Source organism: Lactuca saligna, chromosome 4 (assembly GCF_052625555.1).
Source record: "Lactuca saligna cultivar CGN05327 chromosome 4, ASM5262555v1, whole genome shotgun sequence".
Taxonomy (NCBI): domain Eukaryota; kingdom Viridiplantae; phylum Streptophyta; class Magnoliopsida; order Asterales; family Asteraceae; genus Lactuca; species Lactuca saligna.
The window spans coordinates 33,040,733-33,112,821 of NC_136420.1; the positions used below are offsets into that span (position 1 = coordinate 33,040,733).

The following is a 72,089-nucleotide window of genomic DNA, read 5'->3' on the forward strand; positions in this document are numbered from 1 at the left end:
TGACCTGAGTTAAGCAATCAACCGATAGTGGAGATGTCACCTTTTATGACCTAAGTGGTGCTATTACCGTTTCATGTGGGGAAACATAAGAGGTGTTGAGATTTTAGTTTTCTGAGCTTGAGGGCAAAACCCTGAGGGTTAGCATTGATGGCGATCTTCCACCAGAGTATTTAGGTAGTATGTCTGCCACGAGGTAACGATATAGCATGAGAAGGTTGTCAGTAGGGGTTGAGATAGTTAAGGACAAGGATGCACTCTATTTGAGTATAGTAGAGCATGTATTAGCTACAGCGTCGGACGATCAAGGGGAGTATATCGGGGCAATGGCTCTTATTGTCTATGATGGGTATCGGGTGTGGTAATGAGGTCTCCGCTCTTATGATAACTCACGTGATGGAACGTTGGTTGATGAGTCGAGGATGAGGGGTATGATAGTTCATTATTTTCAGACTGAGAGTCAGGGTTACTATTGGATAGTTGACATGTCCGGTAATGGGATGGTATGAGATTATGAATGACTAGATGCAGTCATGATGGAAAGTTTCCAAGGATTTCATCTAAGATTCGGGGTATTTAGAGTTGCTTGATCTCCAGTGGGAGATCATCGAGCGTTGTGTAGCACCTTCCAAGGGTAGGTGTGATGTTACTGGTAGAAATAGTATGTGGAATAGACTATTAATGCGCCAATCAGTGTTGAGTCGAACCCTAAGTGGGGGAGAATTGGGTATTATATTGAAGGGAATAGAGATTTGTTCAAGAGCGACTGGAGAACTGGATATAGAAGACCTACGGAGCGAATTCTTGAGACCAGGGTTATTGGTGGTCGAGGTGAGGTGCAAAGCAAGTTAATGCATGTTGTGCTTGTTCGAGAAAGGATAAGTGTCTCCACGGCAGGTGGCTATTAGTTGAAGACCTTGTGGTGGTTAGAAATTCTTCAAGGTTATAATAGTGAATTCGAGGGGATTAACCCGTAAGGTTAGTTCGGCGATTGAGAATTTCTGGTGCAATGTATGGGCTGGTATTTGCAGTTGGGAAGGGCAGAAGTTGATTAGGCAACCAACTTCCGGGTCATTATGAGTATGCTTGCATGAGTTCTGAGCATTATAGGAGGGAGTTTCGGATTGTCGTCAACATTTTCTGAGTCATTGACCATTTCTCCATGTTTCAAATTGAGAATTATAATATTCTGATATTTCGGGTTGTATGTCAGGAAGATTGGTGGTGAAAGGAATCTGCAAGGATGCGTTGCGTATCAGAGTATGATGTCATAAATATGAGATCAGTGGCTGAGGAAAGACATTGTGAGGTTCTGTGATGGTGTACTGAGGCATCCGAGTTTAATGCCTTGAGTTTCGGATTATTATGGGTATTGAATTTGAGACAGCAAGTGGTGTATCAAGTATTCATGGTTCCAGTGGGAGCCCTTCGGCTAATGGAAGCAAGTGAGATTATTTAAGAAAATGGATTGTTGTGAGAGGTTTTTGTGATGTTGCGGGGAGCCGCAGTACTCACTAGTCAGCAATAGGTTGTTGTGATGCTGCGGGGAGCCGCAGTACTCACAAGTCAGCAAGAGGTTGTTGTGATGTTATGGGGAGCCGCAGTACTCAATAGTCAGCAAGAGGTTGTTGTGATGCTGCGGGGAGCCGCAGTACTCACTAGTCAGCAAGAGGTTGTTGTGATACTATGAGGAGCCGTAGTACTCACTAGTCAGCGAGAGTTTGTTGTGATACTACGGGGAGCCGTAGTACTCACTGGTCAACGAGAGGTTGTTGTGATGCTACGGGGAGTCGTAGTACTCACTAGTTGGCGAGAGGTTGTTGTGATGCTACGGGGAGCCGTAGTACTCACTAGTCGGAGAGAGGTTGTTGTGATGCTGCGGGGAGCCGCGGTACTCACTAGTCAGCGAGCGATTGTTGTGATAAAGTACTCTCTGGTCAGAGCATGAAGCAAAAGAGTTTTAGGCTTAGGTAGCCCTAATATTTTAGTTATTAGGAGTCGGGTGGTCAAACTATGGGCGAGACTGGGGTCTCCATATTTGTCGGGAATCGTTATATTTTGAATTGAGTTGTGGTTGTTGCAACCAAAGGGAAGTGGAAAAGTGGTATACATGCGGGTTGTGGGTCATGAGTCATGAGTTGAGTGCTTCATTGGAACGAGTGATTCCAACTATGGGTCAGACCAAACTCTCGAGTTTGAATTTGGCTCTGATGGTGCGATGGGTAGGTAAGATGAGATTCTGGATTCTGAGGTGGGTTCTATATTGAGGGGTATTATTTGTCATCTGATGTCTTAGACCTGTGTAGGTCAGTACTCGGGTATGGGAGGTACCGCGAGATGCATGGAACTATGTGCAGTAGATGACAGAGGTCGGGGTTGAGTCAATCTTCAATTGGGATTGTAGTATTCGTTTGGGGCGAAAATAACTTTGTGACTTGTGCGTCACAATGGACCAAGAGTAGACCGCGTGCTAAATGTTACAAAGAGATATCTAGGGGAAAGTGAAGGATTACAATTTTTAGATGTTTGAGGACTTCTGAGCGAGCATGATCATTTTATTCTTATGTTGGAGAATAGGGTGTTGAAAGTTTATTGTTCGGTTGGGTTCGGATGGTAGTTCGATGGGTGAGCCCTGGTGGGACGTGAACCCTTTCGTTCCTTGCGGCGTGATTCGGATCGTTTTGTACGTTTGGTATGAGTAATCGATAGATGATTGTTGGATTTTGTCTTATGAGAATCAGAGGAGCAGTGAGTTATTAGGGTTTGATGATTTGAGGAGCGAATAACATGGTGATAGCTTGAGTGGGCGGTCTGGAATCGTGTCAGGCCACTAGAGTTCCAGATTTTGGGAAGGTCAGAAAGGGGTATCTTAGCGGCAGATGGGTTAGTTCGGTTTTGGACTTGGGAATTTTTGTGTGGATTCTGGTGTCCAAAGAAAAAGATATCGGTGTGGTATGAGATCCTTTCGGTGGTGCCTTTTGGGTTGTTTGATTAAATCGTTGTGTAGTTAAGGATTGATTTTGACAGTGAAATCTAATTCCAGTGGGGAAGAATTGTAACATCCTAATTTCTGAGGTATAACATTTCTATATGCAAGTATGAGTTTGCTTGGGTGACTCGACGAGTTGGTGCCTCAACTCGTCCAGTAGGGTCGTGAGTTGGTGGTGTGTTAAATGGATGGACTCGACAAGTCGGGTATCTGACTCGCCAAATCAGTGCTATGCAGGAAAACCCTAATTGTCCAGGTTTGTGACCTATTTAAAGACACTTATGGCCTTCATTTGCGGCCATATTTTCCCTTGAGAGACCCTATCTGATCCAGAGAGCATAAAGAGAATGAGGGGGCTAGTGTCATCATCTTGGTGCATTCTTGCAAGGAAGAAGGAGGTTGTTCAAGCAAGATCGACTTAAGGGGCTCAAATCTGTTGCTATTCCATTCAAGGCTGTTGTTTAAGGTATAAATTTATACCTATTTTCATATAGTTAGTAAATCTTATGAATTTAGGGTTACTTCACCCTCTTTTAAGTTGAGTTATGAAGTGTGTGAAGTCCCTTTGAGGCTTAGACATCAGATTGGACCTTGAGATGTCCAGAGAGTCCCATGATCCCATCTTTATGCAATCACATAAGAGTATTAAGCCTAAAACATCATTAAGAGGGTCATTTTGTCAAATAGAGCTAGATATGTGATGCATTAGCATAAAGGCTGTACCTTTTATGTGACTTTTGGATGCTAGGAGGTTGGATCTATAAGTTAGAGTCGCAGATCTGACCTCAGGTGGTTGAATGAGAAATTTGATGGAGCCAACTCGCCGAGTACATGGGATGACTCGACGAGTTGTATCGGGTGTGACCTAGTAGCCCAGACCCAATGTTAACTCATTGAGTTGGGAGTTAACTTAGTGAGCTGGATGAACCCTAGGAAGAACGTGGAGAATATGAGTGGACTCGGCGAGTCACAGGTGTGCACTCGGCGAGTCACGTCAATCTTGGCTGTTGACTCGGTCTGACTTTCTGTTGACTTCTTGGGTGAGTCAATAAGGGACAGGAGGGACCAAGGAGGGATAAAATAGACTTTTACCCATCCTGAGGGTAAAAAGGGGAAAAGAGGACTTGAGGAGTAAATGAGTAATAAGGTGAATAATGATCGAGATGGTTGTGTAATGTGTAGGCGGAGGTTAGTCCAGGATTTTCAAGTGCTGTCTATTACCTACTAGCCATCAGGTGAGTCTTCTCACTATACTTTACCTAGAGTGGTAACTATGTGTGATCAGAGAGTCTTATGTGCTTGTTTGAGTTGTGCATGTTTGTGTGACATGTATTGTATGTTGTATTATTTGTTGCTTAGACCGGACCAGAGGTTCCAACGAACTATGAGGCTAGAAGGCTCTCAACCCGACCGGACCGAAGGGTCCAACGAGCTATGACCAGACCAGAAGGTCCAACGAGCTTTGGGACTAGAGGGTTCCACTGAGACACATTGACCGGAAGGTCTTACGGAGCTATAGCCTCGAGTGGCTAATTACTTCTGTGTTGTATTTTGAGGAACTCACTAAGGTTCGTGCTACCGTGTTATGTGTTATGTGTTTCAGGTTTTCTCCGGATCGCAGGACGGCGTCAGCTTGATTGTACTGTAACGACCAAAAATTTCAAGAAAATTTAAACTTTTCAAAAACAACCCATTTTAATAATGTTATTACAAAAAGGTTTTCAATACATTTAATATCAGAGTATTCCCAGAACCATAACATAAAACATAAACACGAGGAGCGGTACGATCACGCCTTCGCCTTGCCACGGTCTCCTAAAGAACCTGAAAAGCATTAAACCACAACTGTAAGCCCGAAAGCTTAGTGAGATTGAAACGACCCAAAAACACGACCCAAAAAGTTTCGTTTTCCATATAATCAAAACCATAATATAAGTATCATAACATAAACACATGCGATGTATCCCCAAAACATAATAAAATATTGTGCGGAAAACTGTATCATACTACATCAATCCAAAACATCAAGAGACATCCCCAGGATAAAAGTTATGCTGCGGTGTGTGCGATGCTGTCACCCCGAGCTCTTCCCTTTGCTTGCGGAAGTACCTGAAACCAAACTGAAACTGTAAGCACGAAGCTTAGTGAGCTCCCCCAAAATACCACATACCATACAATAACATATAAACACATATTGGGCCTTGCCCACTGCATCGGGTCGAAGCCCGGAAACTGCATCGGACCGAAGTCCGGAACTGACTGGGACCTTGTCCCCTGCATCGGACCGAAGTCCGGAACTAACTGCATCGGACCGAAGTCCGGAACTGACTGGGACCTTGTCCCCTGCATCGGACCGAAGTCCGGAACTAACTGCATCGGACCGAAGTCCGGAACTGACTGGGACCTTGTCCCCTGCATCGGACCGAAGTCCGGAACTAACTGCATCGGACCGAAGTCCGGAACTCACTGAACAGGGCATAGCATAACACATCAACTAGCATAACACATATACGACATGCTACATCGGGCCGTGGCCCGGAACACATAATACTTAACACATAAAACATAGCACACAAATCCTGTTCGAACCACGAAGGCATCGAACATACTAACTGCTGCATCGGACCTAAATCCGGAAACTACTGCTAACTGAACGGGCCGGCATTGTGGCCTTAGACCCGTTCCTACTGGAAGGAAACTCACCTCATAAGCTGGCTGCTGAGTGTGTGGCTCGGAAAGCTAACGGCAGCTGCTCCTGAATCTCCTCGGCTACAAGTCCATAAACACACTCAATCAAATACTAAACACTGCGCTTGGGGTAAAATGACTCTTTTACCCTTGGTCAAAGTCAACTCTCTTTTGGGCTGACTCGCCGAGTTGGCCACCCAACTCGCCGAGTCCTACTCTCACTTTTCACTTCTACTCACTGCTACTCGTCGAGTCTAGCATCGACTCGACGAGTACCCTCTTGATCCAAGAACTCAGACAATCTTCATCCGACTCGCCGAGTCGTATGAACAGACTCGATGAGTTGTTCTTGATCCCAAGAAGATTGCCTTGGACTCGCCGAGCTGTATGAACAAACTCGTCGAGTCCCTCCATCACTGAGTCCACTCGACACTAATAAAACTGAAGGACTCGGGACTCGCGACCCGACTCGTCGAGTCGTTCTTCCGACTCGCCGAGTCGCCACCATGCAACTGATTTTTACTTGCTTTTGTTTGAATCCAATGCATACAATTGCTAGATCTGAGTCCAATAAGCTGTTTTACCATGTAAAGTTTCCAACTTTACGTGCACAACCTCATAAATAAGGGAAATAAGGCTAAAAGATGCATAAAATGGATAGATCTATGGTTATCATGCAATATAACTCCAAAAAGACAGTAGATCTGGGCTCTACAACACCCCAACAATCAGATCCATAGATATATCGACTTAATAAGACGTTCATGCAAGTGAAAGGCTTGAAACAAGCACCAACTAGCTCTTAGGAAAGCCCTAATGGAAGTTTAAAGCATAATATGAGATGGAACTCCGAAAATACCTCAATAAACTCTGATTTGGCCTTGGATCTTTGCACTACAACCCTCCTCCTTGCTTCTTCCTTCTTCTCCTTCTTCACACCTTCACAAAATGGCACCAAAACACATATAAGCTCTTCAATGGAGGTTTGGGGCTCTATCACTGCGTTCACAGGGTGAGGGAGGCGAGAATGGGGGCTATAAGGTGGTATAAATAGTGGGCAACCCGGGGATTTTAGGGTTTCACCAAGACAGATGGACTCGCTGAGTCAGGGATATGGACTCGTCGAGTCCCCGGCTCACGCGTGCCCTCAGACGCGACCCGACTCGGCGAGTCAGGCTAGAACTCGCCGAGTCCCTCTAGAAAACTCACTATAATTACCAATAAATCAACATACCGGGAACGGGTCATTACAATTCTCCCCCACTTGTCTCAAACTTCGTCCTCGAAGTCTGCTATGGCTGGATCTGCAAATAACTCCGGGTAGTGCGCTATGATCTCCTCCTCGGCCTCCCACGTCCATTCAGACCCCTTCCGGTGCTGCCACTGCACCTTTACTAGCTGAATTACCTTGTTCCTCAAGGTCTTGGTCTTCCGTTCCAGAATCGCGACCGGCTTCTCGATATAATTTAGGCCGCTATCAACCTGAATGTCCTCTAAGGGAACGACTGCTGTCTCATCCACCAAACACTTCCTCAACTGCAACACGTGGAAGGTGTTGTGTATCAGACTAAGCTCCTCAGGAAGATCTAACCGATAAGCAACCCGACCCACCCGGGCCAAAACCCTGAAGGGACCAATAAATCTGGGGCCCAAGTTGCCCCTCTTCCGGAACCTGATGACACCTTTCCAAGGTGAGACTTTCAGAAGAACCATATCTCCCACCTGGAACTCCAAGTCCGAACGCCTCCTGTCGGCGTAGCTCTTCTGCCGACTCTACGCAGTCTGCAGCCTACTACGGACCTGCTGGATCAACTCAGTCGTCTTGAGCACCACTTCGGTGCTCCCGATGACTCGCTGACCGACCTCGCCCCAACAAATCGGGGTCCTGCACTTCCTGCCATATAACATCTCAAAAGGAGGTCGATCAATGCTCGCATGATAACTGTTGTTATACGAGAATTCCGCTAACGGAAGATACGTATCCCAACTGCCCCCAAAGTCTAGAACACATGCCCTAAGCATGTCCTCGAGAGTCTGAATCGTCCTCTCGCTCTGCCCGTCAGTCTGAGGATGGAAAGTGGTGCTGAAATGGAGACGAGTACCCATCTCATCGTGGAATCGCTTCCAGAATCTGGACGTGAAACGAACATCTCGGTCCGACACCACCGATACTGGCACTCCATGACGTGCCACAATCTCTCGCACATAGATATCGGCTAACTTTTCCGCCGATATACTCTCCTGAATCAGAATAAAATGGGCACTCTTCGTCAACCGATCCACTACTACCCATATCGAGTCCACCCCGCGTGCGGTCCTAGGGAGTTTGGTGACAAAATCCATGGTGATGTCCTCCCATTTCCACACGGGAATGTCTAACGGCTGCATCTTGCCGTGAGGTCTCTGGTGCTCCGCCTTGACCTTCCGACAGGTCAAACATCTCTCCACATACCAAGCGACATCTCGCTTCATGCAGGGCCACCAATAATGCGATCGAAGATCTCGATACATCTTCGTCGCCCCTGGGTGGATAGAAAACCGAGACTTATGAGCCTCGTCCATCAATACTTGTCGTACCCCACCCCAGTACGGTACCCATATCCTACCATGAAGTGTCAACAAACCACGACTGTCGTAATCAAATGAAGCTACTCGGCCCACTATCCTTTCACACTTCTGCCTCTCCTCCTTGAGGCCCTCCATCTGAGCCTCCTTGATCTGCTCCAACAACGGAGTGATCACTGTCATCCTCATACACAGATCTCTGATAGGGGCCGTCGACACCTTGCAGCTCAGGGCGTCGGCCACCACATTGGCCTTCCCTGGATGATAAAGGATCTCACAATCATAGTCCTTCAGCACGTCTAACCATCTCCTCTGTCTCATGTTCAAACTCGGCTGATCCATAAGATATCACAAACTCTTGTGATCCGTGTAAATAGTACAGCGGACCCCATAAAGGTAATGTCTCCAAATCTTGAGGGCAAACACAACTGCCCCCATCTCCAAATCGTGGGTAGGATAATTAGCCTCGTGAGGCTTCAATTATCTCGAGGCATAAGCTACTACATGGCCTCGCTGCATCAACACTGCTCCCATACCTGTGATCGAAGCATCACAATAGACTACGAAATCCTCTACTCCCTCTGGCAAGGTAAGGATCGGAGCCTCGCACAATCTCTGCCTGAGAGTCTCGAACGCCGCCTGCTGCTCAGGCCCCCAACGAAAAACCACCGACTTCTTGGTTAGTCGGGTGAGCGGCACTGCTATCTTGGAGAAGTCCTGAATAAATCTCCGATAATACCCTGCCAACCCCAGGAAGCTCCGAATCTCAGATGGAGACCTCGGGACCTCCCACTGCATCACGGCCTCAATCTTGGCCGGATCTACCAAAATACCCTTCTGGTTGACGAGATGACCAAGAAACTGCACCTCGCGCAACCAGAACTCACACTTGGAGAACTTTGCGAAAAGTCTCTCCCTCCTCAAAGTCTCCAACACCTCCCGCAGGTGCTCCTCATGCTGCCCCTGGGTCTTGGAATACACCAAGATGTCATCTATAAACACTATCACTGACCGATCCAGCATCGGTCTGCACACGCGGTTCATGAGATCCATGAACGCGGCTGGGGCATTGGTGAGCCCAAATGGCATCACCACGAACTCATAATGACCATACCGGGTCCTGAAAGCAGTCTTCTGTACATCCTCATCTCTAACCCTCATCTGATGATAACCGGAGCGTAGATCGATCTTGGAGAACCAAGACGCTCCCTGAAGCTAATCAAACAAGTCATCTATCCTCGGAAGTGGGTAACGGTTCTTCACCGTTACTTTGTTCAACTCCCGATAATCAATGCACATACGATGCGACCCATCCTTCTTCCTCACAAATAAGATCGGCGCTCCCCAAGGCGAACTGCTCGGCCGAATGAAACCCTTGTCTAACAGCTCCTGAAGCTGTGTAGACAACTCCTGCATCTCAGGGGGAGCAAGTCGATACGGTGCTTTGGCTATCGGAGCCGCACCAGGAACTAGGTCGATCCTGAACTCAACCTGCTCTCTGGAGGTATCCCCGACAAATACTCGGGAAACACATCCGGGTAGTCACGAATAACAGGAACATCATCAATCGCCGTCTTGCCCTTCTCCCGGGCATCCAAGACGTAAGCTACAAAACCGGCGCAACCCTGCTGAACATAGCGTCTCGCCCTCGCGGCGGAACAAAAGATCGGTCCTCGCTGGGGCCTCTCGCCCTGAATCACTATCTCTCCCCCACTGGGAGTGCGAACCCTCACTAGCTGTAGCTCACAATCAATCACCGCCCCATTGGGGCTCAGCCAATCCATGCCCACAATAACTTTATTCCCACACAGGGGAATAGGAATTAGGTCCACTGAAAACTGCTCATCAAATATCTGAAGGGAACACCCTCTATGTACTCTGCCGACCCTCACGGTCCTATCATCTGCTATCTCAACCTCTAGTGGACAATCCAGCTCCCCTGGAGTTCTGCTAAATCTCTTGCTAAGCGCAAGCGATACAAATGATCGGGTAGCCCCTGAATCGAACAATACCAAAGCAGGGATGTCGTTCACCGAGAACGACCCTAAATAAAACATATCATCAAGTAATATTCAAACAATATAATAACAATTAAAGATGAAGGAAAGATTCATACCCGTCACCACATCAGGAGTCGCTCGCGCCTCCTCTGCTGTCATCTGAAATGCCCTGCTCTTCGCCACCGGCGCATCAGCTCGGCCCTGCCGGCCATCCGTAATCCTCAGGGTGGCAGGGGCAGGTGCAACCACCTTCCCTGCTGCAGCTAAACTGGGATACTGGGACCTTTTGTGTCCCCTCTGATTGCACTGAAAGCATCAGATCCGATGCTGTAACCGTAGTAGCAGGGGCCGTACAATCCCTACTCATATGCCCAGTCCGACCGCACTTGTAGCAGCCGGAACTCCCTGCCTTGCACGCCCCCTCGTGCAATCTCCCACACTTGCCACACCGACCGTGGCTCTGCTGACCCCTGGACCTGTGATCTGAAACCTTGGGCTTTTTGCCCACACTGCCTAAACCCGAAACCGCCTCCGGTTTCCTCTTCTTCTCCATCTCGAGATCAATCTCCCTCTCTCTGGCTCTAACAATCATGTCGTCCAGCGTTTTGCAACTGGACCGGCTCACAAACATACGAATGTCACTCCGCAACATCTCGTGATAACGGGCCTTCTTCATCTCCTCATCGGCTGCATACTGAGGAACAAGAAGGGCCCTCTCCCTGAACTTGGCGATGATCTCCGCCACTATCTCTGTAGTCTGGGTAAGATCCTGGAACTCCCTAGCTAACTGTTGCACCTCGATGACCGGTGCAAACTCCGCTCTGAACCTGGTAGAGAAATCAGCCCAGGTCATGGCATCCAGTGCCGCATCATCCCCGATGGCATGTCCGACCTCCTCCCACCAGTCTCGTGCCCTGTCCTTCAGAAGACAGGACGCCAATCTGACCTTGTCCCCCTCGGGACATCTGCTAGTGCGGAATGCGTTGGCCACATCCGCCAACCACCTGGTACTCGCTATGGGGTCCCGTGCCCCATGATAGTCAGGAGCTCCGCATGCCCTGAACTCTCTGAATGTAAGTGTGCGCGACCCCATCACGGCCGCCATCTCGGCTCAGAAAGTACTCAATCTCTCATCCATCAGCTCTAAAATACCCTCCTTGATCGAGCCGAAGATCACAGGACTCTGCTCTAGTATGATGCGGGTAACCTCAGAAGAAAGGAACTCCCTAGTCTGCTCATCCATCTGCCCGGCCTCCGGGCCTGATCCCGATCCTGATCCCCCTCCGGCATCTGAACTGCCGGCTGCTGGCCTCGGACGCAACACTACCATTCTGAAACATATCATAACAACATCAGAACACTGAAATATCTCAAGGGATCATGATACTACTACTAGCTTCTTGGTCTTGTCTTGGCCTTCCTTAATTCGAGTACGGATCCTCTGCTTTCAGTAGTATGGGCCCCTACTACCTTCCACATCTATCTGTACTTTCCTCAAGAACTGCCTTGACTCCACCAAGTCACTTCTACTACTGCCATTCTCTGCTACTCTCATCCTAGGCTTGCCCTAGGGAAACTTCAAGCTCAACGCGACTGGTCCTCAGCTGCTGTAGGTCTCCTCATAATGCCAGTTAGCCACCACCTAAACACCATCACATGTGATGAGGATCAGATAATCCTTCAAGTAAAAGATCCGTCCCTACAACGGTTGGACTCAAACAAGAGCTGCGCAGTAGAGCCAGTTCCAGCACTCTGGGATTATTCAAACCTGATCACATGTGGTGTGACGTGTTCACCTAATGGCTAACTCCCACTACTCAGAACCCCACTAAGCACGAAGCAAGCAGCATTCGGACACGGGAAATAGACTCAGGCAAAACTATTCTTATAACAAGAAACTGCACTAGCATAGGATGCTAAGCTCATACTATCAGGCATAACCTAAACAGGCTATCCTACTGCTGTCTACTCAATTCTAGCATGCAATACTCACAAAGCTGTAACACATAAACAGGCACATAAGGCATTCTCCTAGATCCTTAGCCCTATACTAGCATGCTGTTCTACTGAAACTGAAACTGAACATATAACTTGTATGGGTAATTTGGGAGTACTTACTTGAGCTCGGCTGACCGCATGCACACACACCTCTATCTTGTTCAAAACAATTCTTTCTTTCTAAGTGCTTTCAAAATTCTTTTTATCTTACTAAAATCTTTTGTTTCCCTTAGTTTGAGTTCAGATACACCCGGAAGTGTATCCGAATCCCTCAAACCAGGGCTCTGATACCAACTTGAAACGACCCAAAAACACGACCCAAAAAGTTTCGTTTTCCATATAATCAAAACCATAATATAAGTATCATAACATAAACACATGCGATGTATCCCCAAAACATAATAAAATATTGTGCGGAAAACTGTATCATACTACATCAATCCAAAACATCAAGAGACATCCCCAGGATAAAAGTTATGCTGCGGTGTGTGCGATGCTGTCACCCCGAGCTCTTCCCTTTGCTTGCGGAAGTACCTGAAACCAAACTGAAACTGTAAGCACGAAGCTTAGTGAGCTCCCCCAAACTACCACATACCATACAATAACATATAAACACATATTGGGCCTTGCTCACTGCATCAGGCCGAAGCCCGGAAACTGCATCGGACCGAAGTCCGGAACTGACTGGGACCTTGTCCCCTGCATCGGACCGAAGTCCGGAACTAACTGCATCGGACCGAAGTCCGGAACTAACTGGGACCTTGTCCCCTGCATCGGACCGAAGTCCAGAACTAACTGCATCGGACCGAAGTCCGGAACTGACTGGGACCTTGTCCCCTGCATCGGACCGAAGTCCGGAACTGACTGAACAGGGCATAGCATAACACATCAACTAGCATAACACATATACGACATGCTACATCGGGCCGTGGCCCGGAACACATAAAACATAGCACACAAATCCTGTTCGAACCACGAAGGCATCGAACATACTAACTGCTGCATCGGACCTAAATCCGGAAACTACTGCTAACTGAACGGGCCGGCATTGTGGCCTTAGACCCGTTCCTACTGGAAGGAAACTCACCTCGTAAGCTGGCTGCTGAGTGTGTGGCTCGGAAAGCTAACGGCGGCTGCTCCTGAATCTCCTCGGCTACAAGTCCATAAACACACTCAATCAAATACTAAACACTGCGCTTGGGGTAAAATGACTCTTTTACCCTTGGTCAAAGTCAACTCTCTTTTGGGCTGACTCGCCGAGTTGGCCACCCAACTCGCCGAGTCCTACTCTCACTTTTCACTTCTACTCACTGCTACTCGTCGAGTCTGGCATCGACTCGACGAGTACCCTCTTGATCCAAGAACTCAGACAATCTTCATCCGACTCGCCGAGTCGTATGAACAGACTCGACGAGTTGTTCTTGATCCCAAGAAGATTGCCTTGGACTCGTCGAGTCCCTCCATCACTGAGTCCACTCGACACTAATAAAACTGAAGGACTCGGGACTCGCGACCCGACTCGTCGAGTCGTTCTTCCGACTCGCCGAGTCGCCGCCATGCAACTGATTTTTACTTGCTTTTGTTTGAATCCAATGCATACAATTGCTAGATCTGAGTCCAATAAGCTGTTTTACCATGTAAAGTTTCCAACTTTACGTGCACAACCTCATAAATAAGGGAAATAAGGCTAAAAGATGCATAAAAAGGATAGATCTATGGTTATCATGCAATATAACTCCAAAAAGACAGTAGATCTGGGCTCTACAACACCCCAACAATCAGATCCATAGATATATCGACTTAATAAGACGTTCATGCAAGTGAAAGGCTTGAAACAAGCACCAACTAGCTCTTAGGAGAGCCCTAATAGAAGTTTAAAGCATAATATGAGATGGAACTCCGAAAATACCTCAATAAACTCTGATTTGGCCTTGGATCTTTGCACTACAACCCTCCTCCTTGCTTCTTCCTTCTTCTCCTTCTTCACACCTTCACAAAATGGCACCAAAACACATATAAGCTCTTCAATGGAGGTTTGGGGCTCTATCACTGCGTTCACAGGGTGAGGGAGGCGAGAATGGGGGCTATAAGGTGGTATAAATAGTGGGCAACCCGGGGATTTTAGGGTTTCACCCAGACAGATGGACTCGCCGAGTCAGGGATATGGACTCGTCGAGTCCCCGGCTCACGCGTGCCCTCAGACGCGACCCGACTCGGCGAGTCAGGCTAGAACTCGCTGAGTCCCTCTAGAAAACTCACTATAATTACCAATAAATCAACATACCGGGAACGGGTCATTACAGAGATACCCCCAAAATACCAACCACATATGCGCCCTTCCAGGCTACGACCTTCCGGTCTAAATCATAATGCCTTCCGGCCTATAACATAGTATACATAACATAACAGAACATAGAACAACCATGCACTTTGGGTCTACTGTGTGACTTGTCCGCCGTGTCGGTCCTTAAGTCCACCAGGTCCATCTTCCGAGTCTAGTCATGTCCCTCGAGTCTGCAGTGTGGTTGGTCCGCCCGCACCGGGCCTTCAACTCACCTGGTCCACTCTCTGAGTCTACAGTATGACTGGTCCGCCCGCATCGGGCCTTCAGTCGGCTTGGTCCACTCTCCGAGCCTCGGCACATCTGGTCCGCCCTCGTGGGGCCTACAGCCTATCCGGACCGCTCGCTGGGCCTTCGGAACAACTTGTCCGCCCTGGGTATCTTGGCCTACAGCACAAAGCAGGATCGCCTCAACCCAATCCCAGTCTAAACAACCATGTGCACATAACATACAATCATATAACAGTTCATAGTCATCAAGCAGATCACATAACATATAATTACCCTAACCAGGATACCGACCTAACCGGTCACTATCATATACCATCCTAGCTGCCAGGATGCAGACATATCAAAGCAATAACATAGCAACGAATACCCGGATCTCAATCCGATAAAGGGCCAGCCTTGGTGCCTTAGACCCTGTCGATATAGTGAGGATAACTCACCTCGCACTGCCGAAACTCTGAAGTGAAGAGCAGATTCTCGAATCACCAACTCACCGCAAATCCCAAACTAGCCATCATAACAAAATAACCATTAGGCCAATCATACATCCACTTATCGGGCCAAGACCAAAGTCCAAATCTTATACAAAGTCCAATATTGGCCCAATTTACCAAATTGGGCCCACCTCACCAAATAGGCCTAAATCCAATGTCCATAACAATAATTGGGCCCATAACACTCTATCCATAATTTCCAAACTTGGACCATAAACCAACTACCCACAAACGGCCCAAACTCTAAGGCCCAATATTAAGGTCCAATCAGGGGAGAGTACGCTGGGCGTACCCTCCTTGGTACGCGGGGCGTACTCACTAAAACGCAACCGAGGATCGGGGCCTTGACCCGCTACGCGGGGCGTAACTTCGCTACTCATAAAATCATTATAACTTCTTAATGGCTTAAGCTATTAAGCCCAAACTTCAGATCCCTAGGCCAAATATGATTAGAATTCATAAAGTCTCAAACTTTATCACTTGGGACGTCCATAAGCTCTTAATCCAAGGTCTTAATCCATTAAGACCAAAATATCTCACACATAGAACAACTACAGCCCTTGGGACCTCATTTTTGTCAATCAAGACCTCTCCATGGGTCTGAAAGGACAGATAATCTCAGCCAACACAAAGCATGAATCAAGATGAGAACTTTGGGACAAGAAAGATGCTAAAAACTTCACAACACTTAGATCTATGCAAAATAAGTGGCAAGCAAGAAGCTTTATACCTCAAATAAGCTTCAAAGGATGATATCTTTTCAGATCTACAAGCTCCAATCGTTCCTTCCCTTCTTTGACAAATTATCCTTTCTTCTTCTAGCTTTTCTTATGCCAAAATGAGCTTTCCAAGGCCAAACACACCCAACAAGGGAGGAATACGGGTTTCTAGGGTTTCTGAGGTTAAGGATGAGCTTAAGGAAGCTAGGGTATGAACTAACATGTTCCTTATATAGTGGCTGACCCTAATTTTAGGTTTTGGGGTTTCTGAGAGTACGCTGGGCATACTCACTTAGCCACCCCGCATATTTTCTACTATGTTGGGCGTACGTCCAGCTTACGTTAGGCATACCCAGCCAAACTTCAAAATACATGCATGGCTTGCATGGAACCCCTTTTTCCACTTTTCCATTAGGAGCTATAAACAGTAATCATCTTCAAAACACCGCAACTCCTCTACTCTAAACCCGCTCCCAAATAACTTTACATTCATGCGACGGTGACGAGAAGCCCAATGCTTCTAACAACATACACCAACCCGAAACCTTCTCGGATGAAACCCATTTCCCGTAAAAGGACCAGAATTACCCTTCCTCTTAAATCTCAGGGACTCATAATTAAACACTTTAAGAACGGGGTGTTACAATTCTCCCCCACTTAAATTAGGCTTCGTCCTTGAAGCCTGCGACAACTCTACTCCGAAACTACCCCTGCAATGCACCGCCTGGCATTCACCGGACCAGGTTCCTCAAGACTCGACCATCGATATTCGAAACCCAACTTTACCCTTTTTGCTGACAGGATGACACATGCTTCAGCCTCAGAGCAACTCCCACGAGTTCTCCACCGCAATCTCATGACCACACTGAACTGGCTCTAGTGTCCTCGGGTTAGGAAAAACCCGATACACTGATGACACTTCCAAACATCCTACCGGATGAATTTTCAATACATAAAACAAAATCTATCTGGAAATCCGAGATTCCATCCATGCATTCCTGCCGAGCCTCAACAACCATCCAACCTGAATGTGATCCCATACCACTGCCACAATCACGCTGCTCAATGACCATAATTGGACCACTTCGATCAAAACTCTGCGCTGCTGCTTTCACTTTTGCGAATATACACTCCCTTATAGTATAATCGCTATCCATGCAACACACATGTCCTGAACCTGCTCGCAAGGACTCTCGAGTCCATGCATCATCTCCACCAATCAAGATCAATACCCGGGGCCAGACCTTCTAATGCAAACACATCACGACATATTCAACCCTTTCCCTCGAACCGGTCTAAATAAACCTGCAAAGTATTTAGCATGACTGGTCCGCCTTACTAGGCCTTCAGCCAATATGGGCCACTCTCAAAAGCGTCAGCCAATCGGGACCGCCCTACAGCGCCTTCAGTCTGGATGGACCGTCCTCCGAGCCTTCGGCCTGATTGGTACGCCTACCGGCCTTCAGTCTATCTGGACCGCTCAACTAGCATTTATCACTCCGAGTCATCTCTCCGGGGAAATCCTCTCATGCATACTGTTCTAGCCCTCAAAGGGTTCCGAACTCTATCTCCATCATACATACTCGATCCCAGCCTGATCCCAGGCCCTCCGCAATCAAATGCCATATGTCTGTATTCCGCCCCGCACGCCTGCTCTCACTCATACCAGCCTGCTCTCGGCTAACAGAAACACTGCGGAATCCCAAGCAGCTAAACAATCTCTCATGCTTATCGACCATCCGGAGAATTTCCAATTCTCCCCCACTTAGGGCACTGACTATCAACCCCCGGTTGCTATCACCGACCTCCCAAAACAACCTTGCACAAAACCCAACCCTTACACGCGGACTGATTCCCACTAGCACTAGCAACCTTCACAAAATCACATTTCCACACTGATCATCCCGCTCGAAAGAAACTCAATCTTCCGCTAACCACTCCTCAGACTGTAGATGCTACCCGACATTCAGACCAACGCCATATTTCCACTAATAACCCTCACGAATGATAACAAACGAAAACCTAAACTCTAACCCATAACCATACCAAACCCTCAAGGAACAACGGATCCCAGAACGAAAAACCACACAATGAGACTAGCAGATAGTAATACTCCACAATAATCACGAGATAACAAGATATCAAGAAAGGAACATACCCTCAGCTGCATCCGACACTGCTTTGACCTCCTCTGCTGAAAGCTGAAAAGCACGACCCTGAGCCCTTGGGGGCTTCGCTCCACCCTGACCTCCACCTGTGATCCTCAAAGTGGCCGGTGTTGGAGCCTGCACCGGTCCTGCAGCAAGTTGTGGGTAGTTGACCCTCAAGTGCCCAACCTGATGACAATGATAACAAATCCTCAAATCTCGAACCGACGCTTGACTGCCGACAGTCCCTCGCATAGTGCCCCTCCTTTCCGCACTTACTGCATGCACCACCGGACAGACAAACTCCGGTGTGACCCCTCCCACACTTCCCACAAACATGGCTGCCCTGATCTCCCACCCTGGAATCAACGGTCTTAGACCGTTTCGTCGCCGGCTGCGACTGCACCGGAGCTTGCCTTAGCTCACGCAACTGCAACTCAATCTCTAACTCACGCCGCCTGGCGGCCTCCTGCAACTCCAACAAAGTCTCGCACCTCTGCGCGGACACAAACTGTCTGATATCTCTCTTCAGCATACTCAGATATCGGGACATCTGAGCTTTCTTCGAAGCGAACTCATGGCAAAACATCGCCTTCTCAGTAAACATCTTGGTGATCTCCGTCACCGACTCCGAATCCTGCTTCAGCTCAAGGAACTCCTGAGCCAACCTCTCCCTCTCGACCTGCGGAACATAACGAGTGTTGAACATCTCTCTGAACTGATCCCATGAAACCGCAGCCCTTTGCGCATCCGAGTATGACCCCGTGGTCAATCTCCACCAATCCTTTGCCCCGAGCCTTAACATGTTCAGAGCACACCTCACCCTCTGATCAGCAGGGCATGAACACGTGAAGAAACACCCCTCCACGTCCGATAACCATCTCATAGCAACGATCGGGTCCTGAACTCCATCAAAGGTGGGAGGCTTCGTATTATTGAAGTCCCGATACTGAAAACCTCTACCAGCTCCTCCCCCTGCCGCTACTACAACCGCTGTAGCTGCCACGGCAGCCGTCTCAGTGAGAGCCGCATAGCGCTCATCAAAATACTCCACTATGGCGGTCTTGATCGAGCCAAACAGTTCCGGCAGCTCGGCCCGTAAGCTTCTAATAAGATGTAAAAATTTGATGGGTTGCAAACTTGATATCCGAGTTTTGATCAACTACACGCATCCAAACCTCCAAACACATTTTAAAGTTGCATATTTAATATAAAATACAATTTTTATATAATTAATACATATTTATACATAAAAATATAGTTTGAGTGTAAAAAAATGTGTTTATACAAAACTATGATTTTTAAATGAAAAAAAAACATATTTATACGGTTTAAATGTATTAAAAAAAATATTTATACAGTTTCAAATAGAAAATTGTCAACATTGAACAAAATTAGAAAAAATGATGTTCGATTTGGAACAAAAAAACATAGTGTCCAAGTTGAAAGAAAAAATTAAACTTAGTGTCAAAATCGAAAAAAAAAATAAAAACTTAATGTTTTTTGTGAGAAAAAAATTCAATTTTGATACGTCAGCATGCCACGTCATCAAAACTGACATGTCATCATGCCACGTCAGTATGCAACCTGGTTAACCGGTCAAGTGGTCAAAATTGTAACAAATTGGAAAACACAGTGTCAAAATTGACAAAAAAAAAAAAAAAATACGGTGTCAAAATCGAATTTTTGTGTTAAAAGAATGTTTTTTTTGCTATTTACCCTCTAATTTTTCATGAGCTTGAATTGAACCAAACCTTTTTTAACCTAGACAAACCTCAGCCGAATTTGGTCTAACTCGTTTGCACCCATAGTTAGAAACATTTAAATATCACATTGCATCATTGCCGATCAACTATAGTAATCGCTCGTCTGGTAATTTCTTTTTATATTATGACACTAGGTGTGAGACCCATGTATTACATGTTTAAAAAAAATTAAATTTAAAATTTTAACAATTTGAAAAATTTTGAATTTATAAGAAAAATGAGAAATTTTTTGAATTATTAAAATTAATGAGGTTTTAATACATTACATATATAAACCTTTATTTATTATAGTAGATAAAAAACACAATAAAATGACAAGTGGAAAATAGAAAATTTAAAAATTCTAGAATATACCATGTATCCAAATAAATAAGAAGAAGACATGTGACAAAAAACTTCTAGTAGATTTTTACATTGAGGTTATCCCTTTTATAATAAACCATAATTTTGTCTTAAAAACATTTTAAATCGAATCCTTCCTAATAAATAAAGATCTTTTTGCTACATGTCACATTCTCATTTATTTTGCCACATGTAATTTTGTGGTTATTTTCAATTAAGTTTTATTCCACATGTCATTTTGTGGTTTTTTTTTATTTTATTAATTTCCACATAATATTTAAATATAATAATTGCAATAACTGTAATAATAAATGCATATCAATTTCATTAATTGACTTCCTTTTAATTTTAAAATTTCTAAATTAAAGTTTTATTAGTTTCCTTTGTTTATTTATCTACATTATTTGTTTAATTAAAAACAAACAATTTAATTTTAACAATTCAATATTTTTCGATTTTTTTCTTATAAATTCAAACTTTTCAAATGTTTAGAATTTAGTATTTTTTTTCTTTAAAATAACCCATGTAATCGTCTTACATCTAGTGATAAATATGCAAGGAAAATTAGATTAACTTAATCAAAATTAGATCAATCCAAAGATTGAAATGCAAATTTATTCGGTGTACTCGAATAATAGTTTGAAAGGGAAAAAGGAAAGTAATTAACAAGATAGATACAAAAACATATAGGGAGAGAGAGACAAACAGAAGGTTTTCAAAGAAGAGAGAGAAAGCTTCTTATATCTCTTGTTCTGGTCTAAAGCCAGCATCATCGACCCTCTTTCATCCCACTTCAAACTGACACACACACACGCACTTCTGTGTGAGCGTACGACTGCAGACGGTGGTGGCGGCGGTGAACGACAGTGTTAGATCTGATAACAAGTATGGGTAGCAGAGGCGGCGGAGGGAGTAATGGGGGAGGATCACACGGAATACCATCGGCGTCTAGGAGGATGGTACAAAGTTTGAAGGAGATAGTAAACGGAGTCCCGGAAGCGGAGATCTACTCCACGCTAAAAGATTGTAACATGGACCCTAACGAAGCCGTTAATCGCCTTCTCTCCCAAGGTGAAATCAATCATGTTTCTGAATATATTTTTTTTCACTTTATTACTTCTTGTTTGCCCTAATCTTCCGAGTCGATAAGATTGAAGAATGGTTATTGAGTGTAAAAATCGAAGCGCGTTCTCGCTTTGAATTGTTTCGCTTTTTATATGCGAAAGGTAGATTATGTATTTGTGGCGTTTTGGGGCTAACAGACGTTTGAATATTTACTAAAACAAACCTTAGCTGTTTATCTGATCGAGTAAATCAATCATATTTGTAACTTTTGATTTTTAGGGTTTATGTTGAACGAGATACACAGTGAATTATCATTGCCTCGAGGACTTTTAAGGCGTTTATTGCCTCATCGCTGAAGACTTTTTCATACAATTGAACTACAGTTTATGATTCTAGCAATGTTAAAAACTTAAACCAAATTGTAATCTGAAGTTTTTTGATTGTGTAGATCCTTTTCACGAGGTGAAGAGCAAACGAGAAAAGAAAAAAGAGTTCAAAGATTCAACAGAACCAAGAACTCGTGGTGGTGGTGGTGGGACCTCTAACCGTGGGGGTAGAAGTGGTACAGACAGATATGGTGGACGTGGTGGCTCAAACCATTTTAGCTCTTCTGGTATACAAATGAAATGCCATAACTTGGAAAAAAAATATGTTGATTTCTATAAAGAAGTTGAGTTTTGATGTAATGATGTTTATGAAATATGAATGCATTTTTTCAGAGTCTGGTGGATTGCATGGAAGACCAACATATAAGAGAGAAAATGACACGAGTTCTTTTACAAGCTCAACCACATCAGCATCTAAAGTGGCCCCACGTAATACAAGTTGGAATCCTCCAAGCTTCAGGTTTGTGATTCCTTACAAGTTCTTGAATTCATAACATTTGAAAAATTAAATTTTTAACCTGTTTTTTTGATATGATTCATATTTCCTATTACAGTGCATCCGATAATGCATCAGTTTCAGTTTCAGTTTCACAGCCATCTTCTGGTTACCAATCTGCATGGTCAGGTGCTCCTGGTCAAAAGTCAATGGCTGACATTGTCAAAATGGGTAGGCCACAAAACAACCAACCACCACCACAACCACAAACCACCACTCACAACCATGCTCCTCCACCTCCACCCACCGTGTCTGACAACCATGCTTCTTCTCCTGATAACGAATGGCCCTCCATTGAACAACCACAGCCTGTTAATCTGCATCCCATTACAGACTCCACTACAAATTCTGATCAATCAAACAAGCAGTTGTTAGGGCATGAGACCAATGAGGTTGAGGTACAAGATGAAAGCTCCTCAGAAGATCAGAATGAGGATTATGAGAATGAGAACGAGAACGAGTCTCACGGGGGTAATTTAGACATTCCACTCGAAGAAGAAGAAGATGATGATGATGCACCTGTGCCTATATCATCAGTGACTGCAAATATACATGAAGAAAATCATATGGATCCAGCTCCACCTCAAGAGGAGGATGATGATGATGTGCCTTCTGTAGTCATTCCAGATCACCTGCAAGTCCATACAGCTGATTGCTCACATTTAAGTTTCGGGAGCTTCGGAGCAAACATGAACCAAGGGTATTCTGGTCATTTTACATCTACAGCAGATGCAGAGCCAGAGCCAGTTACCTCATCTGTTGAGCACTCTGAAACCACGTATGTATTAAGTTATATAATCTCTTATTACTCATAGAATCCTTTTATTTTTTTTTAACTTTAAAAAAAAAAAATTCAGAAACTTGGAGTACTATGAAGATAGAAGTAGAACAGGAGGAAATACAGAAAGTTATGATTTAGCTTCTGCTTCACAAACTGCATTGAAACAAGAGGATCATCATCATCATCATCATGATCATGATCAAGAAGTGACACGTGGCAATGAATATGGCTTCCCTCCAACAACAAACACGCATACTTTCGATTTCCCTCAAAGTCAAATTTCCACTCCCTTTATGAATGCCATGTCAGCAAACGGTCATCCAAATCCAGTCAGAGAATCTGACCTGTCATCATACTCACAGTTTTCACTTTCAGTCAGTCAATCAATGCCAAGTAGGTATGCCAACTCAGCATCCCCCATCAACGATCCAACCGTGTCCATGGCCGAGGTACTTCATATATATATATACTCACATTCATGATTTCATATCATCATAAACATTTAAATTTTATATTATTTATTAGGCTTTGAAGAATGTGGGGCTGACATCACCACCACCATCATCATCATCATCACAACCAGCACAGTCACAACACACACCTGTTGGTGCTGGTGCTGTTCCACAGCACCTTGCCATGCACCCTTATTCCCAGCATAACCTTCCTTTAGGAGGACATTTCACCAACATGAACATGAACATGAACATGAATATGATGAGCTACCCTTATTTACCCCAAAGCTACACATACATGCCATCTGGATTTCAACCTAATACATATCATCAACAGCTGGCAGCAGCCATTCTTCCACATTATAAAAACAATCTTTCTACCCAGTCTCCCTCTCTTCCTTCTGGATACACTTCATCTGGAAACTATGAAGATGTATTAAACGCTCATTACAAAGAACTCCAACAGGTAATAAACTTATAATAATAACAAAATCCTAATCACTTCTTTTTTCAAAATTGGGATGCTAATTGTTTGTGTGATTTTGGTAGAATGAGTGGGCTCGTGGAGGTGGGTCCCGGTCGGCAGTTCCAGCCAACGCGTATTACAGCTTACAGAGCCAGAACCACCAGCAACAGCCACAGCCACAGCCACAGCCGCCCAGTGGGTTCCGGCAGCCGTCACAGGGATACGGTGGGGCGGGTGTAAACTACCCGGATTTTATCCAATCTCAGGTGGCGGGGGTATCGCAGGAACAGCAGTTACAGTTACAATTACAGTTACAGCAACAGCAACAACAACAGCAGAACCCTAGGGAGGGGGGTGGGTCCCAACAGAAACTTCAGTCGCAACAGCAGCTATGGCAAAACGGATATTGAGTTCTGATTACTGATTACTGATGATGATGGTTGTATTGTAGTAGGATTGTGGTTAGTGGACTTGGTTTTTTTTTTTTTGGGTAATGGTTGGTTTTGGTGCGTAAGTTTTTTTTAGTCATTGTAACGTTTGATGTTGATGCCAATGCGAGTGTCTCCCTAACCCCGTTTTTACTTATTATTATATCAAAGAAATGTCAGATTGGTTTCAATCTTTTTGCGAAATGTTCCCAATGGTTTTGCGAAACGAAAAAAAAAAAGAAAAAGATATATATGTTTTGACAGTGGGAATCCATTTTGTCAATTACAGAAAATGCTTTTGGTAAAAATGCATGGTCATTTTATAAAATATAAAAAGATGATCAGTTTGTTATAGAATCTCTTAAATTTCGATATTTATGTGATCATTCCTTATTTATTTCTAACAAGGAAATAAAATTTAACCAAATCAATAGTTCCTTGGCTTGTTTTATAACTTTTAAAGGACAATAACTAGTAACAAAAACAGAGTATACTTTTTTGTAATTATAAGAAAATGAAAATAGTGTGTTGCGATGAATAAGGCCGGTAGGTGCGGGAGCCGAAATTGTGGCCGGAAAAACTATACTGGCGGTGCAGTTTAGGAGTGAGGGGAGGCTACACCACCTCTTCTCTCTTCACCCTATTGGCCCTACTTTTTTTTCTTTTTTTGAAAATCTCTCATCTCAATAGTTATATTTATTATTTTTTTCTTTTTTGATTTTAATGGCTAGAATTCAAATATATATATATATATATATATATATATATATATATATATATATATATATACTATCTTATAAAAGAAATCTAACTATTTCTATAAATAGATTAATTATAATAATAATATTTTTTAAGATGTCCAAATGATGAAGCTGATAGTACAAGTAACCATTAATAAAATAATATTAAATTTTAACCAAATTTTGAATTCAAATATTTATCATCAAATCTCCTTATATTTTTCAGCAATTTGATATGGTTCCCTCAAATTTCGGATTCATTCAAATTTTGAACCCTTTTAGATATCTTTAAATTTAGCATGTTGATTCAAATATCCCTCCAATCGCATATACCTCTTTGTTCCCTCCTCTGCTATAAAGTCTACCGTTCAGGAACAAAAAATGACTTCATCTCCCAAATAACACCATAGTTTGATTATTTTGTCTTCGACATGTACTTTCTTTTGTAACATAACATTTTTATAGAGGAAACATATTATCGAAAGAATTTACACGCCCCGCCGCTTTGCGCGGGTACACTGCTAGTATATATATATATATATATATATATATATATATATATATATATATATATATATATATATATATATACTATCTTATAAAAGAAATCTCACTATTTCTAAAAATACATTGAATATAATAATATTATTTTTTTAAGATGTTCAAATCATTAAGCTAATAGTATAAGTAGTCATCAATAAAAATAATATTAAATTTTAACTTGAGTTTTGAATCCTTATATTTCTCAATAAATTCTATCTCCTTCCCTGAATTTCGGATAATTTAAAATTTGAAACCATCAGAAAATACATGTTGATTCAAATATCCCTCCTGCAGATGATTATTTCTTGACAGGTTTTTATTTTAATATTTACTTGTAATTGATTTCATCATTTTTAACTTTTTGTATTTTTATCTTATAAATATATTGGGTGAAGGCTTTATTATATCATGTTTATTCCTAAAAAGGTTTTTACTATGTTTCTTTAATGTGTTGGCTTTGCAGGTTCAAATAACTCAACCAAGAGGGCCAGTTAGAGCATTGTATTATCATTAGTTTGTATATTTTGGCATCTTACTTTTGCAATAAAGAACGGTTAAACACAAGATTTGACATGATTAAGGTAGTTTGTATATTTTTCATCTTGTTTAGTCTAAAAATGAAACCTTTTTCATCATTGGTCCTTATAATATCAAGTTTCATCACAAGGACTTCCTGATTACGGTGATTATTGTCATTATAAGGTTCTATATAGATTTTGTTCAATATTTTAAGGTTTCGAGAACGTAAATCAATATGAATCCTTGAATTACATACCATCGTTGAAAATGTTTTAATTTGTGACCAAACTTGATTTAAAATCACAATGAACAAGTTGACACCTGAGAATTTTGGCCTTCTCAAAGGCCTATTTATCGACTTTTGCATCACAATACCTGATATTCTAAAGGTTTATTTTTATAAACTATTATTTATATATCTTAACATTTTACTTAGTAGGACATTAAATTAATAAATGAATTAAGGAAAACGAAAAAAAAAAAGAGGACGGCAAACAGTACAAGTGGTTTGGGTATGTATAAATGGAAATAATAACCATTTAGGGGGTGTTTAGAAAAAAAACTTATTGCTTATTAGTTTATTAACTTATAAGTTAATAAGTAAGTGTAGGGTAACTTATGAAAAAATGGCGTATAGAGGTTCCCCACCAGAATAAGTTATTATAATCCAAACATTTTTTTAACGTATAGTGATGTGAAACCTAATAAGTTGTTTTAAAAAAGGTTAGCCAAACACCCTCTTAATATGGTACGCCAACGCTCTTGAAAAATAGATGTAATTTAATATTCATTTCTCGAAGTGAACGCAAAATGGTTTTAACTCTAAAAAGATCAAATTATTCCACGTCCGCCGATTTGCGCGCGGGTAGACTGCTAATATATATATATATATATATATATATATATATATATATATATATATATATATATATATATATATATATATATATATATATATATTCTATGGAAAACGAAAAACCCTAAAAAAAACCTAAACATGTATACAAAAAATACTAAGAAACATTAAATCTTTTTTTTTTTTTTTTTTACTTTATATTCTTAAAAGTCACAACTTTTTACATAATTTTGCTAAAAATCTTTGAAAAAAATAACAAATAAAAAATAAAAAAAAAAACTAAAAAATCGTTTTTTAATTTATTTTTTCCCAGGGAATTTATAAAAAAGGCTGCGATTTTTAAGAATATAAAGTCAAAATAAAGATTTGTGATCTCTAAGTATTTTTTTTTTATGTTTTTTTGTTTTCCATATAACCCTTCCCTATATATATATATATATATATATATATATATATATATATATATATATATATATATATATATATATATATATATATATATATATATATATATATAAAATGTTAGAGACCCGTGGAAACCACAAGTTTATAAGATAGACAATGAAAGTAGAGTGATAAAATAAGAAAATTTTAAAAATTCAATACTAAACTATATTAAAATATGATTGTCAATGTAAGATAAAAGTTATTATTGTATTTTAATAAATGAAACTTTAAAAGTACTGCAACAAAATATTACAAATTAGAAGTATAGTGTTGGAAAATGTTTTTATTTTGTAAGCATAATGATGTATGTAATAAGAAATTTCTAATAATTCAAAACTAAAATATGATGTAATATAGAAAATATGAAAGTTTGAGAATATACAATGAAGAATATGTATGAATATCACTTTCAATGTAAAATGATATCATATAAACGAGAATTGAAAATATTACAATAATATAAATTTGAGATCATATTATATTATAAAAATGGGAGACTTGAAATAATATATATATATATATATATATATATATATATATATATATATATATATATATATGGACTGATTCAAATGAGAACAAAAAAAGATTAAGAACCGTAAGAACCTCTAACTTTAGATGTTTATAAAGGGTTTAGGGTTTACCCTAAACCCTAAACCTTTTATAAACACCCTAAACTCTTTATAAACACCCTAAACACCCTAAACTCTTTATAAACACCCTATAAACATCTAAAATTAGAGGTTGTTACGGTTTTTAACCTTTTTTGGTTCTCATTTGAACCTTATATATATATATATATATATATATATATATATATATATATATATATATATATATATATATGTTCAGGTTCATTTGAGACCATTCTAATTTTGTGATACGGTGAGACCAAATATAAAAATAATTTTAAAATGCAAAATAAATGGAAAAATCCAAAAATTGTTTTTTTAAATATTATTTTCGGATTTTGAATTAACTAAAAAAATAAAAAAATAAAAAAAAATCCCGTTTTTTTTTTTTTTGAAAAATACGTGAAATATTATAATAGAATATTACATTGACATTTTCTAAAAAATAATTTTAAAATGTAAAATAAATAGAAAAATCTAAAAATTCTTTTTTTTTTAAATATTATTTTCGGAACTTGAATTAACTAAAAAAAATAAAAATAAATTATATTTTTTTTTAAAATATGTGAAATATTCTAATAGAATATTACACTGTACATATTCTAAAAAATAACTTTAAAATGCAAAATAAATGGAAAAATCCAAAATTTCTTCTTTTAAATATTATTTTCGGAACTTGAATTAACTAAAGAAATTAAAAAAAATTAAAAATAAAATAAAAAATACGTCTCACAGTCTCACAAAATTAGGTCGTCTCACATGAACCTAACCATATATATATATATATATATATATATATATATATATATATATATATATATATATATATATATTCCTTACAATCATGATATTTAATAAGTTAACTTTTGTAAAATATTTAATAAAATAAATTAGGTACTACAAGAAATTTAAAATTTAAATATAATTATTATCTGTTACTTAAAAGAAAAAAAAATCTTTTTTCTTTGTTCAAATAACATTTAATGTGACGATGATAAAAAAAAAGTAAATTTAAATAATGGTTAACTTGTTGTTTATCCATTGGGGTCTTACTATTTATGCAAATACAAAAATATTAAGTGATCTAAAATCATGGATAAAACCAATGAATGGTAATCTATTAAATTCTAAAAAAGGGATTGAGTTAAATAAATTTTGAATAATTAAAAGAAACTCTATTAGAATGTCACGTATTACCGTATAAATAAAGTTAAAAGTTAAATTTAAACTTTAGAAAAATGACATGTGACACATAGATATTTTTATTTATTAGTATGTATGTATGTATGTATGTATACACACATATAGGACTAGATTCAAATGTGGATGAACATTTATTATGTGGACGTGTGAACAATACTATTATGTAAAATTGACTAAGAAATATGTTGTTTGGTAATGTGAATACATTCAAATAAGCATAATTATTGTCATTATCACACATTCTCACTAATTAAATCAACTATATGGGTATTATAAACTTTTTTTTATGATTCTCATTATGTTAAAATGTTGTTAGAATGTATTATTGATAATTGTATTTTATAAGAATAAAAATGAGTGAAAAGTGATACGTGAGAACAAAAATAAATAAAAATTAGTGAGTATGTATGATAATAACAATAATTATGTAAGGTTGAATGTATTATCATTACCAAACAACTTATTTTCTTTGTTATTCTCATAGAATAACGTTGTCCACACACGTCCACATAATAGATATTATCTACATTTTAACCTCTCTCTGTGTGTGTGTGTGTGTATATATATATATGGTGAGGTTCAATAGAGAACCATTATTTGTGGAAAAGATGTAAATGTCCTCATCCTCATCACTAAAACTAGCCATCTGGAAAGCTTTCTGTGATGCCACGATTGTAAAGACAGCTTCGATTGACATATGATTTAGTTGATGAAATGACCATGACTTGCCTAGGTGTCCGGTTCATTTCTCTGGTTCAAAGGATCAAAAGGTCATTTTTGTATTGTTTTTTTTATATCTAGCCAAGAACCCTAAAAACAAACAAGCGGCATTGAGTCTTTGAAATACCAATGTCATTTTTAGTTGAAGTTGTAGTGTTATTGATTTAATTAGAATGATGCAAAATGCATGTAATGTTTTATGAGCAAGATTGGAATCCACTGGTGGATAAATAAGTTTTGGAGAGCGTACGAATGAACCCTCTTATATAAAATGAAGTCGAAGGTTTAAAATGCAAATGCTCATTGTCATTGATTCCTTCATGTTTGATCGAACCCGAAACATGAAGGATCATCCATAGGTAAAACGGGTCTGCTTTTTATTTTATTTTTGGCAGTAATATTTTTATGTAAATGTTTTTAATTTTATTGTTATAAGGTTTGAATGGATATATGACTAACATGTACACCATGGAAAAGGGTCTTTTGCATCTACATTGTAAGATGTAAGCATTCTTCTCTAATCTATATTATTCTGTATAGAACTATAATTATTTCGGGTTTTTATGGAATTATTAGTGTTACCCTAAATTTTTGTTGTGGTTAAGTGCATTTAAAACGATCTAAATGTTATGGGTTAGGTGGTATTTGATTGACTAGATTCCATTTTTATGTTATTTTCATATAAATTATTCAAAGTATAAAGACATATTTTTGGACAAGACCAATTCTTTTTGACCAATGGGTTTGGGATATTCTATAGCTTCAAAGTTGACTATTTTACTTTTTATATACTTCATTTGAAAAGTTTTTAGTAAAAATATTTAAAATTATGAGTAGCCCATATCCCTAATTCCCAATACAACATGACACATTTGGTTTTAATGTGAAATTATGGAGTAGAGGTTGATATATGGAGTATTGGTTTTAAGTTAAGAAACCTCAGTTTAGCGATGCCATTATTTATAAATAAATTTGAGATTAAGATTGTGGTTTTCAACGTGTTAGAAGGCTTTTCTTTTAAAGAGCTATTCATGTTTCTTATTTTACACTTTTTTAAAGCCTATATATTTCCATTTAGGTGTTTTTTTCATTTTACTTATTTGATTATGCTTTTTAGTGGGGATATTTATGTTTCCTTCATTTTTAAATTTCACTCATTAAATCTATATGATTTATTGTTTCTAAAATTCATGTCTTTTTTCCCAAGTTTAAAAAAATTTATCAGCCGATTATTTATTTGAATTTACTTCTATATTGTGTTTAATGTAATTTTTAATATTCTGGTATTGGTGGATTTAAAAGTCCACTCCAGTTTTAGGATCTAGGGTATAAATATAAAATTACATGGATATTAAAGATCAACTCCAGTGCCCAAAGACTTGATATTATGTTTATTTCTCTAACCCTTTTTTTTTTTTTTTTTTTTTTTTTTAAATCGTCCAAAATGTCCCTTCTAATAGCATAATAAAGGGGACTTTTTTTGTATTTTTTGAGTCACTTTCTCCAAAATAATGTTTTTTAACGAAAGAATAAAATTGTTTGTTTTTTACCTTTATTAATGAAATGATCAAATTGGGTATTTTGGACTTAAAAGGAGTGATTGTAAAAGTATTACTTTGGACTTGATTTCATTAGAAATACAATGCTTTATCTTGCTTTTATTGGACAAAGTGCCTTATTGATTATTCATATGATGTCTTATACATTCGACATGAAACGAAGAAAGATCTCAGGCGTATACCAATGCATAAGTGAAAGAACAATACCGTTTAAAAGTTTAAAAATAGCATTTTGAACCACGTAAACGGTCACAATGCCCGAAAAATACCTTAGCTTATGGTGTAGCCATGAGTTTTACTTATTTGTCCACCCTATTGTACGAATATGCACCTTGCTAGAAACTATCCGTTAAGATGAACTACTCAACACAAAACAATCCGTCAAAAGGCCGTAAGGAACTAGCTCGTGCTTAAAGAAAATTAATTGTCTCTAGAAACTAATTTCTGAAAAAACTATGTGCACCCGTCGCTTGGCATGAGTAAACGGCTAGTGTATATATATATATATATATATATATATATATATATATATATATATATATGGAAATGTTATATAGAAAACAAAAAAACCCTAAAAATCATTAAAAAAAAATACTTAGAGATCACAGATCTTTTCTTTGACTTTATATTTTTAAAAATCGCAGTTTTTTTTATTTTATTTATTTTTTATTTATTTATTATAAATTCGTTGAAAAAGAAATTAAAAAATCAATTTTTTATTTTTTATTTTATTTGGTTTTTTTTTTTCAAAAAAAAAAATTTAACGAATTTATATAAAAAAGTGCGGCTTTAAAGAATATAAAGTAAAAAAAAAAAATTGTGATCTCTAAGTATATTTTTTATGTATATTTATGTATTTTTAGGTTTTTTATTTTCCATAGAACTTTTATATATATATATATATATATATATATATATACACACACACACACACACACCACTTTATACACCTATAAATAACCGAGTACTTTCATATTCAAAATCACACATTTTTCTATCAATTCTTCTTTATTTCTTAAAAAAATGAACCCCAACAATCCTAAAAATCCAACCCCAAAATCTCATAGAAGAAAACCAATGTTTTGAGTTCAAATACCCGAACTCAAAACATGTTTGCCTTCAATCCATCCCTACCGGTTTATCGATCCCAATTTGATGCCCCCATTCAATCTCCTCTTCAATCCATCTCCTCTACAATTCCAATACCAAAATATTAGGCAATACTACCCCCATCAAAGTACCAAATGGTAGTCCAAATATGTTCAACAACTTTGTATTTTTTTCCAGATCAACTTTCACCAAATCAATCCGAACCCAAAGCCAAACCCCACCCTTTCACCTTCAACCACAAAACAAAAGCCTCGATGAGTCGAACGATAAATTTGTACGGGAAACTCAAACTCCCACCACCACCCCCACTACGCCGCAAAGGAAAACAACAAGTGCAAGAGACGACAAAATTGAAGCCTCAAGCATGGACTCTCCAAGAAAAGCTGGTGTTGACACATGCTTGGGTTGATTTCGGAGGATTCAACGCATGGAAATGCACAAGCGCATGAACATTTTTGGCTTCACATTCTTGAAAGATGTCGCATGGAGTTGGGTAGAGAAGACGAGTACCGTACCAAGCACCAACTTAATTCAAAGTTTCGAGAAATAGCAAAAGCCGTTTAAAAAAATGAACGAGTTGTACAACAATCTAAAAACTCAAAGGAGAAGCGGTCAAGGAGATGAAAAAAATTCTTCAAGAGGCTTTGCATTTTTTTTTTCGCGAGGACACGGGAAAGACATTCAAGGTTAATGAGCCTTGGAAATTGTTAATTCTTAGTCCAAGGTGGAAAAAATATGAAGTCAACTTCATACTAGGAGCAAACCAAAAAATAACAAAAACAGGTTCCAGTGGATACATAACTTCTTCTGATGCTTGTATCGAGTTAGATTTAAATCAGGACGACGAACTCGAGCTAGAAGAAATTGTCCGGAGGATGGGTAGGGACAAAGCAAAAAGGAAGGGGGAGGGGGTTGTCTTCCAATGCATCTGATTTCAACATGGAAGCGGACGAAATGCAGAAAATGACAACAACATTTGATCAACAATCTGAATTTTATTTCACTATACATTTGACATTCAACAAAGAAAAAACAGTCGTAGAAAGAAGTGCGCGGAAAGACAAGAAATAGACAATATAAAGTTATTGATAAAAAAACCATCGTATATTACCAATATTTTTATTTTTCTCAATCAACAATATATTTCAAATAGATATCTCATATAACAAGAAAACTTGTTTACATCAGTCATGTTATCATATTTTAAAATAGCAAATTATGGATAGAAATGTCTTTTTGTTAAGAAAAAAAAACATAATATTATAATAACAAAATCGAAATAAAGTTTTCTAGAAAAATAAAGTAGAATGATAATTGGAGCATCCACCGAAAGGAAGTTTAATAGAGGGGATGAGAAATTCATTCCCAAAATAAGTTTAAATTTTCTATAAAAGATTTGGATAAATCAGTAATAATTTAATATTTATTATATAAAGAACCAACTTTTTATTATTCTTTTATGTATTATTAATTTTCTTTTATTATAGAATAATATAAATATAATCTAACAACTCAATAATATTTGTTAAAAAACAAACAAAATTGTTTTTAGTTAGTTTTTAATTTTAAATTTTAGGGAAAATAACGAAAAAAACACTATATTTTTCCAAAAGTTCGATTTAACCATCAGTTTTTAAAAAGTTACGAAAAAACCACCAATTTTTGGCTAAATGTTTCAACATGACCACTGTTACCTATTAGAACTTATTTTAAGTACGAAAAAAACACTATATTTTTTTTCAAAAGTTCAATGTAACGATCCATAAGTTGGTGGTTAAACCGAATTTTTAGAAAAATATAGTGTTGTTTTAGTATCTAAAAACTAAAATAGGTTATAATAGGTAAAAGTTGTCGTAGTGAAACATTTTACCAAAAATGGATGATTTCTTCGGAACTTATTAAAAATCGGTGGTTAAACTAGAAAACGTGACAAAATGTAGTTGTTTTTTCGTCATTATCCCTTAAATTTATAATTAATGTATTTTTAGTTTTATAGTTTTTAATAAATATATTTTCGGCTATGATAATTAAATTGTCTGTTTTATTTATATAATTAGAAACTTTTAATAAATGATATATTTAGAAAAAAAAGCGATTTGATATGACAATCAAAATCGTTTTGCTTTTAAACGGTAGTAAAAAACTACAAAGTGCATCCAAGAGGAGTTTTGCTTTCTGGCCATTCGAGAGCTGCTGTGCTTGAAGTCATGCGTACGTTGGACGCTTATCTTCTACACCGACGGTGGGAATCACTTCGCGAAACCACATTCTCCGACCACCCTCCGCCATCAGCAACCTCCCTCTCGCTGCCTCTCTAAGGTCAGTTAGCATCACACTTTTCACCATTAAATACACCACTGCTAATCGTTAGAAAGTTACTTTCCTCTTAGCTTAAGGGTTTAACTGTTTAAGCTATTGATTTTTCAGCAATTAACTGGTAGGAACCAGTGAATAATATATTCCGTTTGCTGACTTTACAACATCTAGTTTTGCTGCTCCTGATTTGGATCGAGGACTTTTAATTGAATACTAAGATTGCATAAGTTTATTGCGCTTGAAGAACACTTGCTGATGTGTATTGTAATTTGATTTTATAGGTACTGAAAACAATTTTAGTTAGATTACAACTTAAGCATACAAAACTTTACCACTTTTATTTCCTGAAGTTATCGCAAGGACTAGATGTTATCCCAAAGGAAATGCATAGTTAACATCTATTTAAGATCTGATAGTATTTCATATGATTTTTGATGCGAAACACAGCATGGGTAGTACAATCAAAGAGGACCAATGTATGCCTGATGAAAAACTGGAACAACATACAAATCATTACAACAAGGAAACCATGGCAGGTAGTGAGCTTTGGACAGATGGACTCTTATGTGCTTTCGAATATGTGAAAGGTCAAAGAAGATCAACAAAGTCAAAATCACACACAAAACCCCAACCAGCTCATAAGCTAACGACCAAATCATCTCTTCAAGAACTTGATGATGGTTATTCATCAGAACCCACACCTCTTACAGAAATCTGGAATGAAAATATCCACCATTGGATCCCAATTGGTTGGGCAAGAATATCTGAACTTGTTGAAACAGTGCAAAGCAATGATGACTGGACCTCACAGCAGTATGATTTCACGGATGATGAAGATGATCGCACAACTGCAGATTTAGCTGCCCCCTATTGGGAGCGGCCAGCTGGACCTATATGGTGGTGCCACGTGGATGCAAGCCACCCACACATTAGTTCCTGGCTTACTAATGCTTCATGGTTGCATCCTGCTATAAGTATTGCTTTGAGAGATGAAAGCCGGCTTATAAGTGAAAGGATGAAACACCTTTTATATGAGGTATATTATATAATATATCGACTGTTTTGTATGATTATAGTTGCATCTTTTGACTCTTTATAAAATCTTGATTCATGATTATGGATTTGTTGCATGTTGTGTAGGTCCCAGTTAGGGTTGCTGGAGGTTTATTGTTTGAACTTTTGGGTCAATCTTTTGGTGACCCGTATATTAAGGAAGATGATGTACCAGTTGTGCTTCGTTCATGGCAAGCTCAAAACTTTTTAGTCACTGCATTGCATCAAAAAGGAGTTACATCATTCTTAAATGTTTTGGGTGTCATAGAAGTTCAGGTTTCTTTCCAATCTTGTCCTTCATCAATACAAATATTTACTAAGGGTTCTGTTTCTTTTGACTTAATGGGTTAAGCCAAAAAACCTGGCTTAACGTAATTAAAGACATTAACCATTCACCTATTTGCCTTTCTGTTCTTTGTCCTCATATTTTATTTCTTTTTAGCTAATTACTAACTTACCCTTTATCTAGGAACTTCTTTTTGCTGGTGGTAATAATATACCAAGGACAATACATGAGGTGATAGCACTTTTAGCCAGCCGGCTTGCACGATGGGATGACAGGTGAGCTTATATTTTTTCTTGTTTTATTTTAATTTTGTGTAGTAAATATTAATAATATATATTTCTTAATGTTCAGATTATTTCGGAAGTCTATATTTGGGGAAGCTGATGAAGTGGAACTGAAGTTCATTAATAAGAGAAACAACGAAGATTTGGATCTTTTCATTATAATTCTTAACCAAGAAATCAGAAGGCTATCACAAGAGGTTTGACATGATTTTAATACTTGAGTTTATAACCGTTGCATCTCTTATTTTAAATAAAAAGTTAAAAAAAATAATATGTGTTTCTTTTGAAGGTTATTAGAGTCAAATGGTCATTACATGCAAGGGAAGAAATTGTGTTTGAACTTGTTCAACATTTGAGTGGAAACACAACCAAAATGTTGCTTGAGGGCATAAGAAAAAGCACAAGGGAGATGCTTGAAGAGCAAGAAGCAGTTCGTGGTCGCATTTTTACAGTTCAAGATGTCATGCAGAGCACCAAACGAGCCTGGTTGCAGGTTTTTTTTTTCTTTTCTTTCTAGAAAGAAGGGTAAAACGGTCATTTTACCCTTCATATTCAAACCCAAAAAGAAACAGTCTTTGTTGGTTTGTTTACATAGCACTTTTTAGGTACCGTTTGTACGAGACTAAATGACGATTTTACCCTTTTCGTTTCTTTTTTGCAGGATAGAAGCACAAGGGTGACACATAATTTAGGTGTGTTTGGTGGGTGTGGGCTAGTTTTGTCAATTATCACGGGATTATTTGGGATCAATGTTGATGGAATCCCTGGAAGTGAAAATACACCATATGCATTTGGTCTATTTTCAGGAATGATGTTGTTGATAGGGATCATCTTAATTGCAGTTGGGTTAATATATTTTGGACTTAAACAGCCAATCACTGAAGAACAGGTTCAAGTAAGAAAACTGGAGTTGCAAGAACTTGTCAACATGTTTCAGCATGATGCAGAGACTCATGCTCAGGTTCGTAAGCATGAATCTAGGAACAATCGGACCATAAAGGATGCAAATTATATTGTTATTAATTAGCAAATGTAAAACATAAATATCGGTTATTGTGGTATATAAAGCGAATTAATAACATGTGGAAAATGTATACGTATACGGCATGAATTGATAGTTGGTGTAGAAGTATATGTTTTTTTGTACAACAGAAATAAGTTGTTTCAAGAAAAGTTTGTTATGTTGGCATTTCCTTTATTGGATAAATATAGTGTTGTCATGATGGAACCTCTTATAATTGTCGGATTTTTATTTTTATTTTTTATGAATAAAGCTAACAATGTATTTATATATAATATGGTTATTATCATCGTCATCATGGTTGTATATTTCAGATCTAAATTAAAAGTTCTTAGATGGAGTTGCTTCATGTTTTTTAGATAGTACTATACTCTATTCCAACTCACGTGAGCTTTTAGGCAATTTTGCGAAAAAAAAACTACTTAGATAAAGTGCAAAGTGAAGTACGACAGATCAAACTAAAGATATTAAGGGTAATAGACATTTGTTTGTTGAGATAATTGCATTTTGATGGAGTTATTTATATAAGGAAAAATAAAAGAAATAAGGTAGACAAAAAACTCATTCTTTTTCCTATTTTCTTTTTTTGTTGTTTACCTTGTCTTGATGGTTTTCAGCATTACAATCCCGAAATAAACATTTCTTTAACCAAAGAGAAAAGACTACTGTGTTCGGTTCTTGTTGGAAAAATACATATCAAAATCTATTTGTAGGATGTTTAGAGATAGTATGTTAGTTGAATATCTTAGATTGTTTTTAGAACCAATCATAAAAATACGTTTGAGCCCCAATCTATGTTTGAAATCTAATTTCGACTTTTAATTTGTACTGGTTAGAAACATTTTTAATCTTAAAAGTGATTTGATTCGTAGCAATCTCATTAAATTTCGCTGAGTCTTATTTATTTTCATTAATAGTCATGTTAATTATAACCAGTGTTGCAGAAATCGGCCTAATCGGCCGATTAATCGTTAATCGGACATCCACCGATGAGATTTATTGCTAATCGGTCAATATAATCGGGCTTGGTCAATATAGGTCAAAGTCGGAATTAATCGGATCTAATCGGGTTTGGTCAACGCAGGTCAAAGTTGGACCTAATCGGACCTAATCGCCAATCAATCGCTTATTTTGTAGGATTAAAGTTAGATATATGAATTTTTGAATAATTTTCTTAATAATTAATGGTTCCCGATTAATCTCTCGATTAATTCTCACATAGCCGATTAATCCCTAATCGTTAGTCCACCGATTAGCAATTTCTACAACCATGATTATAACAAAGTTAACAAATTCTCTAAGCATCACATTATTATTAAATTTCAAATTAATAGTCACGTAACCTTTAGTCAGCAAACATAAGGTTTTGGAGATCGAATGTTTTTATGTTTGGTAACCGAGGGTTTTATGCTTGTGAATTTGAAATTGAATTCGAATAATAATGCAATTCTTAAAGAATTTATTAACTATGCTATTATTGATACGACTATTAATAGGAAGAAAATGAGTTTCAAAGGAATCTAATGACATTAATATGAATCAAATCACTTTTGAGATTTAAACGGGTTCTAATACGGAAACACTAAAATTGAAAATTATATTTCAAATATAGATCGGAATCTTGAAGTTGTTTTAGATTTTGATTTTGAAAAGAATCTAAAATGTCAATTCAGCATACAACGTTGTTCTTTAGCTGTTATTATCAAAAGTTTGTCAATAGTCCTTGTGGTTCCTTTTTATTTTATATTTAATACAAAATTACTATTTTACACCTTGATTGATTTCTATTAACTTTTAATTATTAATAGTTCAAATGAATCTAATGAGATTAATATGGATCAAATCACTTTTGAGATTTAGATTGTTTCTAATGCGGAAACACGAAAGTTGAAAATTATATTTCAAAATTGGAATCTAGAAGTCATTTTAGTTTTGATTTTGAAAACAATCTAAAATGTCAACTCAAACATACAATGTTGTTCTTTAGTTGTTATTATCTTTGAGCATCTTACGAATATATTTTGATATGCATTTTTCCAACAAGAATTGGACTTAACAACAATTTTTTGTTTAAAAAAAGAAAGAAAAACAAGGGGAATGATGAGCTACAACAAAAATTTTTGTCAATAATCCTTGTGGTTCATTTTATTTTATATTTAATCTATTATTACTATTTTACATCTTGAATGATTTCTATTAACTTTTAATTATTTGTTTTCAATATTTAACTAGAAAGACCCTAACAAACTCATCCCCATCCCACCACGCCCTCCATCGGATGCTGAAAATCATTTGTAATACTTAAAATCTCTTAGAAGTTCAAAACATTAAAATGCACAAATTGATATGAGAAAATCTAAGTGCTAAGAAATCAAAACCAAAAAAGAAAATGAAGATGAAGCCCTAAAAAACTTGAAAATGCATATTTTCTACTATGGTGAAAACTACAATCCCTAAAATTGAAACCTAATATTAAGATAAACTAACCCATTAGTTCCATGAAAAAGAATATTTGAATGTCAACAAAATTAAACTCATATCTTTAGTGAAAGAAAGTTTAATTATCATCTTTTAAACCAATAATCTGCCAACAAACCCAAAAAATCGAAACCTAGTATCCCTAATGTTTGGTGCAAGAAAAAACCATCTTCATCTTGAAACAAAAGTGGTACACTTTAGTGGGCAATATAGAACAACGAGAATAGATAAGGGAGGAAATAAATGATTAAGAGGATACATGAATGTTGTCTGGTAGAAAGTCAATGGAGGGGATGGTTTTTGGGGGTGTTGTTACGATGATAGAATCCAAGAGTAGGTAGAGAGTTTTGCCTCATGTAACGAAATATTAAACATGACTAAAGTTTTGACTTTTTGCAAATTGTAGAAATCAACTATATAATTTTGCTACTAGATAATTCAATAATTAAAAGCAAAGTCAAATATATTTTAAAAAATTATATTTATTTACAATATTTAATTTTCTTATACATCCCTAAAATGCAACCTACTTATAACCTTTCTTTTGTCTAACTTTTTATATTACAATGGTGTTTGATATTGAACATTTAAGAGTTTTTGAAAGCTTTTAAGAAAAACCTTGGAAAAAAAGTTTCATTTGGAAGTAGAAGTTTTATATTTTATTTAAACAAAAATTCATAATCTAAAAATTACTCAAGTCTTTTTATGGAGCTTTTAGTTTTTGATTATTATATAATTGTACACATTTTAAAACTAATAAACTATTTTTGTCGAACATCTCTACTCAAATAAAAGCTACAATTTTTTGTTCATTTTGATCCTAAAAGATATCAAAACCTCTTTTATTGTGTTCTAGTAGCAACTATTAGTATGTTGGACAACAAACTTAAGCTTTTTGGAACTTTTAAGAAACAAAAAAAAAACCTCGAATTCAAGAAAAAGTTTTATTCGTGGTTACGAACTTAAAACTTTTATTGTAAATAAAAAACTTATAATCCAAAAATGTTTTTATGAGAGCTTTTATAAACTTTTAAATTTTAGCTTTTATGTTTTATCGTGTATCTTCGGCAACAAGCTTTTAAAAGTTTTTAAGAGTTTTTAACTTTTTGATTTTGACAAAAAAAACCTTAATTTTATAAAATTTTATGTTCAAAGAGTTCAAACTTAATGTTTTTATGTTAAACAAATAACTTTTAATCCTAATTCTACTTCAAATAACTTTTAAATTTTTATATATTTTATTATGTCATTCTACACTTTCTAAAGTTTACAATTACTTTTATCAAATATTTACACACAAATAAAAATTACAATTTTAGATTTCTACTACCACCTACTAGCTTCTAATTAGCATCTAATTTTGCAAACATATGAAATAGCATGAACTAAAAAAAAAAAAAAAAAAAAAAAACGATAAATTTGTTGAACCACAAACGGATCCGTACTTTTTACGGGTTTACCCTTCACATATCAAATCAAAATCAATTTATGAAGTTGTATAAGTTAAAGGATTTAAAATCAAAATAATAATTTTTGTAACGGATCCACTAAATCATGGATCGAACTTGTTCGTATAAAAAGTCCATGGGGAAATATTTGTAGTATGTGGAATGTGTTTTATAAAGGCTCATCTTTATTAGCTTCGATACGCACATCTTCGTAACGTACCCTAGGGTTTTTTTTGGGTCCTTCTTGCCGTTCATCTCAATCAGGTCCGATTCCCTTCGTTTTTGTTCTTACCTATTATATAATTAATGCATCCATACAGTAATTTTGGTTCTCGTGCTATTAATTCGTTGCATATTATGGTTTTTTGTTATTTTTGTCATGTTTCATTAAATCGCTTATCTTCATCGCCCCTAAATAGTTCTTTTTTGGGAAAATTTGAACTCCATATTTATATTTTTGATTGATTGTATCTACCACAATCTCTTAATTCCCCTGTGATTTTGAGTGGCTACAACTTATCGGCAGTTCCAATTTAATTGATTGAATGATCTCCACTAAATACGGACAATTAAAGTTTCTATTGCTTAATTCTTTATGTATTGCCGTTCGTTGATGCGTGCAGGAGGAGTCGTATTGTGAAGTATGGGTGAAAGCGGAAAGCGGCAGCGCAACAAGAGGGAGAGAGAAAGGGACAGGGATAGGGGGAGGGAGAAAGACGGTGGCAATGGCGATCATAAGAACCAGAGAAGAAGAGGAAACGAAAGAGATGATAGAAGTAATAACAACAACAGGGGTAATGATGAATTGGTTGCTTACAGAATACTATGTCCAGGTAGATTCATTGGCAGTGTGATTGGAAAGAGTGGGAAGGTCATAAATTCAATAAGACAAGATACACGAGCAAAGGTTAAGGTAGTAGATCCGTTTCATGGCACCAAAAACAGAGTCATAACAATATATTGTTATATTAAGGAGAAAGAGGAAATTGAGCCTGATGAAGAACTTGGTGATCGTGACCCTTTATGCCCTGCCCAGGATGCACTTATTAAGGTGCATAATGCAATTGCAAATGTAGCAGAAACAGCTGGTGATTCTGATAAAAAGTGGAAAGATAAGGAAGAGTGCCAACTTCTAGTTCCAGCTAGCCAGTCTGCAAATATTATTGGAAAGGCTGGGGCAACTATAAAGAAATTAAGAAGCAGGACAAGGGCAAACATTAAAGTTACTCCAAAAGATATTAGTGATCCTAATCATTCGTGTGCCATGGACTTTGACAACTTTGTTGTGGTTAGCCTTTATCCCCTGAAATTCTCTCTTCATCTGAAGTCTCACACATTGCTGATATTCCATTTTCATTACTTTCTTGAATATAGATAACTGGTGAACCAGAGGCAGTGAAGAAAGCACTGTTTGCAGTCTCCTCAATTATGTACAAGTTTACTCCAAAGGAAGAGATTCCTCTTGACACATCTGTACATGAAGCTCCTCCAAACATCATAATACCTTCTGATGTACCCATCTATCCTGCTTCTGGTCTATACCCAGGTGTAGATCCATATGTGCCTTCCAGACCTCTTCCATCTGTTCTAGGTGGTTCACATGTACCAGAACTTCAAGGGTATGCGGATTCTGGGAACACATGGCCAATTTACTCTTCTGCCCTCCCTGTGGTTTCTGGGTATGGTGGTGCATCTGCATCCGGGGAGTTACTCGTAAGGGTGCTGTGCCCATTTAACAAGATTGGTCGTGTTATTGGAAGGGGTGGTGCTGCCATTAGAAGTGTCAGAGAAGCTAGTGGTGCACGTGTTGATGTTGATGACACCAGACGCGATGAATGCATTATTACAGTTGCAGCTACAGAGGTAATCGTTCTTTACACTCTCAAAGATTCATCAACTTTTTTCTTTCTTTCTGAGCTGTTAAACGGAACTTGTGTAGTCATTGGATGATATAAAATCCATGGCTGTTGAAGCAGTTCTATTGCTTCAAGGAAAGATAAACGAGGAAGAAGACGAAAACGTTTCTTTTAGGCTCCTTGTCCCTTCTAAAGTTATTGGGTGCATCATTGGTAAAAGTGGTTCTATCATAAATGAAATTCGGAAGAGAACAAGAGCAGATGTTCGTATATCAAAAGGTGATAAACCCAAATGTGCAGATGCTAATGATGAACTTGTTGAGGTACTCTTGATTCTATCTATCTTTAAACACTTGGTGTTGATAATTATTAAAGTCTTAAAGTGTTTGTTGAAACTTTTAGGTGATTGGAGAAGTTGGGAGTGTGAGGGATGCACTTGTTCAAATAGTTCTTAGGCTTAGAGATGATGTTCTGAAAGATAGGGATAGTGGTGGTCATAATCAATCTTCAGGGAATGATTCCATTTATGCTGGTGGTAGTGGACTTCCTGTGCCTCCAGTGTTGCCAAGTGTCCCCCCTTCATTGGGTTATGAACATAGTCATAGAGGTGAACCTGGGAGCAGTATGGGTATGGGTATGCTTCCTTCAAGCTATGGATATGGTTCACTACCAATGAGTGACAATGGCTATGGATCTTTATCTTCTTCATATCCATCAAAGTTCTATGGAGGGTGTGTACTTTTCTTTTCTTTCTTTCTTTCTCACAATACTTTTCTACATTTGACTTTTTTGCCCCTGTTATTTTGATATATGTATGTGATGTGAAGCAGATTGCCTCCTCCTGATGGTTCTGAGATGCTTATCCCTGCTCATGCGGTGGGTAAGGTGATGGGTAAAGGTGGAGCCAATGTAGACAATATTCGAAAGGTGATATATTTTCTATTTTTTTGGTCCAAAAAAAAAAAAAAAAGAAAAAGATTGGTTTTTCTGATTTGGGATTTTGTTGTTTGACAGATATCTGGAGCTGTTGTAGAGATATCTGATTCGAAATCATCACGAGGTGATCGTGTGGCCATAATATCTGGAACACCTGAACAAAAGCGTTCAGCTGAAAACATGATTCAGGCTTTCATAATGGCTACCTGATTTCTGACAATGAAGGTGAATTTGGGTTAAATTCATGGGACCTTTTCCTTAGTGCGCATTTAGTTTTATTTATAGACATGACATGAAAACGTATCTCCTTCTATTCGGTTCTTTCTGCTGGATCTCTTTACTTTCTTCCAAAGATTCATCTGGGAGTGGCTGCATGCATGCTTGCTAAGATTGATTCATCTTAGTCTCTTCTGTTCTATCCAGTGGGACTCTTCATAAGACTTTAGTAGGATCTTTCTCTCATTCCATACTCTTTTTAATAACTCTTTTGACTTTCTGTCTTTATGATCGTGCGTGCGGTTGTAATTTTAATCGTGATAAATTGATTTTTCTGAATATTTCATCTTTTCCCTCTTGCTCCTTGAATCTTGGGTGTAATCCTTTCTTGAAATAATGCATTCTGAAATGGTTACCTGCTTTGCTTGATCTTCTTGATTCATGGAAAGTCGTTTTCTGCAGCTGTGGTAAAAACAGGAGAAAAACAAAGCCAACTTTTGGTAGTTTCTAATCTACCTAGAAAGTTCATCCTCTATAACTTAAAAAAAAAAACTTTTTTAAACTAGAAACACAAATCTTTCAACATATTCTTCACGTTGTTTTTTCAACTTGAATTAATCCATGTGCTTCTATTTAAGAAATTACACCCTGTCTGTCTGTGATGGTTATAAATCCTGAACGTTTTTGTTCTTGCTTAGCTTAGCTTAGCTTAGCTCATGGGACTTATTCTCTTCCTAATCATGTTGATGCCATTCTGATTCACTTTTTTATTAAAAGATTTCAATCTAAATCTTTAGGCCTCTCTCTTTAAACTTTAAAGAGGTGAAATTTTCTAGTGTCTGGAAGAGGATCAAATCCTTATTAGGCACTGCCAAATCAGATGCTGCTTCACTCTTCTCCAATGTTTGCTCTCTAAAATGAGATATCTCAGTCTCACTCCATGTAAACTACACATTCTGATCCTACTTCCACCACTTTTGCACTTGTCAACATATAAAAAACACAGCTCACACAACTCTGCTATATATAGCCTGCCCAATAGAATATATATGTAGTTGAGATCAAATGACAACTTAAAAATACTAGGGACCCCACTTAAAATGACAACCTTTTTTGTACATAACATTTAAAAAAACACATCATTCCACTCCTATATCAATGATTAAGATAATTGCTGAAGAAACTTTGTAAAAAATGCTTTTTTTGCATATGCATATATCGATATATGTGGATATGTATGTCTTATGTTCATATGTATATTAAAAAAAAGTTTGATTTTTTTTTTAAACGAATCTCTTAGATGCAGCCTTATATGTATGTTTGGTGTTTTTTTTTGGTGCATATGATCTTATATGCAGAAGTGTATATGCATATGCACATATGTTTGTATGCAAAAAAAAAAAAAGTTCGTTTTATGGTGGATTTTTTTGCTACGAAGCTATAGGAGTGGAATGATGTATTTATCTTTTGAAAATATTGTGTAGAAAAAAAGTTCTCAAAGTTCCTAGTATTTTTAACTTCTCATTTGATCTCAACACACACACACACGACTATGTAAATTTAGGATGGATATAGATAACCGTATAGATATGGAGTCATGAGTCATGATGATACACAAGTATGTATATATATGTGTAAGATGTTGAGGGTTCTTTTATTTAGAGCATATAATAAGGTAAGGTATTAGTAAATGATGAGAAATTATGTAATTATATATTATACATAATTTCATATAAAAATCTCACCAGTGAAAGTTAAATCTCTTGTTTTCGTTTAATGATAACATTGATTGATGTGTTTGTGTCTTTGAGAGAACATAATAAATAAATATATAATGAATTGCTGCACACCGACTACAGTGTGAAAAACTTGCTATTGTTTGTCAACCCACAAAAATGATATATCTCTCGTATTCTTTTTGTATTATGTTTTTGGTTGGGACAAGATCATTCAGTTTTGAAATACAGCATCCTCAGTCAGTTTTCCTCAGCCTTTTTCTTCAACCCTGAGATGACAAATTTACAATCATGAGTTCTCATTATTTATATTCGGTGATTTCACAATCCTTCAAAGATGCTGCTGTTTTTTGTTGGGGTTGGGAAACTCTTCTGTTTTGGGTATATTATTATAGTTTGGATTTAGTAGTGTCTGTCTGTTCAAGTGCTACAAGCAATAAATAGTGTGGTGGAATCAGTGTCAGCAATCAACAACACAAGAACCCTGGACTGACCTGGTAACTGGTAAGTAGATACAACTGGTTGCTGCTGTTTTTTTTCATTTTTCATTTTTCATTTTTCATTTTATTGAGCTGAAAAGTATTCCTTTTTTATGTGTTACTTTCTGTACTCCATGTTTCTAGTGCAAATAGTCGCTAAGCATCTTGTAGTTCATGTAATGATAGTCTTCATTCATTGTTTTGCTTTGGAAGTAGTAATATCAAACAAATAAAAAATATAATTATGCATGTCACACATTTTTCTAATGCGGTATGTGATCAATTTTGAGGGTGGATTGGCTTTTGTTATGAATTTGGTCCCTCCCAAATTGAAATCACTAACTTACCTTTATTTAATATCTTTTTTCAAATTACTAAAAAACAATTACAAGTGAGCGTAACCTTTGATTGCAAACTTGGCGATCAACGGTAGAAGTTAGTCTGACATGGACCAAGACAACATGGAAACAAGGTGGAAAAAAATGAAATTTGCAATTTTAAAAATATAGGGACCAAAACGAAAAAAATCAGAAAACTATATAGACCGAATTTGCAGCTTACCCTTTTATGTTTTTACTGTGTCATCATATAAATTCCGTTTTACATTTTCAGAGTAATTGATTGCCGTCATGATATTCCAACTACCAATCCCACCGCCTAACTACTGTCGTCATCGCACTACCCAAAAAAAATATTACAAAAAGAAAAGGATGTACATCTTAACAACCTTATAAAATAACATAAATAAAAAGAATTAATCATTCATGGCAAGCTTACAAATACCATACCACATCATTAGAGTTGTTAGAGAAACGCTCTAGATATTACTTGTATGTGATGAAATTGTTTTGGATGAACTAAAATGATGGAAGGAAAACCAGTTCATGTTTAATCCAACTTCATAATCACTTATGAATAAATTTCTTTTAATTTAATCCGAAATTTGGGATTATGGTTTATATTTGGATGAAACGTTAAAAGAAAAATCAGTGTAACAAGACAAAGATACACCAACTCAAATCTTATAGGAGCGTATATCCATTTTTGAACCCGACCTAGCCAGACTTATTTTAACAAAAAAATGTGTTAGTTTAACGATTTAGGGACTATTGTAGATTCACTTTTAAAATAAAAATAAGGAAAAATCAAATCACAATACCAAAGCAGTGGGGTATCACCTTTTTGTTAGTTATCATAAATTTTGCATTATGTCCCGTTATAATTGCAAAATTATTTTTCGACCACAGAAAACAGGAGATGTAAGAAAAATCATATATTTTTGCAGTCTTTAGTGTAATTCGTAACATCTGATTTTTTTTTTTTTTTTTCTTTTATGATATAAAAAAATGATCAGTTTTTAAATGATGTCAACCTTGCATTTTTGTGATTTTCCCTGATGTAAAAGTAAAACCATTTAGACCTTTTAAATTTGGAGTAGTTGGTTGTCGAAATTAAAAATATCAAGGAACGTTTAAAGGTCACGATTTTAATGGTTGATCACATGAAAATTAAAATGCTTTGCAGACAAAAACGATAAATCACTACTCGAGAAAGTGGTTACAAATTTTTGCACTTCTTGCGGGGGTCGGATAGTGTTTCATACAGACACTCTATCATCATCATCTGGGAAAGTGTGATCATTTTCATCCACGATCAGATATAAACTGAGGTGCGAGTTTTATCATCCAATTCCGAAAACTATTCATGTATTTGGGTGAGATTTATCATCGGTTTCGAGTGCTAAGTAAAGTTTAATCCAAGTAATACGATAAATCACTACTTGATTCTGTAATATCAAGAAATCGTCGCATATGGCGACCACCAGATCGCTACAGCTTGTATTCAACAGAATCAAGAGCAGGGGAACCGTTCGGTGCTTTGGGACTGCTACCGAAGGCATCGCCTCTCCTGCCGCCTCTTCTCGCCACCTTATCGATTTAGAACACGATTACAGCGCACACAAGTATGCCTTCTCTCTCTCTCTCTCTCTCTCTCTCTCTCTCTCTCTCTCTCTCCACACACACACATGCGTGTGTTTTGTGTGCACATGGGCTACGATTGTTTTTTTTAATCGATTCGTGGGGTTTCTTGATTCTGCTATGTTGCTGTGTTACATTCTTACTGATATGAATTATGCTCCCTTCATTCCATAACTATGTTATCTTCCCCAAATTTGCAGAAATTAAGTTTAGTAAGACACAGAAACTAGAGAATATTGATGTCATTCAACTGCAGATACGAATTAGGAACACTAGGAGAATAGTTTTTAATGTATGTGATTGCCTATGTGATGTATGTCCGAATGAAGGATTTCCAATTTTATAAGAACAATGAAAATAGGTGATCAACTGCATTATATGTACAACTCATCTTCATCATCATCATCATCATCATGTTATTTGGTTCTACATGCTTACATCTGTAGCCACAATTTGAGCTTTTGAATGGTTGTTTCTCAGTTATCATCCTGTCCCTGTTGTATTTTCTCATGGAAAAGGGTCGGCTATTTGGGATCCAGAAGGCAAAAAATATCTCGACTTTCTTGCAGCTTACTCTGCAGTTAATCAGGTGAGATACACACAAGGTTTGAAAAATTTTGTTGATCAAAGGGGATAACTGGTTTTTTGGTACAGGGACATTGTCATCCAAAGATCATGAAAGCATTAATGGAACAGGCACAAAACCTAACCCTCAGTTCTAGAGCCTTCTACAATGACAAATTTCCAGTCTTTGCAGAGTATTTAACCAAAATGTTTGGATATGACATGGTTCTTCCAATGAACACTGGTGCTGAAGGAGTAGAAACCGCTATAAAGCTTGCAAGAAAATGGGGTTATGAGAAAAAAGGAATCCCCAAAGATCAGGTACTAACTTAATATAACAAGTCTTTAAGCAGTAAAACCCCTCAATTTCTCTGTTTGATTTGATGTGCATTGTGCAGGGTATCATTGTCTCATGTTGTGGTTGCTTCCATGGTCGCACAATGGCTGCTATTTCCATGAGTTGTGATAATGATGCCACTAGTGGATTTTGGCCATTGTTACCTGGTCAACTTAAAGTTGACTTTGGAGATGAAGCTGCCCTTAAGAAACTTTTTGAAGGTTTTTGAAATTCCAATTAATATTCCTTGCTTTTATACCTTTGTCAACAAGATACTTATCTTCAATTTCTTTCACTTAATATATGCAGAAAAAGGAGACTATATAGCTGGTTTTTTATTTGAGCCCATTCAAGGAGAGGCTGGGGTATGTAATCTTCACTTTTTCTTCTTCTTTTCTATCTATTGTAGTTTTTTTTTTTTTTTTTTTTTTTTTTAATGTTTTTGAATTTCTAAATTTGCATTTTTATAGGTTATGATTCCTCCAGATGGTTATCTTAAAAGTGTGAGAGAACTTTGCTCAAAGCACAACGTCTTAATGATTGCAGACGAGATACAAAGTGGGTTAGGAAGATCAGGAAGAATGCTGGCATGTGATTGGGAAGGTGTGAGGCCTGATGTTGTTGTAAGTTCTTTTTTATGTTTTTTCTCCAAAATCAATAAATTTCAAAAAAAAAAACTTATAAATTATGATATTTCAGATACTAGGAAAAGCATTAGGTGGTGGAGTGATACCAGTTAGTGCAGTTCTTGCAGACAAAGATATCATGCTTTGCATACAACCAGGTGAACATGGAAGGTATTAAGTATCATCCACTTATTACTTATATCATTCAGACATCATCTTATACAATATAATTTGATAACACTTTCACATGTTTATAATCTTTTATTAGCACATTTGGAGGAAACCCATTGGCCAGTGCTGTTGCCATTGCATCATTGCAGGTGATACAAGATGAAAAGCTTGCCGAAAGGTAAATAAATAAAACAACCATCATCTTTTACATCGTTAAAAGATTAAAAAAAAAGTATATTTTGTTTGTTTAAAAAAAAGTAAAAACAATGGTATAATAGATCTGCTGAAATGGGAGAGGAACTGAGAGGATTATTAAGAAAAAGTCAGCAGCAATTTCCTGATGTTGTGATGGAAGTGCGTGGAAAAGGCTTATTCAATGCAGTTGAGCTTATTAGCAAGTCTTTATATCCTGCAAATGCATACGATCTATGTATTAAATTGAAGGAAAGAGGAATTCTTGCAAAACCTACGCATAATGCCACTATCCGCTTAACTCCTCCCCTTTCAATAAGGTACAATTACATAATACAAGAATTAGAATTCGTATTTTCCATTGTTATAAATTTTTAATTACAAAAAATTTTAAAAAAAATAGTTTGGATGAGATTCGGGAAGGCGCTAAGGCGTTTCTTGATGTATTGGAATGCGATCTTCCGAAACTGGTGAAGGAGAAGCCGATGGAAACTACTCCAAAAGCTCCGGAATCATGTCACCGTTGTGGACGCGACTTGTATGGCTCTTCCTAAAAACTATTTTCATGGGAATGGAATAGATTATAGATATTGGAATGGAATAAACAAGGGAATGGAATTCAATCACTCGTTATATTTCATCATCATGTTTGTCGGACTGAACTGAATTTTTATTTGTATGTAAAACACAATATAGATGATTTTAATTTTACTCGAGATTATCTTCACTATAACCAATGGAATTTTATCGACAAAAATAAAAATTGAACATGATAAAAGGTTATTAAAATCCGAATAGTTTAACAAAATAATAGTTTATTCGTTCTTTTCAAAAAAATAAAATTGGAGAAACTATGTGGAGTTCGTACGTTCATATAAAAAGTTAATATTTTTGGGTGCCAAATTGAGATGGAATAGATGGCTACGTGTGTAAATTTGGATCATATGAGCATTGAATTTATGCCCAATTTTTAAAACCCAAATGAAGAAGGATTCTATCTTTGACTCGATCGTTGCTATTGCATTTTCTTTGTTGACTAGTGGATATAGTGAATTCAATGTTTCTAGGTCGGAATGAATTAACAATCCAAATTTGATTTGATATGTTTCTTTTGTCATGATTGTTTGATTTAATAAAAGTTGACTGAGTATTAAAAAGATACTTTGTTTAAATCATTCGTTATTCTTGTTGAGAGTTGTTATAAACAAAACGTAAATAATACTTTTGATGAATACCGGATTTAAATTGAAAAATCTAAAGGAAAAACACTACTTGTAAAAGAACACTATTAATCTCTTGATACCCAAGAGTTGCAAAGGCTAAATGACTCTATAAATAGGAAGAAAGATATAACTATCCAATAGCCTTATATATAAGAAAAAAACCATGCATGTTGACTTTTTTAGAGCTTTATCGTAACCGAGTTGTTGAATGCCACGCTTTTGGGTTTGCAAGGATGAACTAGGGGCGAAGTCGTATAAAACACAGGTTTAGACTTTAGAAAAACCTATAATGGTAAAGACCATTAGTCTTTCTCAAACCAACTTTAATCACAACTCATGAACCTTTTGTCATCTTCAAAGTACCATCTCCATCTGGAATTTGTAACCCTTGACCTCAAAGACAATGAAGGGGATGGCATTTCTTTTAATTGTGGGGATATATCGAACATCTGTTAAAGTTTGAATCATGCCATAAAACATCTTGAAACAGATAGTGCTTACACTTTCAATTTTGCATCGGAACCATTAAAACTATGAACTGACTGGACATTGTGAATTGGTTAAAAAATAGTAAACCAATAATCATGTGAATATATATTCACGTATAACGCCTATGTTTCTGGCTAAACATTATTATGATGATATAATAGTTAGGGTCAATAATTGTAACCTATTTGACATAATAAAGAAGAATTATGTGAATATTATATGTTTTATGATTATTATAATATAATAAAATATGAAAAATTAGTTGAATCGTCCGTAAATTGTAAAAATAAGTGCGACAAAACATATATATTATTATATATTTAGAAAGTACACGTCGTCCTAATCCCTAAAATATAAATTTCGTCGAAATCCGAATCCGTATGAATTAAATATGATTTTTATAAGATATAAAAGTCAGCCGCACACAAAGAATGTGACATAAAAAGCTAAGAGAAGAATGGTTGATTTTTAGCTAATGTCACCAAAAAGAAAATCACAATACTCCTTAAAATAAGAATTTTGAGAAAAAGAATATCAAAAACAGAGTCCCGAGAGAATTATGATTTTAACAAAATCATTTAATTTTATAAAAACATTGACAAAAAATAAAAGCCAAAGTTAGCCGACGAAGTCTAAACGAAAGTTTTAAATTTCGTTGATAGCTACACGTGAATATAAAGAGCATCAAAAACGAAGTTCGTATGAACGAGTTATAATTTATAATAGTATATTTACGTATTAAAATAATATATATATATATATATATATATATCATTAGAAAAGTATTGACATTGCGATTGTTATAAGACTAGTGTTTAATCCTGTCGACATTAATTTAGTATAAATATCGTTAAATCTATTTATAATAATATTATAAAGGGGTGTTTAGTCGTTTAAATAACTATAAGGTCAATTAAATAACTATAGCGGATGATTTTTGAGAATTCATTTATTATAAATAAGAGGCTTTAGGCTCTTATATTTCTTGCACCATTCTCTTGATTCAATAGTCTTTATATTATTATCCCGAAGCATTTCGGTCTCTCGTGACACTTTTAGCCCTTTACTTGATAAAATATTATTATTTTCACTTCTAACTTTTTAAATTTCATATAAAATTATGTTATGATTATTATTTCATGATTTAACCATATAAATCATTTTCATTTATTTACTTTATTAATTTAAGAACCTAGTCTTAAATTTTGGGACGTTACAATTATCTACCCCTCAAAATGATTCCGTCATCGGAATCAAATCTTGAGCTGCCTTATTAGATCTTTATCCGGTCACCTTTCAATATATTCAATGGCCACATCACCTTTGTTATTTTGCCATAATTTCAATCCATTCTAATAATTATTAGTACATCATTACGGGTTATTAAACCTCTTAGGCACTTTTACCCCATCTGTCTATTTTTGAACTTTTAACAACATCATGTAATATGGTTATCCAACCTTAAGTCATACATCCCTACATGTACCAACAAGTTTTAAGTCATTTATGAAACTTTATCAAGTCCTTCCACCCCTTAAATCATCATTTGACCATTTATTTACTTAGACATTCTACGTTGCTTATGTACATCCTCTCGTGCTCAAGTGTGCTAATATTATTTCTTTATTTTTCCATGCTCATCATTATTAGTTCATTGCACTCTATTATGCTCTTAAGTATAAAATATGATGCTTACACAATAGCGCATCACACATTTCAATCTAACTTTATTTTTAAACTTCCACTCCATCCTATTTTACACTTTAGATCTAACTAGTACATGTACGTTTCTTCCCACAGGTATTACTTTAAGATAAAAAATGATACATTATCCTCAACAAGGTTTAAAAGTAAATTTTTAATAACCATTTCCCTCCAGTGTTATCCACAAGCTAACCTAATCATGTATAATTTTCCTTATCTACTATCTTCGTACTAATGAGTATTATACTATTCAAGTCCATATGTACTTCACAAACCCCGTACTTATCTTCTTTCTTTCACTTTATATGGTGTGTCAAACCAAAATCTCACTTCTTAAAACTAACACATTCTTGGGTCTGTAAACCTAACTATACCATGACAATAAGCTCTAAATCATATGGTGTAGTTTTAACTCAACTTTTAAAATCTTGTTGGGCATGATTACTGATATTGCCATATTTATACATATTTTAGGCGATAATTATTTACATATTTACTAATAATTTGTTATTACCTAGCATGTTAATATTTGTTTCTTTAGTTGTTTGAATTCATGTTCTGTGTAGTTAGTGATCATTAAACTGCATGAACTTGTTAACATAGTGATTTAGTGAACAATAAATTGCTAGAGCTAGGATCGACCAAAATCTTAGAAAGTAATTGAAGTAAATAAATTTAACTGTGCTAGAGAACATAAATTATGACCATAATTGTGTTTGCGTAATCTTACATAACAAATTCATAATCTACAACTTATTATGTGTTTGACTGTGTGTGACCATATATAGTTTTACATGAATTAAGTTAACATTGGTAAATTTAAACTTAAATTACTAATACAATAATAACCAACTTCACAATCCATAATTGTTAGCTAACCATAAGGAAGAAGTGGATTCGAACTAAACATTAGTGTTTTTAGTAATTGATTGAAATTGAGTAAAGTTCGTATGATCTTGTAAAATCAGATAAAACCCTTTTTAAGTTGTTAATAATTAGGTTAATTTACTAGTAAGTAGATTAATTAGTTAACACTGTTCCCTGTGATCGACACCCGACTTACCCAACTATTCTATAATTCGACTAGGTACACTGCCTAGGTGCATTTTAGTTAGTTAAGTTAGTTAGGTTATAAATATTAAATTAGGTGTAGCTTATTGTACACATCAAGTTTTTGGCACCGTTACCGGGGAACGACTTAGTTAATTACTAGTTTATTTACTTAAAATTAATTGATCCTTTTTGTGGGGTAAAACCTGCAAAGAGTTATTTTTTTCTGTTTCATTTTACCTGCATTACAGAACTTACGATGTGAGCTTTATTGCTCACGACGTGAGGACTGGATTCTTAGTTTTATTTGCTTTTAGTTTGTCTTTATTATTTCAGTTTTACGTTTTTATTTTTTGTTTTATTTCAGGAGTTCATGACTAGAGGCTCTAACACACCTTTGGTACCACCACTTGAAGAATCAGAGTCCGCCCTTCACAAAAAGAAAGATAAGAACGTGAAAGAAGATCAAACACCAAAGAAAACACCTTTAAAAGAATTCAAGTCAGTGTTCTCAAAGAAGTCGGGGAAGAAAACGGAGGAGTTAAGTTCATCTTCAAAGAACAAGAGCAAGGTTGAAAACTTAGATTATCTACCTGTCCAAACCGAATCTGTATTTCTTAGCCCGCTATTTGGCGGAGTTTGCAGCGAGTTCCCATTCCGGGAGCCCTATTTGTGGAGGACACTTTATTACACGTTTGGCCCAGTCTTATGGTCTCATTGTTCCCAGCATCACTCGTTCTTTGACTTGCATGGAGGGAACCGAATTCTCTATGGGATACTTGGAAACAATGAGGGTGGTTCGGAATTTTGGGTCTCATTGGGGCCTTGTTCATATTGATGATGAGGGTGATGATGGAGGGCAACCTGGTGCACAGCCTGAGCAACAACCACAACAAAGGCCTCAGAGGAAGAACGTACGAGGACGAGGAGAGAGAGGGCAGCCGATGCATCCACCCGCACCCATGGTAGGATCACATTTTGGGTATGATATGGTTGGGTATTTCGATCAGCTCTCGTTGAGTGTCAATTGGATTGGAGGGACTGTGGAAAATATGGTACAACATTTGCATGTGGAACAACCTCCTCACCTGGGGTATCATTACCCAATCTGCAGTAGGTGGAGTGAGTATCGAGGCCAAGGGGGATATGGAGTCGGTACAAGTGGAGCACGGGATGAAGAAGATGACGATTGAGTTCTTATTTAGTTTTATTTTTAGTTTAGTTTGCATTTGTTTATTTTTTTTAGACTTGTTATGGTTTGTAAAACTTATTAAACTATTATGTTACTTTGAGTCGTCCTTTGGTGGCTTTATTTTCAAATTTGCTTTGGAGTCTTGGAAAAGAAGGTCGAGTCGAGAGCGTATGTGTCTAGCCAAGGGTTGTCTAGAGTCTAGAGTCGCGAATCGAGACCCACAATTGAAAATAAATGTGGGGTGAGTCGAGAGAGAGGATAAAGTTAGAGAAACGTCATAGAAATTCTGCATTTAGAAGTGTCTTTATCCATTAAGATATTGGGGTGGAATGCTAAAATTATTAAGAAGAATGGGCAATTTTAATTTTCAATCGTCTAGTTCTCACGTCATGAGGCTATATTTCTCACATCGTGAGTTAGGTTACGAGGCGATATAAAAATACGCAGTTCAAAGCTTTCATGTCGTAGGACATGTGACTCATGTCGTGAGTTTTCTGTTTCACCAAATTAAAGTTTTTCTTGTTCCTATTCACCACGTGGATTACCACCATATTACTTGGAGTTCTTATGACGATTATTATGACTCGTTTCCTCTACTATAAATGTGGCGTATGCTTTCCTACATTATTCTACACGTTTTGGAGATTTGCATCCACCTTTCTTGAAGATTTAAGTTTTGATTCGTTACTTGTTGGTTCATTTTCATATTTCGCGAGTTCAAGTCCGAGTTCTTATTTAGAAGAGGTTCATATTCGAGATGCACGTTTTATCCGCACTTATGGAGTTTGATCACGCCACTATCCTAGGGGAGTCTGCTCCTTTTTTCTCACTTTTATTACTTTTATTTATTTTATGCATACAATGAGGGCATTGTATGTAATAAGTGTGGGGTAGGGGGTCGAAAAAGTATATTGCTAGAAATTCAAGGAAATTTAAAAATTGTTAGAAATAGATTTGAAACAATAATCTAAATAAAAATTTCTACAAATAATAATAATTTGAACTTATGTTGCTCATGTTCTATGGGGTGATCCGATAAGAGCTCAAATGTTTAGTTGAGCCGATACACGTTATAGTGCATTTGTGACCTCCTTTATTCTAGTGAAATCATGGGACAAAAACACAACCTTGCTTAGTTTGAGGAATGCAATATGTTTAGCATCGTGTACCAGAAATTTATCCAGGAAGGCTTTATCTTAACCAATAAGGGTTGAAGTTAAGCCCCATTGCCTAAGCATGTAGGTGTTTGAGTGAAAAAAAATGAGTAAATGTAAAAAAAAAAAGAGAGAGAAATTACCAAAAAGTGAAAAACTTGAAGAATTTTTGGAGCTATAAAGGTATGAAGATCAGAAGATCCAAATTCTGAAAAATCAAAAATTGAAGATACCAAAAATAAAAAAGGTGGTGAATTCAAAGAAATCAAAGATCAAATATCAAAGAAGAATTCAAGAGCTCCGTAGTATGGTATCTTAAAAGTTGTAATTCTCTAGTTTATGTATGCTTGTGTAGCTTTACAAAAATACCTTGAGGTTAAGGAAGTTTTCTACGGATGGATTCGGAAGGATGCATAAAATGAGCATTGTTCAAAAGAAGTGGGCGCGTGTTTATGAGGATTGTGAGTATTAGAATTGAGGGGGGTTACTTAGGAAAAATTTTAGACACAAATGCATGCGTTGAGGTCTTGGCATAATGTATGAGCTGTGATTGGATTGTTTTATGTGATACTAGTAATGAAGGTTTAAGTTTGAATTCATTAGATTTGCTTGAGGGCAAGCAAAGTACAAGTGTGGGGTATTTTGATATTGCCATATTTATACATATTTTAGGCGATAATTATTTATATTTTTACTAATAATTTGTTTATTTGCATAGAATAATGGTACTTATAAGCTAAAATTATATTTTGCAGCCAAATAGAAGCATTTTCGAAGATAGGGACTGAAATTGACAAAACATGGAACTTTGCAGGATTAAAGAAAAGAAGAATGGAAAATTCAGCAAATGACGTACTCACAACGTGAATAGTTCATGACTCACGACGTGAGTGGAGAATTCTAGAAGATATGCATCCGGGTGAAAGAGTCCTTGCCGAATACGTTTATCCATTATTCACGTCGTGAGACTTATTGGTTCACGACGTGAACGAGGAAAAATCAGAAACTATATAAACTCTTGGTCATTACGACTTTGGAGACTTTTGGCTAGTTGGAAGGTTTTCAGAAGACGATTTTTAGCAGGAAAGAAGTTCTGGAAAGAGGGTTTCAAAGCCAAAGGAGTAAAAATTCTTAATAAGTTTATTTGTTTAGAACTTATGAACATGTTTATTAATTTGATTTGTGTTTGTTTGATTGTTTCTATGAGTAGCTGAATCTAGCTACTCTTGTTTAGCTAGATGAAGCTTCTGACATATGGTTTAGCTTAATTATTAATGGATTTGATTAGTTGGTAGATTTCTTGTGTTTGATTCGTTATTACCTAGCATGTTAATATTTGTTTCTTTAGTTGCTTGAATTCATGTTCTGTGTAGTTAGTGATCATTAAACTGCATGAACTTGTTAACCCATTAATTTAAAGAACATTAAATTGCTCGAGCTAGGATCGACCAAAATCTTAGAAAGTAATTGAAGTAAATAAATTTAACTGTGCTAGAGAACATAAATTATGACCATAATTGTGTTTTCCTAATCTTACATAAGAAATTCATTATCTACAACTTATTTTGTGTTTGACTGTGTGTGACCATATATAGTTTTACATGAATTAAGTTAAAATTGGTAAATTTAGACTTAAATTAATAATACAATAATAACCAACTTGACAATCCATAATTGTTAGCTAACCATAAGGAAGAAGTGGATTCGAACTAAACATGAGTGTTTTTAGTAATTGATTGAAATTGAGTAAAGTTCGTATGATCTTGTAAAATCAGATAAAACCCTTTTTAAGTTGTTAATAATCAGGTTAATTTACTAGTAAGTAGATTAATTATTTAACACTGTTCCCTGTGATCGACACCCGACTTACTCAACTATTCTATAATTTGACTAGGTACACTGCCTAGGTGCATTTTAGTTAATTAAGTTAGTTAGGTTATAAATATTAAATTAGGTGTACCTTATTGCACGCATCAATTAATTTATCACTCGTAACTTGATTCTTCTTGGCTATCTACCCCTTAAAAGAACTGAAGGCAATTCTTTTAGGGTTAAAGCACAAGATGATCCTCATCGTGCAGCAATACGTTTCAATTATTTCCTTGTAGAAAGCTCATTGCCTCACATTTACTCCCTAAGGTATTCGAATTCCACCTTTGCTTTACATCATTAATCATTTATAGCTTCTATCTAAATTTCATCATTCATGTGTCCTTTAACATTGTTGTTTGAGTACTCGACTCTTCCATTTAACACATTGTCAATTTAACTTCTCTTGCATCAATCTTTACTTCTTTCTATTTCTTGTCCCTTTGTTATGATTACACAACCAACTTTTATATTAATAGATTTCCACATCCTTTTGTCATTGTTTCGTGACCCATAATGATCCGAGTCAAAGTTCTATCTCTTATATGAATTCATAATAGAAGATCTCGTCGTCATAAGTTGCCCGTTCTTTTTTTTTTTTGTCAAATCCAGATTAGCGGTAATACACAAACTTAATACTTAAATTGTACTTGAGTGTGCCCTGTTCGTGTTATCGGATTGCATAACTTGGAAGCTCTAAATCTTGTATCCTTGTTTCGTTCATGTCACTCATAATTTTACGTACCTCATGTTGTACCTTCTTAACCCCTAAGCATTGTGGGTTCTTGTAACATGTTGTCACATTTTCATATCCTTCTTACCATCTACCCCTTAAAATAAATGAGGGAATTTCTTTTAAGGTCCAAGTTAACCTATGATTCTCACATGGTAGTAATTAATCTCTCTGACTCGTCCATGGTAATTTCAAAATTTTCCTTTGCTCATTACCGTCTCCTTGACAACCCTTTTTAATAAATTAAATTCATGTGTTTATTCTTGTCCACACCTTGTTATTACTATAAAATCCTTGATGTTCACATTGCATTCTTTGATATTCTATCATGTGAAATTGTCTTCCCTCTTGGTCGATCTTTGAACATCTTCTGGACACTACTTCTTCATCATCAATGTATCGCATCTTAAAGTCTGATTTGTTCTGATGCCCTAGTCACATTCTCCGTATAGTCTTAACTTCTCATTACAAATCAAAAAACTTGTAAGTATGACTTACAAAGTTCCTCCTATTAAAATGTTCATCACAATAGTCTAGTACTTTAAGATAAGGCACTCTTATGGACTTATCATCATCACTTTTAGTTTCCATTATTGCATGCTTTGCAGCGATCTTCATCTGGGTTGTCTTCCTTTTAGGCTCGAGAAATACTCCCATGTATCTTACACTATGCTTCTTTCCTGATAGTGATTTCACTTAACAGTCTAGTGCATTAGGTTAATGCCCCACTACTCGCCTTTTACTAGTGTCCTTGTTTGACAAGGACACCCTTCTTCCAAAGTTACCATCACATTCGACACTCGATATTATTGTCGTCTGGTTGTCAACTCCTTAGGATCCCAATAGATCTTATTGGGCCAACTACATCAAACTCCTTCCCAAGTTGTCTTAGTCATGCTTTGTAGTACTATCTATATTTCATCATCATATCACCATTTCACTAATTAGCTTATTGTGCTCAAATTTAATGTCTTCAATCACATCAAAGTATTTACTTTCATCTAAGATGGAATTCATGATACCATTCCATTCTTTTCTCAATCAACTTGCTTGTAATTTGAAATTCTCACTCTTATGTAATACATAAGTTTTGTCCCAGATGACCAACTTCAACTAGTTTCTTAATCATATATTTGGAATTCCAGTTCTTGGCCCATTTTAAATTTTTACCAAAAGTCAGTTATGTCTATTTTTGGATAATTGTTTGCTAACAACTTAATTTGGTTCGCTCCTTGGTGTTTCTAACTTACTACCAATAGTACTTAATGGATACATGCTCAATTTCCAACATGTATCAAATATACACCGCATAATTTTCATTTTGTACTAGTTGTTTGACTTTGACATAAAAGTCAGTTGTCAAAAAAATTCCATTATCCATTAATCACACTCTAAAATCCTTCCGAATTCTTATTTGACACAAGGTATGTGATTGTTAAGTCCATAACTCACTCAAATCTTTACCACATTTCACAATGCCCTTTCATGGTTCCACCTAGTTCGAGTATGTATCATGTTTGTATAATAGTACATGCCCTATACTATTATACCAACATCATACATAATCGACCTTGACATCACCATTAAAAGGTTCTGATCCACTGGTTTAGATTATCCATACATTAGTCTTACTTCCATTACTCACTATAGTAGCATTAATGTAGCATTTAATGATTTCATCTAGTCTTATATAAAGTGTCATAAACATCTAAACAAGGAAATTCTTATTATCATTTATTGTATAGGATATTACCTACATTAAGGAATATAAATCCTATGTCGTAATCAAACTTTTGATAACCAAAGTCTAAGCCTAGGATTGGAATGATCCAATCTTAAATTTCTTAAACTATGACTCTCATACCAAACCGTAACACCCAAATATTTCCACATTTAAAAGAAAACTATGGTTATAAAAAATTTGGGTATTAACGCACATTTAATAAAACCGACCCCAAAAAAACATTTACAATTAAAACTTTGGGTGTTCCTATTAAATATCATACAACCATAGCAAGCAAATACGAATTACATCAACAATATGAATAAGGAACTTGACAAGGTCCACTCCATTTTCTATCTCTTAACTTCTAATTTCCGTCTATCATCATTTCTCCTTAAGTACAACCTAGGATACATGACCTTAAAAAGAGATACGTTAGACAATAATGTCTCGTGAGCTAGGTGGGTTCATGACCCAAAACATTTATCATATTTTCATAAAAAACATTTCATATTTGCAAACCATATTTCAAGTAGGCATTTCAACATTTCGTTCCATATCAAAACATTTTATATTTGTAAAACATATTTCAAATAGACATTTTCTACATTCCATTCCATATCAAAACATTTCATTAATCATAACATAATTTAAAAGTCATTTCTTTTCACATTATATTCATTCTTTCATTAATGGCTACTTCCGGTGTGAACCGTTGCCATTTCTATACTTAGGGCCTAACAATAGCCCCAAGTCTATACCAAGGTGGAAAAAACAAAATCATTCCACCAAGGCATCATATCCATTAGGATATTTATCTCGCGAAGGGGGAGGTGTCACCTTGATAGATTCCTCTATATCTAGTTACGAGGACATCATGGCTCGAGTAATATATTCATTTCGTTACTCCAATTCTTTCCATTTCCTTTCATTACTTTCTAATTCCTTTCATTACTTTCCATTACTTTTCATTACTTTCCATTTCTTGTCATTACTTTCCATGCTTTACACCTTTCATGCATTAGTATTAAAAACTCATTTCAAAAGTAAAGCATCTATATTTCAAACACATTTTCAAAACATTCGATCTTCCAAAATTTTCTTTGCTTTAAAAAACATTCTTGCCTTCAAGGCATTCTTTTAAATCATTCTTTCCAAAAACATTTGACACTTTCATTTCAAAAAATTTCATATATCAGACATTAATGTTTCTAAAATCATTTTGTAACATCCTATTTCTAGAAGTTTCTTATTTTGGGATTATAGGAAATAAATGGATCAAGTAAAGGCCTTGGGCTTCAAGGGAATAGGGTTTAGACCCTATTAGATGTTTATAATATTGGTTACATGATCTAAGCCCTTGGTTTGTCTTATGGAGCCAAAGGGTAAATTGGGAAAGTTATATGTTAGGCTTCTTGCATTGATTATGGTTTTTAGTTCGACATGTGTTAAGCTAAAATTAAATATATAGAAGTTTGGGGCTCATTGACACCTTTCTGTGGATATAAAAATCGTCGAGAACAGAGTTGAAATGAAGAAGTTATGGTTGTTTGAAGTTTAGATTTGGGTGGAAAGTTGTGGCCATGGCATGGGGATCAGAGCCCATAGCGTGGCGATTAGTAAGGCCCAATCCCATGAGTTTTTTAGGGTTTTCAACATATATAAGCATAAGGTTCTGTATTTTTGGGCATTTTATCTGCCTTCATCACCTCTAAAACCTCTTGGGAGAAACCCTAGCCTCCACCTTCAATATTTGAGCTTCTCCTCTATCCTCTCTCATATTTTGGGTGTTTTGTTTATGTTATCTTGATGAATATGTGGATCAAGAAGGATCCTTTTGGGTTCCAAGGAATGCAAATTAAATTTTGGATCCATTAAAGACACTACATTTCTAGACTATTGTAAGTATAAAGTTCCAATCATGCTATCTAGTTCTTTAGATCTTGTCATTTGGGGTTTTTGGCACTTTTGATCCATTTTATAGGTGATGTTGGAGTTTAGTGGACTCTAACATATTTTGATTAGTTTAGAATGCTTCATGGACCTCATGGACTAAGAAACTTGTGATCCATGCAAGTTATCTTGGTACTTTAGGCCATTTTGGTGTATTAAAGTTTAGATCTTGGAAGATTTTGGCATTATTATGGATAAAGTTGGAAACTTTATCCATCTAGACATCTTATTGATTTAGATCTGAAAGTTGGAGACTTGGACTTAATGGATTAAGTTGAGAAAGATACATTTTTGGGTCCCTTTGAGACTTAAATTCTAGATCTTCGTGGTTTGAACCTTCCTAATGGATAAAGTTAGAAACTTTATCCATTAAGACCTTGGAAAGGATCATATTTGACCTTAGGATCTCTTGGAATCGGAAGGAAATGGATTAAGCTCGTTTGAGTTGTTCAAACCAATCCCCATGGCATAGCCTTAGGCTACCACGATGTGTCAATTAGGGAATTGTCAACCGTTTTAGCATTTTGTGCCCACGACATGGCCATGGAAGGCCACGATGTGGAGGGATAATGATTGGAAATTTTGACTTTGGCCTTGACCGTTAACTTATTGACATGTTTGACTTTTGGTCAACTTGGATAGAATTGAGTATTTGACTAAGGGATGGTCTCGATTGGTTTTAGGAAGCTTGGGTTGGCTATGATGTTGCTGAGGTAGCTATTGGGGTTATATCAAGTGGTTAAGGTGAGTTTTCCTCACTGTACTTATGGGTCGAAGGCACCAATGATAGCACACTAGGTTATAGGTTATGTATCCTAGTATATAAGATGTTGCTATGTGGTAGTAGTCTGTTATATATATATATATATATATATATATATATATATATATATATATATATATATATATATGATATTATGTTTGTTGGTTATATGTTTATCTGTTGCATATGTCAATATAGTGCGGTTTGGGTTGAGGCTTTACTGCTATGTACATAAACCAATATACCGGGGAATTCCAGTCTGATGACTTATTGGGTTGAGGAAATCTAGTCTGATGACCGTGGGCCAAGGGAAATCCAGTCCGATGACTATGGACCCTGGTAATCCAGTCTGATGACTATGGACCCAGTATGTTGGGCAATCCAGTCCGATGACTGTGGGTTGTGGGTAATCCAGTCTGATGATTATGGACCCAACATGCATGTTTGTATATGTTACGTTTCGTGGGGTATTTTGGGGGAACTCACTAATATTTGACTTTCAGTTTGCTTTACTGGTTTCAGGTACATCAGATGACCGGGGCAAGGCAAATGCATGAACACTTGTGTGATTCCATACTTAAACTAAGGATCTGCAAAAATAATTTTCAAAATTAAGTCTTAAAAGACCAACAAAAAGGATGAGATGTGTACAAGCAACCGAAGCCAAGGAAAGTGTTCCCCAAGATACACACACTTATTCTGTGTATTGATGAAATGATAGAATTGCATGCTAATTGTAGGTTAGGGATCTTCAGGAATTGTGTGATAGAATTACCTGATTGATGATGCCTAGTAGCCTATGAAATTTTCTTAATATGTTATATGGAACTAACATTATTACTATGGTTGATTAGTGTGTGAATCATAGTCATACATAACTAAGATTTTATATCTTGGGAATTTTTTATTTAGCCTTATTTCCTATTCCTTGTATGGTTGTGGGCTTAGGGTAGATTCAAGTATTCGACTGTCTATTGAATCCAGTGTTATGTATGATTAGACTACACGAACGGCTGCAGAGTTAGTGGAAGTTTCATGAGTGAGTATGGTTTGTAAAATGCCAACGAATAATGATTAGCCACTCTCAAGAGAGTGAGTATAGTATGTATATGTATCCTAGGATGTGCTTTAGTGTGATTGATGCAATGTTTAGCGGGTTTTGGAATATCAGGTTGAGCAGTTACTTAGGGGATCTGAAACGATTATTAAGGAAAGTTTGGATAGGTATGGAAGGTAGTATTAGGCCCATTCTACTGAAATCATAGGATTCGTACTCGAATCAAGGAAAACGTTTGAGGATTATAAGGAGTTGGTTGAGGGTAGATAATGTGGCACCATGATTCAATGCAGTGTGTTTCCATCTTTATCAGTTCATCGGATGTGATTGTTCAGGCGGATGATGGGTATGGTGATTGTTGGGCCTTAGTGGCCATATCCATTTGGTTTTGATGGTGCAAACATGTGTGAGTTAGTTGATTCTAAGGTCTCGAAGGCCTTGTTCGAAGTAGTGACAAATTGAGTCGCGAAACTCAAGAAGGAAGTGATTATGATGATCAGATTGAGGATTGTAGCCAGAGGATGAGTGATTGGCAGATGGTTTGGGATGTCACTATCCATGATGGGGGGTCTTTCTCTTCCAGCTTTCCATGCTCGGAGGAAAGAGAGAGCAGACATGTGATTTTCAGAGTTGGGATGTAGACATAACATATGGCTAGATAGTTGTTCTTTTTGACAACAAGTATGGTAGTTCGGGAATGCACAATAGGATTGTTATGGTATGGTTTCCTTGAGATGAGATCAAGGGTCTACTTTCTTTGGATATAGGCAGGTTAGGTGCTAGTTGACTATTTTAAGTGACCAGGGAAGTGAATCGGGAACAAAAACTTTTGTTGTCTCTGATGTATCCCGACTATGACGATGATGCCCCTTGTAATTATGAATGATTATTGCAATGAATTGATGGTTTGGGAATTGTAAGAAAGGTGTTTGGTAGTCCATTTGTTTCTAGATAGAGAATCAATGCTGTGAATGGACTATTAGAATTATCGTTTGTACATCTGCATGGGATTCTTGATGATATAGATGGTTATGATTGGGAAGTTTCTGAGGTCTCCATCTATGATTCATAATCTATTTAAGTTTGCTTGGTCTTAATTTGGGATATCATCTTGTCTTTAGTTGTGATAGAGACGGTTATGATTGAGAAGTTTATGAGGTCTCCATACTATGCTCTGGTTGAGTCGGTTTTAGTTTTGGCCTATTTGCAATGTCAGTTGGGTGTAGTTCGAACCCTAAGTGTGGGATAACTGGGTTTTTTGCTTGGAGGAGTCATCATTCTGTTTGATTTTATGGTTTCAAAAGAATAGGTCAATGGGATTTGTAGTTCGGGTATACAGGACTTAGGTTCAGGATTTGATCAAGATGGGAGTACAGAGAAAGATGCTATCAAATATATATGCTCAGGTATGTATGGGTTGTCTTAGTGACAAGAATTTGTTGGTCAAGGAGCTTGTTTTTGCCATTGGTTCTTTTCGGGAATGCCAATGAGTAGGTCAAGAGGCTTTTGGGTCGCTCAGGTTGAGTATCGGTTGCTGAGAGACTTGCCAGCTCGTTGTATAGATTGTAACTTGAAGTCTCGGATGGGAAATTGTTGATTGGTAAATTAGCTTTAGAGTTTGGTATATTTAGTTCCACATGGTTTTTGGTTTAGTGGTGCATTAGGTCATTGGATTAAATGTCAATGCATTCTCGATTGTTGGACATTCGTTCTTCATTAATAGCTGAGGTTCTTCGAAAGTTTTAAGCTTTATCAGTTGAAGTGCAATGGATGTGTCAAGCTATCGTCAAAGTTTGTGCATTGTACATTTTGGTTCTTGTGTATGGGTAACCTCAATTGTTGGTTGTGGAATTATTGGTAATAGTATGCTCGATTTTGGCAGATTTCCTTGGTTATTGGAAGTTCGGATGTTGGGACAACATTGTTAGTTTTCAGGTTTGGTTTTGGATCTATGCAGAATCTGGTTTTGACATGTTTATTCGATAGGGTTGGCATCTGGTCTAACCTAACCATGATTTTGATAACATTTTTGAATAATTTTGGAAGTTTTATCGAGATAAGTTACATATTTGTAGGATCTGTTCAGTTTCAATCAAGGTGTGGGATATTTGTTTCAGCCATTCATGTGGATGATTCTGTTAGTGGTTGCGATTCATCATTTTGGTTAAATCTACTGGTGCCACACCCTCTAGGTAAGGTTGTGAGGAGAAGGAATGCAATAGATTTAGGGCTGTCATGTGTTTCTCTTGGGAATATATATAGGTTGATTAAGATAAAATGAGAGCACTTGGTCCGAATTTATTGGTATGGTTCTTACTTGGTTTATAGCTCTTGAATTAGAACAAGAGTGCAACCGCCTATCTCATTCTCTGGTTTTGTACGACCATGTTTTGGCTGATTTTGCATTGGTATCAGCCTGTGCATTGAAAGGATTTTGCATTATAGAAAGGTATGACCAATGCTGTGTTGAGAGGGATGTTGAATGGGTTACTACTAGTCGGTGGGTTGATGGTTCAGTAACTATAAGCCCCTAGGTGGGACCCGATAGTAATTTGATTGAGACTCTTAGGTCTTGTATTGTTAGTCATATTGGCATGGTTGGGTGTTAGTACATTTCAAGGAGTCGGGAGGATCAATGACCAGATGCTTTGGATTTTAAGGGTAGTAGAAGTTTGTTTTGATGGATGTATTAGTCATGCATCAGAAGTCACTTCATGAATATTTGCAATTGTGGACCCCATTTTCTTAAGGGCATTTTATTAGGGATTTGGTTACCAATGTTGGGTATTGGTTCTGAAATACCGTGTCATAAAGTTCATTGTGAATGTCTTGAGTGATTTTTTAGGTGGGTGTACACCTAAACTAATGAGTGATTTGGATGCGACGTGAGATTCTTGGATAAATCATCATTATACTCATAGAAGTAGTGGGTTGATGATGACTTGTTAGGAAGTCAAGCGTATATTTAAGATTTTTGGGCATAATTTCTGAATTTGAATTGGGTGAAATTCACGATCAAGATGTTTTGATAATGATTTATGCATGGTTTGGTGGTGTTCATAATCACGGGACTAGGTGTAGGTATGAAAATTGGATGATCATCAATCTTAGGGTATGGTTTCTGAAGTATATTGCTGGAGTTGGTTTGTGGTTGTAGTTTTGATAGTTACCAGTTTGATTGGTTCTCACTGGAAGTTGGGTTTTACGGTTAGAGAGAGGAGGATAGTGGTTGTGGTTGTGTATTTTCAAGTTATTGTGTTGTTGTTTATAGTTGTGGGTTTTCGATTGATCTCTCAACTTCTCTTTATAGATTCCTTGTATTCAAGGTGGTTAAAGGGAGCATGTCGAAAATGTTGTTGATTTTGAAGATTCTAACCAAGACGAATTTCAAGGATGAAATACAGTTTAAGTAGGAAAGAGTTGTAACATCCTGTTTCGAGAAGTTTTTTATTTTATGATTGTGGGAAATAAATGGATCAAGTAAAGGCCTTGTGATTCAAGGGAATAGGGTTTAGACCCTATTGGATGTTGATAATATTGGTTACGTGATCTAAGCCCTTGGTTTGTGTTTGGAGCCAAAGGGTAATATGGGAAACATATATGTTAGGCTTCTAGCATGGATTATGGTTTTTAGATCTACATTTGTTAAGTCAAAATTAACAAGATAGAAGTTTTGGTCTCATTAATACCTTTCCATGGATATAAATATCACCGAAAACGGAGTTGAAACGAAGAAGTTATGGCTGTTTGAAGTTGAGATAGATTTGGGTGGAAATTCATGGCCATGGAGTGGGGATGAGAGCCCATGGTATGACGATTAGTCAGGCCCAAGCCCATGATTTTTCAGGGTTTTCAACGTATATAAGCATAAGGTTCCACATTTTTGGGCATTTTATTAGCCTCCATCACCTCTAGAACCTCTTGGGAGAAACCTTAGCCTCCACCTTCAAGATTTGAGCTTCTCCTCTTTCTTCTCTCCTCTTTTGGGTGTTTTTTTTATGATATCTTAATGAAGTTAAGGATCAAAAAGGCTCCTTTGGGTTGCAAGGAATGATGCTTCTAGTTTGGATCGATCAAAGACGATACATTTCTGGACTATTACAAGTATAAAGTTCCAATCTTGGTATATAGTTCTTTAGATCTTGTCATTTGGGGTTTTTGGCACTTTTGGTCCGTTTTATGGATAATCTTGGAGTTTAGTGGACTCTAACATCTTTTGATCGGTTTAAAATTCTTCATGGACCTCATGGACTAATAAAGTCATGATCTTTTGCCTTCCATTCTTGCCATGCAAGTTATCTTGGTATTTTAGGCCATTTTGGTGTATTAAATTTTAGATCTTGGAAGATTGTGGCATTCTTATGGATAAATTTCAAAACCTTTTTCCATCTAGACATCTTATTGATTTAGCTCTAAAAGTTGGAGACTTGGACTTAATGGCTTAATTTGAGAAATATGCATTTTGGGTCCCTTTGAGACTTAAAGTCTAGATCTTGGTGGTTTAGACCTTCCTAATGGATAACATTATAAACTTTATCAATTAAGACTTTGGAAAGGATCATATTTAAGCTTTGGAGCTCTTGGAATTAAAAGAAAACAAATTAAGCTTGTTTGAGTTGTTTTGACCAATCTGTACGATGTGGCCTTAGGTTGCCATGACATGGCTAATGGGGAATTAGTGACTGTTTTGGCATTTTTTGCCGACAACATGGTCAAAGAAGGCCACAATGTGGAGGGCTGCTGATTGGCAGTTTTGACTTTGACTTTGACATTTGACTTGTTGCAAAATTTGAATTTAGGTCAAACTTGAGTAGAATTATGTATTTGACTAAGGGATGTTCTTGGTTGTGTTTAGGAAGATTGGGTTGGTTGTGTTGTTGCTGAGGTAGATGTTTGGCTTCTTTCAAGTGATTCAGGTGAGTTTTCCTCACTATACTTATGGGTCGAAGGCACCAATGCCAGCCCACTAGGTTATGTTGATGGGTTTTGGTCATAAGACACCCTATGTGCTCATACAAACCCTAATGCTTGGATCTAGGTTTCTCTATTGTACATGCTTTGAATCCAAGACTATAAACCCTAATTCTAGCATACAAGTAATCATATTAATATGTAATTAGGTTTAAGATCATACCTTGATTGTTATGTAGCAATAACAATCCCAAATCTCCTTGTATTGACTTTGGAATGCTTAGAGTCACAAGTGTCACTCCTCTAATGGTTCACAAACACCATAAGCAAGAGGATGAAGAGGAGAGAGGATGGAGGCTGCCAAAAACGTGTAGAAACCCTTACAAGAAGCTTAGCCACGTTTTTGAGCCTTAAGGGGTCTTTATATAGTTGGGCTATTAGGGTTATCTAACAAGGAAACCCTAATTTGGATGCTTAAGCCCTAAGCAACCCATAGACTCCTTTTATCAAGCCCATGGACGATTTCCTTATGGGTTTCCCATTAGAATTCGTCCATCCCTTAATACAAGGCAATCCATGGCCCAAATTGCAATTATCCTATAATTACAATTCCAGTCCCTTAAGTTTAATTAATCTCTTTTAGTCACAAAACTAATTACCAATTAATTATTTACTAATATTAATTAAACAATATGATTTCTCCTTTAATATATTATTCCCATAATATATTAATAAATCATATTTAATCCTTTCTCTCCATAATTCATCCTATCAAGTTGCTTTGGTGAAGGCAACCCAAAAGGACCATGCACCATCGGGTCAAGTACATACCAAAATAGTTATGGACTTAGACACTAATCCAACAGTCTCCCACTTGGATAAGTCTAACAACTATTCTGCGTATGACTTCAGATCCTGATCTGCAATCGTAGCTTTCCAAAGCCGCTGTCAACTCTGATCATATCAGATACGCGTGTCCTTAGATAAGGGATCATATATTCCTCCATTCTAGATATCGTATGAGATATGATTTCAAATCATTCTCTTTGTACTATATCTCGATTTCTGATTTATGACGATAGACTAATTGAACAAATCAAATTAGCCCTAGCCCGGCCGAGCATTTACGTATGTCATCACTAAACCATCGAGGGGCCCAAAGATATCGCTTTTATTCTTTGAATAAAGGAACGGATAAACTTTGATACAATGCTTGCTTGCACTCACTAACCAAATCACACACAACAATATGTTTTATAACACCAAGTTACTAGTGCGTTTACATATTATCAATGTGCAACCGATTAGCAAGATACAACTCACACATCTCGGTTTCAAGAACATAAGATGTTATCGTCTCACTAATCACTCGAGATAGTGATCCAAGTGAGCGTGGGTTTAATCCAATGCTCAAATCATATTCATAAGCACTCATGAACGTTGCAGCAAACATTTGCTTATGTCTAATACTTTTCTAGACAATCCACACACCAATTCATGACAGTCTTCATTCATATCTACTTCCAACATATGAACGACTGTGGCCCGTTTGAATAATTCGATTATTCTTAATAAACTCAATTATTCTGGAAGTCAAAACATGCAAGGTGAAA

The 72,089-nt window shown here is 36.7% G+C and overlaps 4 protein-coding genes across 5 annotated transcripts; all 4 read left to right on the plus strand.

The window, feature by feature from the left end:
* Nucleotides 1–20,946: 20,946 nt before the first annotated feature.
* LOC145041540 (uncharacterized) lies at nt 20,947–24,539 on the plus strand. The gene is made up of 7 exons (XM_078989660.1): nt 20,947–21,345; nt 21,788–21,952; nt 22,059–22,185; nt 22,280–22,999; nt 23,079–23,451; nt 23,528–23,920; nt 24,004–24,539. Exons 1-7 carry the CDS (start codon nt 21,162–21,164, stop codon nt 24,328–24,330), a joined length of 2,289 nt encoding a protein of 762 aa, XP_078845786.1. The 5' UTR covers nt 20,947–21,161; the 3' UTR covers nt 24,331–24,539.
* A 10,282-nt stretch (nt 24,540–34,821) lies between these two features.
* Nucleotides 34,822–37,839, plus strand: LOC145041541 (uncharacterized). Of its 2 annotated transcripts, XM_078989662.1 has the most exons (8): nt 34,822–34,996; nt 35,105–35,274; nt 35,441–36,029; nt 36,134–36,322; nt 36,516–36,607; nt 36,684–36,813; nt 36,906–37,109; nt 37,278–37,839. In XM_078989662.1, exons 3-8 carry the CDS (start codon nt 35,442–35,444, stop codon nt 37,641–37,643), a joined length of 1,569 nt encoding a protein of 522 aa, XP_078845788.1. In that variant the 5' UTR covers nt 34,822–34,996; nt 35,105–35,274; nt 35,441; the 3' UTR covers nt 37,644–37,839. The 2 variants fall into 2 exon arrangements, with proteins under 2 accessions (XP_078845788.1, XP_078845787.1); XM_078989661.1 differs by lacking the exon at nt 35,105–35,274.
* A 3,860-nt stretch (nt 37,840–41,699) lies between these two features.
* Nucleotides 41,700–44,910, plus strand: LOC145041543 (RNA-binding KH domain-containing protein). The gene is made up of 7 exons (XM_078989663.1): nt 41,700–41,827; nt 42,187–42,851; nt 42,938–43,426; nt 43,503–43,742; nt 43,822–44,150; nt 44,250–44,346; nt 44,434–44,910. Exons 2-7 carry the CDS (start codon nt 42,207–42,209, stop codon nt 44,563–44,565), a joined length of 1,932 nt encoding a protein of 643 aa, XP_078845789.1. The 5' UTR covers nt 41,700–41,827; nt 42,187–42,206; the 3' UTR covers nt 44,566–44,910.
* A 1,506-nt stretch (nt 44,911–46,416) lies between these two features.
* Nucleotides 46,417–51,388, plus strand: DELTA-OAT (ornithine-delta-aminotransferase). The gene is made up of 11 exons (XM_078989664.1): nt 46,417–46,811; nt 48,311–48,749; nt 49,246–49,354; nt 49,420–49,650; nt 49,728–49,887; nt 49,976–50,031; nt 50,137–50,289; nt 50,366–50,463; nt 50,561–50,641; nt 50,742–50,975; nt 51,059–51,388. The coding sequence occupies exons 2-11, from the start codon at nt 48,598–48,600 to the stop codon at nt 51,207–51,209; spliced, it is 1,425 nt and encodes a 474-aa protein (XP_078845790.1). The 5' UTR covers nt 46,417–46,811; nt 48,311–48,597; the 3' UTR covers nt 51,210–51,388.
* The last annotated feature ends 20,701 nt before the right edge of the window (nt 51,389–72,089 follow it).

What these genes read in the sequence shown, in the direction of transcription:
- LOC145041541 (XM_078989662.1), top strand. Translation starts at nt 35,442, where the DNA reads ATGGGTAGTACAATCAAAGAGGACCAATGTATGCCTGATGAAAAACTG. An exon ending in TGAAACACCTTTTATATGAG is followed by an intron (nt 36,030 to 36,133) that starts GTATATTATATA and finishes CATGTTGTGTAG; the next exon opens with GTCCCAGTTAGGGTTGCTGG. An exon ending in CTTGCACGATGGGATGACAG is followed by an intron (nt 36,608 to 36,683) that starts GTGAGCTTATAT and finishes CTTAATGTTCAG; the next exon opens with ATTATTTCGGAAGTCTATAT.
- LOC145041543 (XM_078989663.1), top strand. Translation starts at nt 42,207, where the DNA reads ATGGGTGAAAGCGGAAAGCGGCAGCGCAACAAGAGGGAGAGAGAAAGG. An exon ending in ACTTTGACAACTTTGTTGTG is followed by an intron (nt 42,852 to 42,937) that starts GTTAGCCTTTAT and finishes TCTTGAATATAG; the next exon opens with ATAACTGGTGAACCAGAGGC. An exon ending in CCATCAAAGTTCTATGGAGG is followed by an intron (nt 44,151 to 44,249) that starts GTGTGTACTTTT and finishes GATGTGAAGCAG; the next exon opens with ATTGCCTCCTCCTGATGGTT.
- DELTA-OAT (XM_078989664.1), top strand. Translation starts at nt 48,598, where the DNA reads ATGGCGACCACCAGATCGCTACAGCTTGTATTCAACAGAATCAAGAGC. An exon ending in GATGAAAAGCTTGCCGAAAG is followed by an intron (nt 50,642 to 50,741) that starts GTAAATAAATAA and finishes ATGGTATAATAG; the next exon opens with ATCTGCTGAAATGGGAGAGG. An exon ending in ACTCCTCCCCTTTCAATAAG is followed by an intron (nt 50,976 to 51,058) that starts GTACAATTACAT and finishes TAAAAAAAATAG; the next exon opens with TTTGGATGAGATTCGGGAAG.
- LOC145041540 (XM_078989660.1), top strand. Translation starts at nt 21,162, where the DNA reads ATGGGTAGCAGAGGCGGCGGAGGGAGTAATGGGGGAGGATCACACGGA. An exon ending in TGGAATCCTCCAAGCTTCAG is followed by an intron (nt 22,186 to 22,279) that starts GTTTGTGATTCC and finishes TTCCTATTACAG; the next exon opens with TGCATCCGATAATGCATCAG. An exon ending in GTTGAGCACTCTGAAACCAC is followed by an intron (nt 23,000 to 23,078) that starts GTATGTATTAAG and finishes AAAAAAATTCAG; the next exon opens with AAACTTGGAGTACTATGAAG.